Raw genomic sequence first — 71,575 nt, forward strand, 5'->3', positions numbered from 1 at the left:
AGTGACTCTTTTGTTTCACTGCAGCCCAGGACAAGTTTTCAAATAAAATGGCCAAAGGTTTTACTACAGAACTTCTTTCCACCTCAGGTCGACTTCCTCAGGGCCTTTTTTAGCATATGTGCCACCGGGGTGCAAAGATCTGCCCTGCGCCCCCAAATTTAGCTTAGCACCAAATTAACTTTTATTATGCTTATGTCAGACACCACGCTTACGCCTTATCTCCTGTTTATGAAAGAAGGGAGGAAAAAGAAATGTGTTTCCCGCTTAGCATTCGTCGTAACATGAAGAAAAAATGCAGCTCGCGGAATTCATAGTGTGTGCTCCAGGCGTGTTTTCGCAGAAATGGAAAACTAAAATCGCGTGCTGAAATGCATGTGTATTTTGTCATCACACATTTCACTTCCTCATCTTTTAATTCCCATTCTAATAGATATTTATAAATTTTCGCTAATGATTTATTGGAACTATCGACTAAAAGCTCTTGCAATTTAGATTTATTTTCCAAAAAAACCTATCTCTTTATGCTTTTTAAATAAGCTCTGTATCTGGTGGTAATGTAGCCAGCTTGCACAATGTTGTTTAATTTGTTCATATGGTTTTAACACAAGTTGATCTTTTTCCTTCGTTATTAATTCCTGGTATGTTAACCATTTTCCTTCCTCAGCCCACCTATTTAAAGCAGTCATCTCTAGCGGTGATGCCCACCAAGGTGTCTTCGGTTCAAATAAGTTTTTATAATCCTCCCATATTTTAAATAGTGATTTTTAAATTATATGATCTGTAAAAATTTTATGATTTCCTTTCTTTTCTTGTAATAAATATGCGTGCCAACCAGCCAAGTTCCTGAAGCCTTCCAGCTCCAGCAGCTCTTTATTTTCAAGCAGAATCCAATCTTTAAGCCAACAAAGGCACGCAGAGGCATAATATAATTTTAGGTCTGGGACACCCCAGCCTCCCCTTTCTTTAACATCCGTTAACAATCTATATTGAATTCTTGCCTTTTCCCCCATCCAAATAAAATTACTTAGATCCCTCCTCCACGATTCAAAAGTTTCTTTTTTCCCTACAATCGGTAGCATTTGAAACAAGAATAGGATCTTGGGCAAGACCAACATCTTTATCGCCGCTATTCTCCCCGAAAATGATAAATTTAATCCTTTCCATCCTTCCATCCTTTGATTTCTTTCCAAATTTTTGCATAATTATTGTCGAATAAATTTATGTTATTTGCAGTCACCACAATACCTAAATATTTTGTTTTGTTAACTATCTCCCATTCCGCAACTGATTCTAATTTAATTGATTCATTTTTTCTTATATTTTTGGTAATTATTTTTGTTTTTTTAACATTAACTTTAAATCCTGATAATTCCCCATAATTTTGTAATTTATCTTTCAAATTGATTATTGATCCCATTGGGTCTTCCAATATTACTATAATATCATCTGCAAAGGCTTTTATTTTATAAATATTTTTCCCTAATGTTATTCCTTTAATATTCTTATCTTCCTTAATATCCTTCAGTAAAAATTCTATTGCGAGTATAAATAATAAGGGGGATAATGGGCACCCCTGGCGCGTTCCTTTAGTTATTTCAAATCCCTCTGTTATTTCACCATTAATAATTAATTTAGCTGATTGTTTGTTATAAATTGCTTTTACTCCTTCCATAAAATTCCCCACTATACCTATTCTTTCTAATGCTTTTTTCATAAACCCCCATGCCAAATTATCAAAAGCTTTCTCTGCATCAAGGAAAATAAAAGCTGCTTTCTTACTCGGGTTCCAATCTAAATATTCGATCAAATTTAAAAAAATTCTCATGTTATTAAACATTTTTCTTTTCGGCAAAAACCCCTGTTGGTCTGGTCCAATGATCCCATTCAATGCTCCTTTTAGTCTATTAGCTAAAATTTCGGCAAAAATGTTATAATCTGTATTGAGGAGGGAGATAGGTCTAAAATTCCCGACCTGCTCATCCCCTTTTGGAATTAAAATGTGATGACAAAATGGGCCCAAGATTTAGGAAGACCAATCTACAGAGTGCAATGGGATAAGTTTACAGCCTGTACTGGAATTAAGGAGAATATGATGAAATTAGTTTATAGATGGCACTTAACCCCAGAGAAAATAGCAAAAAATTCTAAGATGCAATCGATGGATTGTTGGAAGTGCCATGAAAAAATAGGCAGTTATTTTCATTGCTGGTGGAAATGTTCAAAGATTTTTGGTTTTTGGAGTGAAATATACGAAAGATTAAAGAAGATGCTTAAGTGTACGTTTGGGGAAAAACCAGAGGTCTTCTTATTAAGTATAACTCCTGAAAATATTCCAGAGGATAGGAAAAATATTATTTTGTACGCGTGCGCAGCAGCCAGGTTACTTATAGCCCAAAATTGGAAAGGGGAGAAAATTCCGACAATTCAAGAATGGTTGATTAAATTAGTGGAATTCATGAATTTGGCTAAGATGACGGCAGCAATTCGAAATATATCCAAACAAAGATCTAAGGCTGAGTGGAAATATGTGGAAGACTATCTGAAAAAAGAAGGTATAAGAACGGATTTGGTGATTTGCTTAGATTGAGATATATGTGGGGAGATTTATTTGAAAATGTGAGCTATTTATTTAGTTATATATTTTTCAATCATTGTATAAGGTATAGCAAGTTTTGTTTCATTATTAAGTAAAGTGATATACAGACAATTGGAAGTCAATTTTTAATTGTTATTTATAATTCTTTGCTTTTTTCTGTGTGTTTTGTTTTTTCAAATATTATTTTTTGTGGATTATAATGTCTAGATTATATGTTTCTTAGGGAGTGTGTTTGTTTGTTTGTTTGTTTGTTTGTTTGTTTGTTTCTATTGGTCGATTTGATATGGTTGTATTTTAGAAGTCTGAAATTAAATAAAGCTATTTTTAAAAAAAAAAAATTAAAAAAGAAATGCATGTGTAGTAGAGCCCTAAGTACTAAGCAGTTAGTCAAAGAAAATGCAGACAATTAGCGAAAATAAACATTTTTTTAACGATTTCTCTTAACGAATTTGAACTGTAAGTGGTGAAATTAAAACGCGCCGTTGTGAATGGCAAGCACTGCCGCTGGCATTTGGTAAATGAGCACACAAAGTTGAAAGTCCTTTAGTGAAACAGTAGGTATACATTTCGGTAATACCTAGGTATATACGTGTATGTATTTTGTTTTTCTAGCTCGATCAAATTATTTACTGTTTCATAACAGGTAGATAGTTAAGAGCTTAGGAGGCTTCAGCAGTGGGTAACGGGCACCCCCCAGAATTCAGAACCTGGGTGCCCCACACCCCTTGCACCCCCAGGTGAAGACGGCCCTGCACTTCCTGGTTGAAGACAATGCCTCATATTTTAGCATCTGGCGTGTAATTTCTTTTTGTCAGGTTAATGAGCAAAAGCGGTAGTCAACTAAATAATTGAATGGGCAGAATCATGTCTGTCTTACCAGGCACATCTCATGCCTGTAAGCAAGGGATTTGCACTGGCTGCCCATTAGACATCAAGCCCGATTTTTAAGGTCTTCTTACTTACGTATAAAGCTCTGGACCAGATTTCCTAAAAGAGAAACTTCCCTTTCATTGTCAGGTAAGGGCATTAAAACAACAAATGATGCCCGATTAGTCTTGCCACAGCTTACTGATTCTTGGCTTGTGGGAGGTGGACTCTTTTCACCCATAGCACTGGCGATATGGAAGGCACTCCGTGATGAAATACAAGTGTATTTATCTCTGTTGGCATTTTGCTGGCTTTTGAAGATGCCACTTATTACGCAGATTTCTCAGCATAAATCTCATGTTTTAATTACTGCAATGTCCATGTTTTAAAGGGATTTTTATCACATATGTTCATTGGGCATGTTTATGTCTTGATGCAATTGTTTCGTTGTGTGTTCTAATGGCGATAATATCAAATTAAAGCTACAAACATGTCAATTTAACAAACAAAAATACAGTTTGCAGTACTGGAATGAAATTTCCATAGCTATCGACTGCAAGACTTCTTGCCATGGGGTGCTGAAATTAGACCAGTTAAGGAATGCATATAAATATTCCCATGCTCACCAGGTGCCAGATACGGTACATCTGTCAATAGCCATGATATTTTCAAGCACTTTGGATGTGATGGTAAACTTTCTGTGAATACGGTATATAGCCCAGTTGGTTAGAGCGTGGTGCTGATACTGCCAAGATTGCAGGTTTGATTCCTGTATGCTACAACTGCATAGATTGGACTAGATCAGGGGTCAGCAACCTTTTTCAGCCATGGGCCAGGCCACTGTCCCTCAGACCTAGTGAGGGGCCGGACTATATTTTGAAGAAAATCTGCATTTAGAAAAACACAACTGACACCAGATAGCTCAAGTATATATTTCATCATGCCATTTACAGTAGCAAGAGGAGCACAAAGACAAGGACAGCAAGCTGAGCACAGTCAAGGGGTTATGACTGGAGATCCAGAACAGTGATGAGATTTTCAGGGTGCAAAGTTTATCAGAAGATTGTTATCATGAGTTCTGGCATGTGGAGTGGTAGATCAGCTCTTCTCATTATTGTGCGAGCTCCATCATAGCTCACTCTTATTTTTGTCTTTTGTGAACTTCTTCACAAGCCCTTCTAAATTAGACAAGTTTAGCCTGGCAGATATCCACATTCCTACATCACTTCCACACACCCCTTTAAATTCCTCCTGAAAATTCAACATTTTAGTGTGCATTTCTCTGAATGTGCACATTTTTTGTTTGCAATTTTGCTTAGCACACAATTTTGGGGGGGAGCCATTTCCTAATACAATGCATGTTGATATGCTGGTAGTTTACTAAATGTATACCATTTACCTGTTGCCTCCTGAAAGTATTGTTTTTGTCAAAACCCAAAACAAACCACCCAGCGATGTTTGTTAGCCTGCAGTGAGTTGCAGGAGACTCTAGTCTAGGCACTGCTGACTCGCATCATTCAAGTTTTCCCTCTCCTCACAGATGCTTCTGGGCTTCCCTGTTGGTACCAGATCACCCTGTGGGCAGGGGGCTTTGTGATCATCATCCTGGGGGTGGCTGTGACAGTCTTGGGTGAGTATTATTTATTATTTCACTTATGAATTGCTTTCCAAAAGTTTTTAATCTGTGGGCATTCCCACAGATATGTATAAGCCTTCCATCATTCCCAGATAAAGATTTTGACAGAAAAAAGTGGCAGAAGTGTGTCACCTCTGCTCATCCTGTATATTTGTAAATAAATGCAACTGTTACAAAAACGTTGTAAGCCTGAAGGCACCTTCTTCCAAACGAAGCTGAAATGAGGGAAGCACTTCAGTGCTTGAAGGAATACAGTGCAAAGAGAGAGAAATATCACACAGATGCCAAGAACAAGGATGGGTTATTTGTTTTTTTGCAGTATGCTTAAATTTCAAAGGACTCATCTTCTTTGCATCTGTGAGGTATTTTTTTTGCACCTCGTTCTTGGATGCTTCCTGGTTTTGTGGTTTTCGGAGTAATAGGACAATTGCAACAATATATTTTGTTTGAAAGCAAATATCATCAAAACCTTTTTGTCCTTAAAAATGCTGAGAGCAATCCTATTGCTACATATATATTTTTCTAAAGAAAGCAGAGACTCCCTAATGTTTGCATAGGAGGAATTTGGGCAGGTGTGTTTACTTACATCCCTGCATGATAATATGTTCCTCCCAATTTCGCTCCTCTGCACAATGAGTAAATATACAAGTGCCCTGGTCTCTTTTGCAGCTTGCCCTCATTGTCTTATCATATCCATCTTCTCCCATGTCTTGGCCTCCATAATTTGAATTTGTGCCTTAACATTATGCCCATTCATTTAAATTACTTTATTTGTTTTGCGGAAACAGCTTTGCAGTTGGAAGCTGAAAAGGGAAAAATTGTGCTGAACAATGGTGGATGCAATGCCTCGATAGACAAGTTTCGGGCTTCCCTAAGACACAGGATCTGCAATCAAAATCAGAATAGGTCCTCAGGTAGAACTCATATATTGTACTGCGGTCTCTTTCAAGTATAGCAATTGTATTTAGAGCTTGCTTTCCTTTCACATCTATGTTGTTTTGAGGCTTAAAACCTTCTGTAAAGAAACTCAATTCATTCATTGTGGGTGAATCATAGACTTAGAGAATTGTAGATTTGGAAGGGACCCCAAGGGTCTCCCTGCAATGCAGGAATCTCAGCTAAAGCATCCATGACAGTTGGCCATCCAACCTCTGCTTTAAAATCCCCAGGGAAGGAGAGTCCACAACCTCCCAAGGGAGACCGTTCTGCTGTCAGACAGCTCTTACCATCAGAAAGATTTTCCTGATATTTAGTCAGAGTCTCTTTCCTTGTAATTTGAATCCATTGTTTCAGGTCCAATTCTATTGAACAGGAAAAAACAGGTTTGCTATATCTCCCATGTGGCAGCACACATTCCAGCTTGTCAAAATCCTTCTTAAATTGTGGCACCTAGAACTGGACACGGTACTCCAGGTGGTGTTTTCATGGCTTGGTGGTGGAGCACTGATCTGGGATGCAGAAAGTCCCAGGTTCAATCCCTGGTCTCTCAAACTGCTGCTGGTCAGTGTAGACAAAATTGAGCTAGATGAACCCAATGGTTTCCCTCAGAATAAGGCAGCTCCCTATGGTCCTAAAATATCAAGCATTGGAGGTTTCATTCTAGAGCTAACTTCACACTCAGCTCTGGCCATTGCCTTTCTCACTAAGCCAGGTGAGGGAGGGGGACCCACCTGTCAGGAAACCCCCCTCCCCACAGCAGGTAGTGTTCCCTGGTCATTTGCAGTACAGGGAACCACCATCCCCGGTACGCAGCTCGTCGTCTTCCCCGAGGAGGGGAAGCGACAGCTCCTCCAGTGGGGAGGGGGAGATGGAAGCAGGAAGTCGGGACAGGGGCTGTGACAGAGTCAGAGAGCCTCAGCACCAAGCAGGAAGTGAGGAACAGGGACCTTTTCCTGTGCCCCGTTTTCTCAGGGAGGAAGGACGTGGAAGGGGGAGGCGGGGGTTCAGGATCCCGCGCCTCTTATGTTGGACCAAGAACTGGAAGCAGACATTCCCAGACTCTGGAGAGGGATGAGATGGACGCTTTTTCTGTAACACTACTGTAAATATCTGCACAATAAAGAACTTCGTTTGTAGAAGTTCGGAGTCAGCCTGCTTCCTCATGAGCAACCACTGAGAGTCCTTACACCACCTATTTGCACTCTGGCACAAAGCCACTTCCTCCAAGGACAGTATTTAAGGCTATTAAATACTGGCTAGTTCAACAATTGAATCCTCCATTAGATCTTAACCTTTTCTGGATCCAAGACCCCAGGAATTAGAAGGCACTCAGGTAAAATGGGGACCAACAGCCCCCCCCCCCCAAAAAAAAACCACATCACCACAGCATTGTCAACATGGAGTTACCATGAGACAGACTGTGGAGACCAACTTGGACATGTAAGGCTGCAATTTGTCTTGTAAACATCTCCATCTCCATCTAAAAAAAAGTGAATAACATAAAAAGTTGTTGGACCCCAACTTTGAGGAGTTTCAAAGAGCACCTTGCAAACCATCAATTTACTGGACAACTTCACTCAGTCTAGAGACACTGGGTCCTTACCGTTGCAGAGCATTTGTGTTTTACACAATCGAAATGGAGGCCCAGTCATAATCATTAAGTGTTTTTCCTTCCACAGTTAATTCACCTTGCAAAGTGTGCTCTGAACAATGGCAGCTCCACAGGGACAAGTGCTACTGGCCATCAGAAGATATTAAAACCTGGGATGAGAGCAAACATGACTGTTCAACAAGGGATTCTCAACTGCTGGTCATCCAAGACAAGGAGGAGCTGGTAAGGGGGACAATTGCATATTTTGGGCAATGCATTCCCATGCAGGTTACCGGTAATTCTGAAGGACGCCTGAGTTCAGCTGAGCTTAACTCTAGCTTAGCAGCTCTGCAATGATATCACAGCTGGTGACTTGAGAAGCATGTGGAGTGTGGAGTCTTGCTTAGTGCCTCATCCCATTCCCACCGGTGGCCAGTTCATCGGTGTCTAGAGAAGGCCTTGGCAAGCTTGACTAGTGAGAACCAAAGCAGAAGTTGCAAGCAAATCCCTCTAACTGTAGTCCAAGTCCTCTTTTTATTGAGAAAGACTCTTTAGGAAGGTGAGGTTGGTGGTGGAGCAGGGGCAGAGGAGGAGCTGGTGTTCCACTTGTTTTCCCCCCATTCCACACGGCCTTTCAGCGGCTTTTCCCCATGGATGCTTTAAAGTATGTTGGGAGGCTTTTTCAACTGTGTTCCCACTATACGCAATTTCACTTAAACGCACACTTCCTTGCAACGTAACCCCTGCGTAAATGGGGAGGCCTGTATTATAAATGCTTAATGCTGCTTTGATTACTGTTCTTGGTGAATGTTTCATTACAATTAATATCAACTTTCACATTTTACTACTTTATATTATTTTAATGTAAGCTTTATTCTGAATTTATCAACTTGAAAATAATTTTTAAAATACATTATCTCTCATACAGTATTTCATAAAAAACATGACAAAACATTCAAAATACTGGATTGGACTATTAAAATCGGAGAAGAAATGGATTTGGATTAGAGGCTCCCAGCTTGATCAGAGTCTGTGAGTTGTTATTGTTTTTAATCTGAGCAAAAAAATCACACATTTTTTAGAGCCAAGATTATCTCGGTGTGCAATTGAGGCATTGGTTTTTGCCCTGGTTCCAATGAAGTTGCCAGCATTCTCATGCAAAGAGAGGGGTAGCTAGGGACTGATATTAGAAATGTTGCCAAATTTCACATTTAATTTGCACTGAACATTTAAGCAAGTGCTTCTCTTGCTTGTTAATAAGCTAAAGTTTTAGTAGGCTAACACAAAGTTTGTAAAATATATTTTTTGCTTCTTCTGTTGGCTGCCAAGAAGATTCCCTCAGTTGACTCTTGAGAAATCGGGAAAGGTCTGGGGTGGCAAGTTTCCATTCCATGAAGACATGAGAGTAGTTCTATTTTTATTTTTATTTTTATTCACTGGCCGCCTCGCTCCCCACTCATGGTCTCAATTGAACTGCCCCCCTTGCTCCAGAGCACTGGTTCTTGGGGGGAAGGAAAAATCCTTAGGGGCATGAATGGAACATTTCCCCCTATTTATAAGTGCTGCATGGAACCACAGTGGCCGGGAATGGAGGAGGGTGTTGTGGAGAGTCTTGCACAGAGCAGCTGGCGAAGTTTTTGAAAAAAATGCAAAGTGAAAGTACAGTATAGTAGAAAATCCTTGCGCTCCTTGTCATAACCAGAGACAACATCCTTCTCCATGGAATTCTTTAAAAAAAAAAATCTCACCCTGTTTCTATTTTCAGGCCTTGCTTTCACTCTTAACACACACAAATGGTCAAAAAGAGCTGGCCAAAAATATTGGCTTGTCCCTAGAGGAAAATCAGAGGAGAGAGAAGAAAGGGGGAACTGGAAGGTTACTGGCAGTTAATGATGGGTGCCCCCCCCTGGCAGCATCCCATTTAATTTGGGGTGGGCCACTAACCAGTTTGGGTTTGTTTAATGTCGCTGGGGTGAGTCACAGTCTAATAGGGAATGTTGCAAACCTATTGTCTCTGGGAACATGCTGAGGTCCAAATACGGGTAAGCAAGCCAATTCCTGCTCTCAAGTTCCTATATCTGCCCCATTGCCCCCAACTCACCAATTCTTCCTAGGTGGCAAATTGGTAGGTTGTTTTGATTCAGAGGCATAGTGTGGGGGTGCTGTGGCCCCGTGTGCAATTTTGAGAGGGGTTGCAGACAGGCGCCCCCACAGCAGGCTTCTTCATCGGAGCCTGGTTTCGCACCAGGAGTGGTGCCTTGGTAGCCCGGGGTAGCACCTTGTGCCCAGCGGCAGCAGCCCTGCCACCGGGTCACTTCTGACCTGGGGGCGAAGAGCAGCCCTCCTCTGCCTCACTGAGGCACACCCAGCCACAGCAGCTCCACTTCCTCTGTTGGCTCAGGCCTGACCCAGTGGGGGAGAACAGGAGGCGAGTGGGCAGCAGCTTCCCCATCTCTCTCCTACCCTGAGCTGTGTTGCTTGGGAGGGCACCGCACGGGCATATGCTCTGCCGCTGTTTTGATTTCCTTGGGTGTAAAGTACCGGTATGCCCCGGTCCCTGGTGGAGCACCCCCCACTGCTGCAATCCTCCCTCCCAGCCCCCAAAGTCTTGGGGCAGGAAAAGGGGGAGATGGCGCTGTTCCCACTATCAAGCTAAGCATCACTTTCTTCACTCTCTCCACTTTGATGCTACTCATGCATGTTTGGAGGATTCAGATGCACTGCAACCAGCTTATTATACATTTTGGGAACACTCCTGCTTTCTATTAAGAGCATGAAAAAATAGGTGTAACAGACTTCAGTCCTGATATTCAGATGTACCCTTTTCTTCCACAGATTTCCAGAACCAGACTATGCTGAAGGAAACTCTTGTGCTGCAATAAAACAAAAAGTCAGCTTTGAAAGCTGCAGTACTGAATTTATGTGGATTTGCCAGAAAGACCCTCTCCTACTCTGATATTTTAGTTTGAGAAATGCAATAATTATGTGGGTTTTTGTAATTTTCCAGGAACACACAATAAAAATGTCATTGAGTGGCTAAGAACATTATGTAAAGGTATTATTCTGTTGTCATCAAAATACCTATATGTGAAATCCAGAGGCAACACACCTAAAATGGAATTCTAAGTCAATTTATTTTGGCTATTAAAAGATTAGTTTTAAGCCACGATTGAGCATCAGCTGTATAATTTGACAGTGCAAAATAATAGTAATAATGTCTCTGAACTTTTCCATCTCTACAATATCCTTTGTGAGATGGGGCAAGCAGAACTGTGCAGCATTCCAAGTGCGGCCACACCAAAGAGTTGAATTTATTTTCAATTCCTTTCCTAATGATCCCAGGGAGGAATTTCACACACACACACCCCAGCTGTTGCACACTGGGTCCACATTCATGTATATGTGAAAAAGAAATATATACATTTTGTCCCAACATGCATTGCTTATACACTTGCACACATACAATTGCATTCACCATTTTTCTGCCTGTTTCATTCACCCAGTTTAGAATTGTGCCCAGCAATCCCCTTTTTGTTTTCACTATTCTGTGAGACAGATGGATGCCAGCAACATCTCTGTTTTTAATCAGAAGTTGGATGGCTGTCTGTCAGGGATGCTTTAGTTGAGATCCCTGCATTCCAGGTGGTTGGACTAGATGACCCTCAGGGTTCCTTCCATCTCCACAATTCTATGATTCTGTGATTCTATACTGATCCTTGGGGGATTTGTCTTCCACCAGCCTATATCCAGCAGGACATTGGGTAATAATACTAATTTGTTGTTTAGTCATTTAGTCGTGTCCGACTCTTCGTGACCCCATGGACCAGAGCACGCCAGGCACTCCTGTCTTCCACTGCCTCCCGCAGTTTGGTACCATTTATCATACGTGGTGGACTTGTTGGTACCTTTAATTCCTAATAAAAACGCTTCTACTTGTTGTTGTTTTTTACAAAGGTTATTTTAAACATTTTCTTCATTTCGCTATATATCATCTCCCAGAAAGCTTTTATTACCTTACAAGTCCACCAAAGGATTCCAAAGGAGCAAAAAAGACTTTTTATGTATGCGACAACAGAGCCAGTGTGGTGCAGTGGTTAGGAGCAATGGGATCGTAACCTGGTGAACTGGGTTTGATTCCCCGCTCCTCCACATGCAGCTGCTAGTCACACTTCTCTCAGCCTCATTCACATCACAGAGTTTTTGTTGTGGGGAAGGAAGAGAAAGGAGAATGTTAGCTGCTTTGAGGACTCCTTAGGGTAGTGATAAAGCGGGGTATCAAATCCAAACTCCTCCTCCTCCTCCTCCTCCTCCTCCTCCTCCTCTTCTGCAAGGATGTTATTAGCCCAGAGGTGGAAAGAAGAAAAAGTCCCTACAAGAGAGTAACGGCAAACCAAGCTGTTGGACTATAACGAAATGGCAAAGCAGACTGGAAAACTCAGGAACCAAGAGGACAAAAACTTTATAAAAGAATGGGAAAAGTTTTATAAGTTATTTAGGAGACCACTGTAAGCAGATGGAAACATTAGCAGGACTTTGATTCCACTTGTAGTGTAACAATTACCATGGACAATATGGACCGATATAAAAGTTAGGGTTTGGAAGTATATGCAGTTGTAAAGGTTCAAAATGGAACCCCATGGAGGGGGTGGGGGGAAGTTGCGAGAGTCAGAGGAATCTCTGTATATGGATATATATTCGGATTATTATAATTTTGTATTGGAAAAATTAAAAAATGATTTCAAAATAATAAATAAAATACTAATAGTGTGGCAGGGGGCCCAACCTATATACAGCATTCCAAAGAAGCAAAGTCGTTGTGGTGGCAAACTCCTTCCCTGACAAACACCTACATTTCAAGAGAGCCCCTGCATAGGCAGATGTAGGATGTGGTGCTGTGGTCTGAACCACTGATCTTCTTGGGCTTGCCAATCAGAAGGTTGGTGGTTTGAATCCCCACTACGGCATGAGCTCCCATAGCTCTGTCCCAGCAGTTCAAAAGCACGCCAGTTCAAGTACATAAATAGGTGCCATTGTGGTGTGGCGAAAAACGGCGTTTCTGTGCGCTCTGGTTTCCGTCACAGTGTCCCATTGCACCAGAAGAGGTTTAGTCCTGCTGGCCACATGACCCAGAAGCTGTGTGTGGACAAACACTGGCTCCCTCGTTCTGAAGCGAGTTGAGTGCCACAGCCCCATAGTCGCCTTTGACTAGACTTAACTGTCCAGGGGTCCTTTACCTTTTACCTTTATACCTCCCCACTCATAGAATCATAGAATTGTAGAGTGAGAAGGTACCCCAAGGATCATCTAGTCCAACCCCCTTCAATGCAGGAATATGCAGCTGTCGCATACAGGGATCGAACCTGAAACCTTGGCATTATGAGCACCATGCTGTAGTCAACTGAGCTATCCAGTCTCATTCATGGAAGCCTCAGTCACATCTCAAGATGGTTTAGCTATAATCCAGGGGTCAGCAACCTTTTTCAGCCATGGGCTGGTCCACCATCCCTCAGACCATGTGGTGGGCTGAACTATATTTTTTTTTGGGGGGGAGGATGAACGAATTCCTATGCCCCACAAATAACCCAGAGATGCATTTTAAATAAAAGCACATATTCTATTCATGTAAAAACACCAGGCAGGCCCCACAAATAACCCAGAGATGCATTTTAAATAAAAGGGCACATTCTACTCATGTAAAAACACACTGATTCTCAGACCGTCCGCGGGCCGGATTGAGAAGGCGATTGGGCCACATCCGGCCCACAGGCCTTAGGTTGCCTACCCCTGCTATAATCCATAATTGGAGTCTGCTTAGGCATCTTTCCAAAAGTCAAGCTCCATTCTAAAAGCTGATCAATAGAAACTGAACAACTCCCAAAAGCGTTTTTTTAAAAAACAAGAACAACAATCCTGCCCTCCACCCCCTACCCTAACCACCTAATAATGCTGCGAATGTGTGACTGGTATTGTGGTTGAAGAGAAGAGCTGCTCCGGAAAGAGATGTTTGGCCATCAACTCAGGCTATAGCAGCAAACCTTCACTGCTCCTTCCACAGCCCTGCAGCTCTGAACGCCTTCTCTGCACCCTTTGCTTGCCAATGGAGGGTGAAGATGGTTATACTGCTTTGAACTTCCAGTCTAGGAGAGTTGCATCAGGAACGGCCGCTGTAGCTCAGAAACAAGGTACTCAGTTCAGACCCCCTCACATCTTCCAGTTTTTGTCTGACTCCAATGTAATATATCAGTTGACAGACGGACATGATTTTCCTTTTCCTTTATTTTTACCCTGATCGTAGAACGTTCGTTTGTACCTTTATAAGCATTATTTTTGTTTGAATAACGAGAAGGAAATACAGAAGGGTGCAAGGCGCCTAGGGATGGGGAAGAATTTCAGTTTTGTTTGAATTTTCATGAGAAACTACCAAAATTCCACTATTCAAAACAAAACGAAACTGTCGTTCAAAATTGGCACTTGTGTTTGAATTTTGCAATTCAGTTCTTCAGCCACAAAATATGCACAAATATGCATATACGGGTGTCAATAAAAGTGCACTCATTTAAATGAATATACAAAAATTCAGAGGAAATGGTTTGCAAAAATATGTATACATGAAAACCGCATATAAAAATGTGGGAGGAATCTGAAGTAAATGCGGATTAGTTTTCATTTTTTTAAAAAATGGTTGGAAGCAACCCGCAAAGTTAAAGTTGACTTTTTAAATGATCAAACACAAGTGTGAAGGGTCTCTGAACAGGTAAAGGGAGAGGGAATTGTCATTTGAAGTTCACATAAAAACGAAATCAAGTTCTGGCTGCATGTTTTTAAACACGATGAGAGCAGAAATGTTCCAATATTCAATTTATTCCTTGTAAAGAAATCTGGAGTTATTTCTGATCATCAACAAGTGCATTTATGTACCCAGTAATACCTCTATGATTCTCAGCAGAAATTCCTTCCATGTGGTATTAGTTATTTTGTATCCCAGAAAAAGAAGAAGCAGAAATAGAGCCAAGGGTGTCATTTGTTCTTTTCAAACAAGTTTGTTGTCTTGATTTCTTATTATTCCGGTAAATTTTGCCATTCCTGCATAATCCATGAATTTCTGTAGCCAGTCTGCTTTCTTCTGGACTTCTTCTTTTCATTTGAGGGCAAATAATGTTCTTGCAGCTGTAGTTGCATACATAAATAAATTTCTATACTGTTTAGGTAGTTTTAATCCTATAATTCCCAAAAGAAAAGCTTCTGGGTTTTGTTTTGTTTTTTACAAATGTGTCATCTTAAAGATTTTTTGGAAAGGAATGGAAATGGTTCATTGAATATTTTCAAATAAATTGTAAACAGACATTAAGACATGGGCAGGATTATTGTAAATACCTGCAGGTTGTGTGTATATATATATATATATATGAGATTTATATATATATGAGCATAAAAGAATAAGTGAAGATAATTTGGAGAATGCAGGAAATGATGAAAATATATGTAAGGAACCGCAGAAAGAGGGGGAAGGAAGTCGAGGTTTCATATGTTAGAGTTATTGTTGAACTATTGGCGTAACGTATATAAATGAAAATTATAAATAAGATTATTTTTAAAGGATGCAGAATTGAGGAAAATACAAATAAAATTAGATATGCTAGTTAGCTTGGAAAATAAGATATTGTGTTTTTACTCAAATTCAAAGTATGCATGTAGCATGAAGCGTGCACATAGATGGGTCTTTGCTTGTTGCTTCTTTTGCAACATTTCACACTCCTTCCCCCCAGCCTAGTGAATAAAAACACTTCTATAGATGCTGTATCTAATGTCCTGGCCAAGACACAGTCTAAAGGTGTGAACATATTGCCTGACCACCCGCTCCACCCACATCCTTTTCCTATGTACTTACTGAGCCACGGAGGCAACCCAAGGTGAAAACTACAGCGCCTGCCTGTCCTTTTCTCTGCTAACACCTGTTACAGGTAGGTAGCCGTGTTGGTCTGCCATAGTTAAAACAAAACAAAAAATTCCTTCCAGTAGCACCTTAGAGACCAACTAAGTTTGTTCTTGGTATGAGCTTTCGTGTGCATGCACACTTCTTCTGATACCAATGCATGCACACGAAAGCTCATACCAAGAACAAACTTAGTTGGTCTCTAAGGTGCTACTGGAAGGAAATTTTTGTTTTATTTTGTTTCTGCTAAAACCTGTTCACCACTGTGCCTGCCCAACAAAGGTTAGTGACTCTTTTGTTTCACTGCAACCCAGGACATGTTTTCAAATAAAATGGCCAAAGTTTTACTACAGAACTTCTTTCCACCTCAGGTCGACTTCCTCAGGGCTGTTTTTAGCATATGTGCCACCGGGGTGGAAAGATCCGCCCAGCGTCCCCAAATTTAGTTTAGCTCCAAATTAACTTTTATTATGCTTATGTCAGACACCACACTTACACCTTATCTCCTGTTTATGAAAGAAGGGAGGAAAAAGAAATGTGTTTCTCGCTTAGCATTTGTCGTAACATGAAGAAAAAATGCAGCTCGCGGAATTCATAGTGTGTGCTCCAGGCGTGTTTTTGCGGAAATGTAAAACTAAAATCGCGTGCTGAAATGCATGTGCAGTAGAGCCCTAAGTACCAAGCAGTTAGTCAAAGAAAATGCAGACAATTAGCGAAAATAAACATTATTTTTTTAACGATTTCTCTAAACGAATTTGAACTGTAAGTGGTGAAATCAAAATGCGCCGTTGTGAATGACAAGCACTGCCGCTGGCATTTGGTAAATGAGCACACAAAGTCGAAAATCCTTTAGTGAAACAGTAGGTAAACATTTCGGTAATACCTAGGTATATTTTGCTTTTCTAGCTTGATCAAAATTATTTACTATTTCATAACATGTAGATAGTTAAGAGCTTTGGTGGCTTCAGCAGTGGGCAAAGGGCACCCCCCAGAATTCAGGACCTGGGTTCCCCACACCCCTTGCACCCCCAGGTGAAGACGGCCCTGCACTTCCTGGCTGAAGACAATGCCTCATATTTTAGCATCTGGCGTTTAATTTCTTTTTGCCAGGTTAATGAGCAAAAGTGGTAGTCAACTAAATAATTGAACGGGCGGAGTAACTTCCATTTAGATCATGTCTGTCTTACCAGGCACATCTCATGCCTGTAAGTAAGGGATTTGCACTGGCTGCCCATTAGACATCAAGCCCGATTTTTAAGGTCTTCTTACTTACGTACAAAGCTCTGGACCAGATTTCCTAAAAGAGAAACTTCCCTTTCATTGTCAGGTAAGGGCATTAAAACAACAAATGATGCCCGATTAGTCTTGCCACAGCTTACTGATTCTTGGCTTGTGGGAGGTGGACTCTTTTCACCCATAGCACTAGTGATATGGAAGGCACTCCGTGATGAAATACAAGCGTATTCATCTCTGTTGGCATTCTGCGGGCTTTTCTCAGCATAAATCTCATGTTTTAATTACTGCCATGTTTTAAAGGGATTTTTATTGCATGTTTTCATTGGGCATGCTTATGTCTTGATGCAATTGTTTTAATGTGTGTTTTAATGGCGATATCAGCTTAAAGCTACAAACATGTACGTCCTTCCCACCAAAAAAAAAGAAAAAAACAATTACCAAAAAAGGGGGGGAGCATGTTTTATCCGGCAAATACCGATTGCAGTATTGGAATGAAATTTCAATAGGTATTGGCTGCAAAATGTCTTGCCATGGGGTGCTGAAATTAGATCAGTTAGTGAATGCATATAAATATTCCCATGTTCAACAGCTGCCAAATACATCTGTCAATAGCCATTATTATTTTTCAACCACTTTGGATGGTACATTTTCTGTGAATATATAGCCCAGTTGGTTAGAGCGTGGTGCTGATACTGCCTAGATTGCAGGTTTGATTCCTGTATGCTTCAACTGCACAGATTGGACTAGATGTTCCTCAGGGTCCCTCCAATGCTACAATTCTATGATTCATCTAGACAAAAATCAATGTAACACACCCACTTTTTCCTCTAAATAAAAATAGCAAAGTATTTCAACCTGCTTCCTATTAGTGGATGAATGTTTTCTGAAGATTTTTTAAATTCAAACTAATACAAAACCATTTATTTCCTTTGCTCTTCCCTGCTTTTGACAAAGCATGCTGCTGACAGCTGACAGTCACATCAGCAGTGGAGAAAGTCTGCATTTAGAAATACACAACAGACACCAGATAGCTCCAGTATATATTTCATCATGCCATATAGCAAGAGGAGCACAAATAAACAAGGACAGCAAGCTGAACATAGTCAAGGGGTTATGACTGGAGATCCAGAACAGTGATGAGATTTTCAGGGTGCAAAGTTTATCAGAAAATTGGTATCATGAGTTCTGGCATGTGGAGTGGTAGATCAGCTTTTCTCATTATTGTGCAAGCTTCATCATAGCTCACTCTTATTTTTGTCTTTTGTGAACTTCTTCACAAGCCCTTCTCAATTAGAAAAGTTTTGCCTGGCAGATCTCCACATTCCTACACCACTTCCACACACCGCTTTAAACGCCTCCTGAAAATTCAACATTTTAGTCAAAAAACAAAACCAAAACAAACCACCCAGCCTTCTCCCTGCGGTGTTTGTTAGCCTGCAATGAGTTGCAGGAGACTCTAGTCTAGGCACTGCTGACTCGCATCATTCAAGTTTCCCCTCTCCTCACAGATGCTTCTGGGCTTCCCTGTTGGTACCAGATCACCCTGTGGGCAGGAGGCTTGGTGATCATCATCCTGGGGGTGGCTGTGACAGTCTTGGGTGAGTATTATTTATTATTTCATTTATTAATTGCTTTCCATATGGCATCAATCCTGAAGTGGTTTACCATACAATAAAAGCATATACAGGATGATTGTCTAATTGAAAACAGTTAACACATCTTCCATTAGCTCCAGCCCAGTCAGCAGGTTATGAACATTTGGTGAAAAGTGCCTTTTGTCTTTGATGCTCTCTGCTCTCCTACTTTCAAGACTCACCGTGTTCTGGGAAAGTGAGGGGTCTGGAATGCTTTCTAAAGACACTGAGTGCCAGCTGTCGCCCCCCCCCCCTGCTGCTTCCTCTTCCTCCTCTCCCATTATTTCCTAGCTTTCCCCCTCATCTGCCTCTGAGCTGTGATCTTCCTCCAACCCCTTGTTGTAATTCAGAACTGTCTCCTTCTTCTCTGGAAGGGTCAGGCTGGGGAGGCAGTCTCCCACAGTCCTCCTCTGCAGAGTCTCTGACATCACCCCCCTCTCCATAGCCCCCCCTCCTCCCACCCCTGTGGTTCCAGTCGGTTGCGGTGGTATGTATGGTGGCCCTTTACAAGTCTGGTGCATGGCCATGTTCTGCGTACTCCTATGAGCTTTCTTCGGGACCATACCCCTCCCACAAAATCAGGTATTGCAACTTCTTTCTTTGCATCCTGGAATCTAGAATTTGTTCTACTTCATACTCCCCTATCCTTCTACCATGACGGGAGGCGGAGGTGCTTGTCTAGGTGCCTGGTAAGGGTACGCAGGCACGACGGGCAACAAAACTGATCTGTGGAAGATGGGGTGAATCTTCATGGATACAGGCAATCGGAGCCAGAAAGTCACAGGGTTGATCTGATCTACAACTTCAAATGGGCCCATCCTCTGTGGGTCCAGTTTCTTGCACCTGCCTTTCTGTGGCAAATCACGTGTCAACAGGCAAAACTCATCTCCCACCTGAATCTCGGTGCCAAGTAGTCTGTGTGCACCTGCCAATCTCTTATAGGCTTCCTTTGCACAATCCAAACGCTCTTTTAGCAAACTCTGTATTGCTGTCAGTTCTTCCATGAGGCCTTCTGCTGCCGGCACTGACATGGTGTTGGTCGGGGATGGGAAGGTGCAAGGATGGTATCCATAACTGGCAAAGAAGGGGGTCTGCTGTGATGAAGTGTGAAGAGTGCAATTGTATGCAAACTCAGCCAAGGAGAGCTTGGATACCCAGTCATCTTCCTGGTAGTTCACATATTCTGATTAGCTGTCAATTGGGAGTAGACTGATAGCTGAGGAGAAGTAATGCCAGTTGGGAAAGTCAGTGTGGGAGGGAGGGAGGTGTAAGGCAAACACCTCCCAAAGCTGAGGCAAAATTGGGTATCTGAGGCCCAAATAATAAGCTGCTGTTCCCCATTATGTTAATAATGGTTTGCTGGTGAATATCAGAAGAAGGGAGCTGGCAACTGTGATAGGCCAAAATACTGCCCCAGATAAAGATTTTGACAGAAAAAAATGGCAGAAGTGTGTCACCACTGTCTTATCATATCCACCTTCTTCTCCCATTCCTTGGCCTCTATATTTTGAATTTGTGCCTTAACATTATGCCTATTCGTTTTAATGACTTTATTTGTTTTGTGGGGGCAGCTTTGCAGTTGGAAGCTGAAAAGGGAAAAATTCTACTGAACAATGGTGGTGGATGCAATGTCTCAACAGACAGGTTTCGGGCTTCCCTAAGACACAACTTCTGCAATCAAAATCAGAATAGATCCTCAGGTAGAATTGATATATTGTACTGATGCCTCTTTCAAGCATAGCAATTGTATGTAAGAGCTTGCTTTAGTTCACATCTATGTTGTTTTGAGGCATAAAACCTGCAAAGAAACTAATTTCATTCAATGAAATTTATTTATTTCATAGACTTATAGAATTGTAGAGTTGGAAGGGCCCCAAGGGTCATCTAGTCCAACCCTCTGCAATGCAGGAATCTCAGCTAAAGCATCCATGACAGATGACCATCCAACTTCTGCTTAAAAATCTCCAGGGAAGGAGAGTCCACAACCTCCCACGGGAAACTGTTCCACTGTCAAACAGCTCCTACTCTCAGAAAGTTTTTCCTGATATTTAGTCAGAGTCTCTTTCCTTGTAATTTGAATCCATTGTTTCAGGTCCACCTGGAACAGGAAAAAACAGGCTTGCTCCATCTCCCGTGTGGCAGCACACATTCCAGCTTGTCAAAATCCTTCTTAAATTGTGGCACCTAGAACTGGACACGGTACTCCAGATGGTGTTTTCATAACTTGGTGGTGGAGCACTGATCTTGGATGCAGAAAGTCCCATATTCCATCCCTGGTCTCTCAAACTGCTGCTGGTCAGTGTTGACAAAATTGAGCTAGATGAACCCAATGGTTTCCCTCAGAATAAGGCAGCTCCCCATGCTCCTAAAATATCAAGCGTTGGTAGTTTCATTCCAGAGCTAACTTTACACACAACTCTGACCATTGCCTTTCTCACTACAAGCCAGGTGAGGGAGGGGAGATCCACAAATTTGCCCTCTGGCATAAAGCCACTTCCTTTGTTATACCAAGGACAGCATTTAAGGCCAATAACTCACCTGGCTAGTTCAACAATAGAATAATCCAGGCACGTCCAACTTTGAGGAGTTTCAGAGAGCACCCTGCAAACCATCAATTTACACTGGGTCCTTACCGTTGCAGAAGACTTATGTTTTTCACAATCGAAATGGAGGCCCTGTCATAATCATTAAGTGTCTTTCCTTCCACAGATACTTCCCCTTGCAAAGTGTGCCCTGTACAATGGCAGCTCCACAGGGACAAGTGCTACTGGACATCAGACTATATGAAAACCTGGGATGAGAGCAAACATGACTGTTCAACAAGGGATTCTCAACTGCTGGTCATCCAAGACAAGGAGGAGCTGGTAAGGGGACAATTGCATATTTCAGGCAATGCATTCCCATGCAGGTTAATTCGGAAGGACGCCTGAGTTCAGCTGAGCTAAATTCTAGCTTAGTAGTGTTGCAAATTTAAGCTTGCCCTGTCTCATGGATATACCCAAAAAACACATGAGTCATTGAGTGGGGAAGGAGTAGTGTTGTAATTTATTATTTCGATACAGAAAATGTCCAGGAGGGATAATCTTCCCAAATTCTCTGGCCCCGTGCCAACACATCTCACATCATTTTATACAAATGAAATGATAATGCACATTCCACAAATTCCATTAAGTTTAAATTTCCTGTCCCTCACCTCATTTCCTTTTAAGGCACTTTAAGTATATACTGTGCTGCTTATACGAGCACCTATACTAATTACCATCATAAACAAAGAAGAAGAAGAGTTTGGATTTGATACCCCGCTTTATCACTACCCGAAGGAGTCTCAAAGCGGCTCACATTCTCCTTTCCCTTCCTCCCCCACAACAAACCCTCTGTGAGGTGAGTGGGGCTGAGAGACTTCAGAGAAGTGTGACTAGCCCAAGGTCACCCAGCAGCTGCATGTGGAGGAGCGGAGACGCGAACCCGGTTCCCCAGATTACGAGTCTACCGCTCTTAACCACTACACCACACTGGCCAAGTGATTGGCCAAAACTTTAGACAAAGGGGCTTTCCTCGTGGTTTGCTAGAATTTTATTGCAGGATTAAATTCCACCTCACTCCAGTACCTAGCATAGTCCGACCACATTCTGAGCATGCTCAGTATGTTCAATGGCGGAGCTTCATGCTCCGGCACCGGGGGCGGGAAGTAGGCGGGGGCGGGGCTGGTGCGTGTTCTGGGGGCAGGGTGCGCTGAGATGGAACCGTATCGGGATCCCGCTGCCTGGGGCGCCCCAACCCCTACGCCCCGCCCTTCCTACGCCAGTGAGTATGTCTAAATCTTATATGGCCCTATTATTTTATAATTCTACTTCAATAGCTCTGCAATGATATCATGGTTGGTGACTTGTGAAGCACATGGAGTGTAGGGCCATGTTCAGTGCCTCATCCCATTCCCACCCATGGCCAGTTCATGATTGACTAGATAGGGCCTTTGGGAGCTTGCCTAGTGAGAACCAAAATACCGGTTGCAAGCAAATCCCGGTAACTTTAGCCCAAGTCCTCTTTTTATTGAGAAAGACTCTTTAGGAAGGTGAGGTTGGTGATGGAGCAGTGGCAGAGAAGGAGCTGGTGTTCCACTTGTTCCCCCCCCCCATTCCACACAGCCTTTTAGCGGCTTTTCCCCATGGATGCTTTAAAGCATGTTTGGAGGCTTTTTCAACTGTGTTCCCAATACTGTATACACAATTTCACTTCAATGCACAGTGCCTGGCAACGTAACCCCTGTGTAAATGGGGAAGCCTGTACAGTATTATAAATGCTTAATGCTGTTTTGATTAGTGTTTCTTTATAATTAATATCAACTTTCACATGTTACTACCTTATATTATTTTAATGTAAACTTTATTCTGAAGTTATCAACTTGAATATATATATTATATATAATACATTCTCTCTCATACAGGATTTCATAAAAAACATTACAAAAGAATCAAATTACTGGATTGGGCTCTCACTATTAAAATTGGAGAAGAAATGGATTTGGATTACAGGCTCCCAGCTTGATCAGAGTCTGTGAGTTGTTATTGTTTTTAATCTAACCAAAAATTCACACACTTTTTAGAGCTAAGATTATCTCCATGTGCAATTGAGGCATTGGTTTTTGCACTGGTTCCAATGAAGTTGCCAGCATTCTCATGCAGAGAGAGGGGTAGCTAGGGACTGATATTAGAAATGTTGCCAAATTTCACATTTAATTTGCACTGAACATTTAAGCAAGTGCTTCTCTTGCTTGTTTATAAGCTAAAGTTTTAGTAGGCTAACGCAAAGTTTGTAAAATATTTTTTTTTTTTTTTGCTTCTTCTGTTGGCTGCCAAGAAGATTCCCTCAGTTGACTCTTGAGAAATCGGGAAAGGTCTGGGGTGGCAAGTTTCCATTCCATGAAGACATGGGAGTAGTTCTGTTTTTATTTTTATTCACTGGCTGCCTCGCTCCCCACTCATGGTCTCAATTGAAGTGCCCCCCCTTGCTCCAGAGCACTGGTTCCTGGGGGGAAGGAAAAATCCTTAGGGGCATGAATGGAACATTCCCCCCTATTTATAAGTGCTGCATGGAACCACAGTGGCAGGGAGTGGAGGTGTAACCTTTCCAACTTCGCTCACAATCTCAAACGCTGCCTCCCCAGCATTGATAATGCAAGGAATTCCGGAGGCTGTTGTAGAGAGTCTTGCACAGAGCAGCTGGCGAAGTTTTTGAAAAAATGCAAAGTGAAAGTATAGTAGAAAATCCTCACCCTCCTTGTCCTAACCAGTGACAACACCCTTCTCCATGGAATTCTTAAAAACAAAACAAAAAACCCTCACCGTTTCTATTTTCAGAGTTTTCTGTCACTCTTAACACACACAAATGGTCAAAAAAAGTATGCCCCGGTCCCTGGTGGAGCACCCCCCACTACTGCAATCCTCCTTCCCTGGCCCTAAAGTAAATTACTTGGTTTGGGGGCAAGGAAAAGGGGAGATGGCACTGTTCCCACTATCAAGCTAAGCATGATTTTCTTTACTCTCTCCAGTTTGATGCTACTCATGCATGTTTGGAGGATTCAAATGCACTGCAACCAGCTTATTATACATTTTGGAAACACTCATGCTTTCTATTAAGAACATGAAAAAATAGTTGTAACAAACTTCAGTCCTGATATTCAGATGTACCCTTTTCTTCCACAGATTTCCAGAACCAAACTATGATGAAAGAAACTCTTGCGCTGCAATAAAAAATAAAGCCACCTCTGAACGTTGCAGTACTGTATTTAGGTGGATTTGCCAGAAAGACCCTCTCCTACTCTGATATTTTAGTTTGATAAATGCAATAATTATCTGGGTTTTTGTTATTTGCCAGGAACACACAATTAAAATGCCATTGAGTGACTGAGAAGATTATGTAAAGGTATCACTCTGTTGTCATCAAAACACCTCTTTGTGAATTCCTGAGGTAGCACACCTAAAACGGAATTCTAAGTCAATTTATTTTGGCTACTAAAAGATTGGTTTTAAGTCACAAGTCACACATTCAGCATCAGCTGTAGAATTTGACAGTGAACAACAACAACAACAACAACAACAACAACAACAACAACAACAACAACACCCCACCCATCTGTTTGGGTTCCCCCAGCAACTCCGAGCAACTTCCAGCACATATAAAAACATAATAAAACATCTAACATTAAATTAAATGACTATTTAATCTTGGCAAAACTAACTGCTACAATAAGAAACCAGTCAAATAAAAAATTAAAAAATGAATGGAAATGTTATGAGGATTATATGTCAAAGCATTGCTCAAAGAAGGATGTGCTAATATGCCTAGATTAAAAATATGTAGTATACAGTACAAGAAAATTTAGTAAAGAAAGAAAGAGTTAACAATTTAAATGAGGAGGAATATGGAATGCAAGAGTATTGTAATATAGATATTAGAAGGAAGTCGAGTCGGAAGCGGAGGGAAGTAAGAGGGGTGAATTGGTGGTGGGATAAAGGGGTAAGATTGTGAGTTAGGTAATACAATGTGTTATATGGAAATGAATTGTAATATGAAATGTAATAAATTGTAATACAACAATTTAAAAAAATCTAACATTAAAAACTTCCCTAAACAGGGCTGCCTTCAGAAGTCTTCTAAAAACTGTGTGGTCATTTATTTCCTTGACATCTGATGGGAGGGCATTCCACCGGGGGGGGGGGCACCACTACCGATGAGGCCCCCTGCCTGGTACCTTGTAGCTTCACTTCTCGCAGAGGACACCTAGATCTGTCTCTCGGTTCCATCTGTATGAGGAGAAGCAGTTGAGATGTTAGACTAGTGCTTGAAGGTGGTGATGGGCTGGATGCGGGCCAATAAACTGAAGCTAAATCCTGAAAAGATGTGTGTCCCAGGTCTCAGGTCTAGGAGGTAGGGAGGCAACCTGCCCTTGGTAGGCTAGCTATGAGCCCTTTTGGATGGTGATGACTTGGCCACTGTATTCCATGCTCTGATAGCTTCCAGAATGGATTATTGAAATGCCCTGTATGTGGGGCTGCCTTTGAAGATGACTCAGAAACTTGTGTTGGTCCAACACGCAGCAGCCAGATTTCTGGCTGTGGTTCTGTATGGATCTCATAGGACGTATGGTAACTTCATAGCGTCACTCAGAAATCTTGCCACATTTTCCATAACGTCATTGCTACAATTGTTCAGCAGATAAGACACCCTGGAAGAGTTGTAGCAAAATAAACGTCTGGGCTGAAAGGAAAAACTCCAGCAGCGGTGATGAAAAACAAAGAGTGTTTATTGCTAACCAAAATGGCTCAGTGACCAAGCTGCAGGAGGCAGTGGAAGACAGGAGTGCCTGGCGTGCTCTGGTCCATGGAGTCACGAAGAGTCGAACATTCCTCTTCATTAATTTCTAATGTTAGAACATTGGAGCACAGCACCTCTGCTTTCAAATGCAGACATTCAGGAATGCATTTACAACCTTGGGAGTAAAGCTGCTCCTAGCACAAGGGCCGTCTTAAGCTTATCTGGTGCCCTGGTGCAAGGATCCATCTGGCGCCCCCCACCCCCGGGCATGGCATGGCACTAATTTGTTGAGCAGCCTTCCCCAAGCTGGTGCCCTCCAGATGTTTTGGATTACAACTACCATCTGCCCTGACCAGCATAGCTATATTAGCCAAGACTGATGGCTAAGACTCTCCTGCTTTTCCAACAGTGACAAGCTGAAGAAGAGTGAGCGAGGAAGGGAAGGGCTTCAGCGGCTCCCAAAGGGCGGGCGAGGGGGCACTGCCGGCGGGGCTGGCCAGGTGCAGCAGGCAGCTGGAGGGGGCGGCCCGACGGGCGGGGATGCTGCCAGTTGTGGCCCGCCTCCGCCTGCTCAGCCAAAGCTCTGGCTGCCGTGCTGCCGGGAGGCTCGCCACCGGCTTCCCCGCGACGGCGCCCGCAGCCCGAGAAGAGGCGGGTGAGGGGGGCACTGCCGGCAGGGCTGGAGGGCGGCTCCTCTGGCAGGGAGTCGGCTGCAGGGGCGTGGCGGCGTGGCAGAGGCACCCTCTAGAACTTGGCGCCGTGGTACCTTGCGGCACTTGGCTCTATGGCTAGGACGTCCCTGCTTATAGGTCTCTATGTGCATCAGAGTCAGTGTGATTAATCCCCTCCTTCAGTAAGGGGGCCAAATACTTATCACATATTTTTGCATAAAAGAGTGCAAGGCAGGACAAAGAATAATGAAAGGAGGGGAGGTGGGAAATCCCACCCCATTTAGTTCTGGCTTGCTCGGTTGACTTCAAACTGTTAACGGAGAAATCCGAGGGCTCCCTTGGACAAAACAAAGACACCAGCCAGGAATAGCAGAGCAAAACAGCAGCCAGTAGGCTTGGTCTTTATTAAAGAAAAACTGTCGCGACAGAACTCCCACTGCCACAAGATGAAGCAAGATGGAAGCCCCGAACAAAAGGAGACCCCAACTTTTATGAGTTCCTAATCCCCAAGCTACACCCCTAAAACTACATCATCACTACATCACAACTACATTATTGATACATCACAAAAAAGGGAGGGGTTGAGGTGTTAACCTGAGCATTTTGATACCTGTCTTGTTCCTCGTCTCACCCCTCCCAGGCACACATTCCAGAGAACAAAGAGATGTTCACAGTTTCCTGCTCTTCCAAGGAGGGTTGATGGCTGTCTTTTGTCTCAGTCATTATCGAATCCATTCCCATGCAGTGGTTCCTTTGTAAGTGAAATGTTCCACAGTCTGGCACCATTGATGTTGGCATGTCCATTTGGCAGAGCTCCCTGTGGATGTGCTGGTAGTGCTGGTATGTCTAGGGCAGGGGTGGCCAACTCCCAGGAGACTGGGATCGACTTTCAGAATTAAAATCTGTCAGTGATCTACCCACATTTTTTGGGGTTCGGCTCAAAGTTGTTGACCTTTTTTAGGATGATGAATGCCCCATTTTTTAGGGGTTTGGTTCAGGGGGGGGTGTACAGATTTGGTAACATTTTTGGGGGGAGCACTGCCCAAATACTTTTCTAACGGGGGCCAACAGAAACTTTTAGAAAGAGTTGCATAAAAGCACTCACAAAACTGTACGCCGCACAAACTCCATTACCCACTCCTTTAACCTACCTATCAAGATTTCTTAAAAAAAATACATGCCTTCATCCACTGTTAGTGTGACACGTGCATCACCATTTCGGTAACCAACTGTTCAATATCAGGCAAGTACTGTGTCAGTGCCAGCTTCAGGGAATCCTTGCGGTGCTCATCTGTCATGTTTGAACGTTGCTTACTCTTTGTCATTTTAAAATATGAAAATGCAGATTCACACAAATAAGTAGAACCAAAACATGAGTGTAACATTTCGCTGCATCTTCTCAAATTTGGAAATTTCTGTATAGGCACAAACTTCCAAAATGATTCTTCTTCTGCACGAGCCCTCAGAAAAATGTCATTTTTCAGAGTTAATATCTCATTTTCAAGAGATGTTTTGCACAATGAGTAATTTGTACTGATAATGACTGCAATTTTTTAAATGTCCAAATCAGATTTGAATGGAAATGACATGCACTCTACAATTAATTAATTTTTTTGGAAGTCACCAAATCCCGCACAACACACACACACACACACACACACACACACACACACTGGCCAGCTGTGTGTCGGCAAGAGGGAAGGAGCAGGGGCATAGCAAGGTAAATTGGTACCTGGGGGCAAAAAAAATTTTGTCAACCCCCCCCCCCCAGCCATGGGAAGGTCAGGTGGTATCCAGTGCAGAAAATTTCTTGTCAAGAAATTTTGATCCCCCCCCCGCAAAAATGGTTTTAAGTTATTTCATATTTTCTTACAAAGGAATAATAACAAGTAATAATAAAAAACTTTTTTAAATATCCAACCCTCCCCAGCCGAAGTCAGGCTCATCAGATACATAATATTGGTATAAAATCAAACAATAATTAAATTACCTCCTAAAAACATCTCAAAATCAAATTAAAGTCTAATTAGATGGCTTTCCACAGGGTTAGGGATGGGAACAGTAAGTGTTCTCTGAACTGAAATTTCAGCCTTCATGACATAGGAAAACAGCCAAGTGAACAGCTATTTTGGTGGAGGAGGGTCAAGATATTAACCGATATGCATGAAATTTCATATATAGCTATATAATCCCTAGTATAGTAAGATAAGACCTTCAGAGCCGGCATTTAAAAAAAATTCCAAAAAAATTCCAAAAAAAAATTGTTCCTTGATAATTTGTCACCCCCTCCACTATGGAACACGGGGCGAACCGGCCCCCCTCCCCCCTTGCTACGCCCCTGGGAAGGAGTTCTCCCTGCAATTGCCTATTGTTATTGAGATTTTGGGAGGGGGAGAAAGAAGAGTCGTTGAGTTTCTTTTAGGGGGAGAGCTTTTTTTTCCTTTTAGGCTGCAGTCACTAAGGAACTCGTGATCTACCTGCCAATCAACCTATTGGCCACTCCTGGTCAAGGGGATTATGGCTGGTTTGTGCGCATTCCAAATCCCCCCCCCCCACTTTGATAGTCCCTTTTCCATGGTGCAAAACAAAAGTGGAATGGTGTGGATTTGACATACGACTGATTTTATATGAATTTATAAAAGAAACACACAGAAAACAGAAACAGAGGGAAAGATTGTATTAACACCTATGACACGGGTGTCAAACACAAGGCCCGGGGGCCTAATCCGGCCCGCCAGACCTCGTCATCTGGCCCGCGTGTGCCTCCCTCCCTCCCGGCGCCCGCCCGCCCGCACCGGGGAGGGAGGGCGCGCGCGCTCATTCCACGCACGCAAACACACACACACAGGCGCGCGCACACAGAGCAACCTCCTTCCCCTTCCCCCTGATCACGTGCCCCACTGCTGCCGGGACGGTCACCAGCACCACCCTCTCCCTGCATCTACACACACACACACAGCCACGTAGCTGGCCTCTCTTGTTCCGTCCGCAGCCGGCACAGGCGCTTCCCCCCCGGGAGCCTTGTGGAGAAAGAGGTGCCATGGCAGGGAGGAAGAGAGAAGTAGCAGCCGGCGCCGATCTCCTCCTCCTGTTTCGCCACTGGCGGAGGATCCTTCTCCTTCCTGCTCCTCTTTCCTGCCGCCGCCACCACCACCTGGAGGTAGCTTTTCTCCTTGGCATTGCCGGCCGGCTTTCCTCCCTTTCCCCGCGCGCCCTTGCGCCGCTCCCTCGGGGGGCCATGGGGCTCCTGTCGCAGGGCTCCCCGCTGAGCTGGGAGAAGACACAGCGCCACGCGGAGCACGTGCGCAAACACGGCATCCTCCAGTTCCTGCACATCTACCGGGCGGTAGGCGAGAGGCACAAGGACGTGCTCAAGTGGGGCGACGAGGTGAGTGAGGGCCGGGGAGATGGAGCTGAAGACCAGATGGATCCAAGAAGCTGCCTTCCTTCCTTTCCTCTCCTCTCCTCTCCTTCCTTCTTTCTTTTTTTCTGTCTCTTCTTTCTTTCGTCCACCCACCATGGCGCGCTTTTGCTGCTGCTGCTTCAACTTCAACACAACAACCTTGGGAGGTAGACCACTGGCGGCCCTGCCCTCGCCCAACACCACTGCATGGTGCACATGTTCATAGCTGTCAACTTTTCCCTTTTCTTGCGAGGAATCCTATTCGGAATAAGGGAATTTCCCTTTAAAAAAGGGGAAAGTTGACAGCTATGCATGTTGCATGGGGAACGAGTTTACTGGGCGTCGACGGGGTTTGCCCTGAGGAAAAAGTTTGGGGTTGTTATGGTTGTTATTGTTATTTGTTAAATTTGTTTGCTGCCCTTGGATCTCAGGATAGTTCACGACATGAAAAAGCACAACATACATAATAAAGCAAACCAATAAGACACACACACACACACACACACACACACACGGGTTCCCTGCTGGATTGTGAAATGGAGTGTTCCACAATCTGTAGCGTATACCAGGGTCTGGCAGGCTTTCACTGCGTTGCTTTGCTTTTAATGCCTGGCAACTCCTGGCTATTAGCAGAGTTCAAAGCCACAGCAGAAGCTTGTGTGTAACTGCCAAGGCAGCCCAGTAATAACTCACTGAAGCGTTGTCTTCTTAACGAGCTAACTTTATTTACAAAAACAATAAATTTTCTCCCGGAGTGCTCAGTTCCATGACTGCTGCAGTCGGTGAAAAATGAAACCAAAAAGTACAGCACACACAGACAAAGACAAAAGCCCATATGTGAACTGCCCACACAGTGACCAGTGCGTCACAGCAGAGCACTTAACTCTTCAGGCTCTGATACTCTCCACATTTCCTTGCACCCCCAATTCTGCTGGTTCACACTCAACCGAGACCATTTTTTGCAGTGTGAAACCTGTGTCACCTTGGAAAGCCACAAGCACATCCGATTTAAAGCTTGTGTCTCACATTCGGTTTCAGAAGTGGTTTAAAAGGCTTGTATAGCATCACTTATGAAAATGCCCTTCAGCTTCCTTCCTGCATGTAAAAGATTGCTTTGTGCCTGGGTCTTCTCACATGGTGACTATTCAGTAGGCATGGTGCTTGTTTACTAATTAATGGGTTTGTGTATGCTAGTCCTATCAGAAGGGCCATGATTTACACCAGTGTCACCGTGCTCTCCTTTCACCCCGAGTTAAAATGATTGAAGTAGTGCATGGAGTGGACACATAGTCCTACAGATAAAACCGGCCCTTTGAGGGTGACCAAACTGCTGATGTGGCCCCCCATGAATTTGAGTTTGACACCCCTGACCTATGAGAATCATTGAAAGTACCCTGCAGTACCTGCTTAGCTGCCACTAGGGATGCTGTTCAGTTACATTCATTGGCTGTTGCATAGTGGCACATTTGAATGAGAGGACCGGTCTACTCAGCTTAAAGATAGGAATAGAATAGAATAGAATAGAATAATTTATTGGCCAAGTACATTTTTCAATATACTCGGAATTTGATTTGGCTACATTACAGTGTAAAATACATTATTCAAACAATAGTAATTTACAGAGCAAGAGCCGAGGCTGCCCTTCTCTGCGCCTCTTAAGCTGTGTTGGTGAGTGTTGGCCTGCCTCCTAGGCCCGATGGAGTTGGCTGGTCTTCCCAGACACTCAGAGCAGCAGCAACAGCAGCAGTGTTCCGGAAGCTTCTCTGGAGCCTCTTAAGCTGTGGCGGTTGAGTGTTGACCTGCCTCCTAGGCCCGATGGAGTTGGCTGGTCTTCCCAGACACTCACAGCAGCAGCAACAGCAGCAGTGTTCCGGAAGCTTCTCTGGAGCCTCTTAAGCTGTGGCTGTTGAGTGTTGGCCTGCCTCCTAGGCCCGATGGAGTTGGCTGGTCTTCCCAGACACTCACAGCAGCAGCAACAGCAGCTGTGTTCCGGAAGCTTCTCTGGAGCCTCTTAAGCTGTGTTGGTGAGTGTTGGCCTGCCTCCTAGGCCCGATGGAGTTGGCTGGTCTTCCCAGACACTCACAGCAGCAGCAACAGCAGCAGTATTCCGGAAGCTTCTCTGGAGCCTCTTAAGCTGTGGCGGTTGAGTGTTGGCCTGCCTCCTAGGCCCGATGGAGTTGGCCGGAGGAGGGAGCAGTCTTCCCAGACACTCACAGCAGCAGCAACAGCAGCAGTGTTCCGGAAGCTTCTCTTACGATAAAAGAATATGAGAAAAGCTCAAGTTGATCAGAAAAGCCTGAAGCAACCGGTCTATCCAGTTACAGGTAGGTAGCCGTGTTGTTCTGCCATTGTCAAAACAAAATAAAAAATATAAAAATATAAAAATATAAAAATTCCTTCCAGTAGCACCTTAGAGACTAAGTCAGAGCTGCAGCTAGGTGATCTTGTGCCCCAGCAGTTCAGATTGCGCCCCCTAGCCCCGGACAAATTAGCATCCAGTGCCCTTTGTCATTTGTGAAATGGTTTGCTGCAGATCCAGGGTTCTTCACGTTGGCCGCTGGAGCTGGCAACACCTTGATGGTTTATGTAAGCAGATTCTCCTCCTCCCCGAATTTCAAACCTAAAATTTCAAACAGAACATATGTTGAAATAATAATAACAATAATTTTATTATTAATATGCCAGCCATCTGACTGGGTTGTTCCAGCCACTCTGGCCGGCTCCCCCCCAAAAATTAAAAACATAATTAAACATCAAACATTAAAAACTCCCAATACAGGGCTGCCTTCAGATGTCTTCTAAAAGTCAGATAGTTGTTTATTTCCTTGATATCTGGTGGGAAGGTGTTCCACAGGGCGGGTGCCACTTCTTGTTGTGAGGGAACCGTCAGAAGGCCCTCAGCGCTGGACCTCAGTGTCTGGGTAGAACAATGGGGGTGGAGATGCTCCTTCAGGTATACAGGGCCAAGGCCATTTGGAGCTTTAAAGGTTAGCATCATAGGAACCCACTCCTAGGTGCCAAGATCTCTTTGCCCCCCCCCCAAGATAATGGGCATTGCCACTGAAATGGTGTGCATGTACTGCATCTTGTGATCAGTTATATGAGGAAGGTCCAAGCAGGAGATACCGTATTTTTCGCTCCATAGGGCGCACCGGACCATAGGGTGCACCTTGTTTTTAGAGGAGGAAACAAGGAAAAAAAATATTTTTCTGGTTTTCCTCCTCTAAAAGCCCTGTTTTTTTGAGGATCAGCTAAACGTTTTGCAGCTTTTTCTGCAAAGGGAAAAGTCCTGGTTTTTTGAGGATCAGCTAAATGTTTTGCAGCTTTCTTTGCAAAGGGAAAAGCCCTGGTTTTTTGAGGATCAGCTAAAAGTTTTACAGCTTATTTTGCAAAGGGAAAAGCCCTGGTTTTTTGAGGATCAGCTAAATGTTTTGCAGCTTTTTTGAAAAGGGGGAAAAGCAAAGCTCCTTTTGCAAAGGGGGAAAAGCAAAGAGGAAAAGCCCCATTTTATGGGGTTCAACTCACATTTCTGCAGCTTCTAAAGGAAAGGGAGACTTTTCTACAGTTTCCATACAGATAATCTAATCAGCCAGTCACATGTCGCTGGGGAAACAAACAACCTCCCTCTGCAGCACATTCAACAATGTAGGCCTGGGCAAGAGGGTGGGGCTGAAAGGGAGCCAGGACTCTTATCTCTCTCCCGATCTCTTGCTGATCAGCTGCTGAGCAGGGTCGTTTCAACACCCCCTTTTCTCTTTGTAAAATAAAAAACATTATCCTCTTTTGGCCCCTGGGCAATTCAGCTCCAGGGGCCACCATTCGCTCCATAAGATGCACAGATATTCCCCCTTACTTTTCATGGAGCGAAAAATACGGTAACCAGAGCATGCAGCACTCTGGTGAGACAGGGAGTAGGCAGGTAGGGTCTCAGCTGGTGTATCAGATGGAGCTGCAAGAATTGACCTGCATCTCCATGGACAGCTGTGAGTCCAAGTTGATCACAAGGCTGCACAGCTGGTCCTTTAGGGGCACAGTTACTCCATTCAGGACCAGGGAATCCTCCAAACATGCCTGTCCCCTGTCCCCAAGAAACTGTACTTCTGTGTTGTTGGAATTCAACCTCAACCCGTTAACCGCAATCCATAGAAAATATCCATAGAAATATCCCTGGGAACTAGCAGAAGACCAAGCAGACAAAGAAATGCCAAGCATAGGTTCAGGAAGTCCTCAAAGAAAATTTTCACCTGAAGAAGACAATTGCATTCATATTCATATAATACAAATATTCATATTTCTAAGGAGCTTTTCCACCAAAATATTTTCTTTAGAATCTGGCCTAGAAAGGAAACATCAAACTCTTGCTGCACTGTGACTGAAAATGAACTTCTGTGTGTGCTGCTCACCACAAGGCAGAGCTCTGAGTATAATAAGTGAGAAGGCTTCTGGTCAGTTCCTCAACATTCAGGAAGGCTTGTTGTTGTTGTTGTTGTTCAGTCGTTCAGTCGTGTCCGACTCTTTGTGACCCCATGGACCAGAGCACGCCAGGCACGCCTATCCTTCACTGCCTCTCGCAGTTTGGCCAAACTCATGTTAGTAGCTTCGAGAACACTGTCCAACCATCTCATCCTCTGCCGTCCCCTTCTCCTTGTGCCCTCCATCTTTCCCAACATCAGGGTCTTTTCTAGGGAGTCTTCTCTTCTCATGAGGTGGCCAAAGTACTGGAGCCTCAACTTCAGGATCTGTCCTTCTAGTGAGCACTCAGGGCTGATTTCTTTGAGAATGGATAGGTTTGATCTTCTTGCAGTCCATGGGACTCTCAAGAGTCTCCTCCAGCACCATAATTCAAAAGCATCAATTCTTCGGCGATCAGCCTTCTTGATGGTCCAGCTCTCACTTCCGTACATTACTACTGGGAAAACCATAGCTTTAACTATACGGACCTTTGTCGGCAAGGTGATGTCTTTGCTTTTTAAGATGCTGTCTAGGTTTGTCATTGCTTTTCTCCCAAGAAGCAGGCGTCTTCTAATTTCGTGACTGCTGTCACCATCTGCAGTGATCATGGAACCCAACAATTGTGAAACCACAAATTTGCCCATGACAGTGGCGAGCAGTGAATTTTTTTGTAGGGTAACAGGGCAAGTGGCACCAGCTTGCGACTGGCGTATGGGTGGGGAACATCTTGCAAGTGATGTTGCGACATTGCCACGTCCAAAATGGGGATCATGCCTCCCTCACTAAGTCAGGCAAAAGCTTCCTGGGCTTTGGGAAGGAGATGCCAGGCTTTAATACTTCAATACTCTTATTTACTAGGAACATTTAGGGGACTAGCCTAGTCCCCCATGTCCATTGACTGCATGCCACTAGGTTAGGACCAGGAATTTTGTAGCCCTAGTGGAATATATGCAGTGGCTTTAAGGGGGTACTCAAGGGTACTCAGTTCCTGCACCTTTGTCTTCCAAATGTTAAAAGCGTGGCACTTACTGTAAGAACTGTGGGGTGAATACTGGCACCTTATTTTCTATATATGTGGCTCCTTGAAACACATCTGTTTGGGCAAGCATTCCCTTGATCTTTTGACTCGAACTATTTTAACTGTTACACTGTATTAAGGGGCTTGTTTATTACACATTTTCATTGTAGATACTCACCAGTTATTGAAAATGGTGCCATTGATCCATCTCCAAGGCTCCTGGTCATCCATCCTTTGGAGACCAATCCAGTGGTCAGCAGGACCTTTGTGCCGTCTCAAGAATCTCTTAATAAAGAAAAGAAGTGTGAATACATTTTCAACCTTCATCCAAGTGGAGAATCAATTCCATTTGGGGCTGCAGATAGTGCTCTGTATAATTCCACTCACCATCTCTTCTTGAGAGTCAATCACGACCAAAGAGGCATTGAAAGAGGCACAGTAATTCTGGCTATTAGTCCAGTTTGCTTCACTCTCTGAAAAATAGTAGCATTTCCTTTGGTAGCCAATCCAGCCGCCTGGACAGCACTCAGTTGGAGTGGAAGGAGAAGGTTGCACTGTTGGCAATACTTCACAGCTTCTCCCTAGTGATAAGAAGGGTATCGGAAAGTGAGACAGATCACTATCCATATCTTATAAATAGTCCTACTCAAAATAAAGGTCAGTCAGTGTACTCCACTGATCATCATTTTATTTGTGTGCTGCCTTTCCACAAAAGGAATCATGCTCAAAGCAGCTTGCAACAAAGAAAACAGGAACACATCTCAAGCACCATAAGAACAATCACATAAAAATATAGTATAACAACGTAACTGCAAATACACCACAAACAAAAACTGTGTGCAGGAGGTCTCTGCTCAACCCCCATCATCTCCAGGAGGGGCTGGATAAGGGTGGGGAAATGAGGGTAGGAAGGAGGGCAGAAAGCCCAGTGCCCATCTCTGTCCACAGACTCAGGAGGTTGCAGCTTCTCTTGTGGCTCAACCTTAATTGACTATCCATGAAATACACAGCCAGGGTCCAGTTGACTCTCCCTGACATGATCTTTTATTAGAATTGTATCGTCACATGACACAAACACACACCAGCAAAAAAAAGTACAAGAAAGTGCCGGGAAACTCAGAAAAATCTGAAGGACCTGTCAGGAATGCTTTGATGGTATTTCCTGCCTGGCAGGGGGTTGGACTGGATGGCCCTTGTGGTCTCTTCCAACTCTATGATTCTATGATTCAATGAAATTATTGAGTAAGATGGTGTGTGGACAATGTCATTGTGCAATTTAGTCACTAGGTGGCACTGGACTTAGTAATATGTGCCATGTTTTGTAATGGCTTCAGTCGCACAAATAAATATTATTAGTATTTGTCCTTATTTAGGAAAGATAAGGGTTCCACATATAGCTCTGGTGACAGTGACCCAGTAGCGCTTTATTCAGCTAAGCAAAATCAACAACGGCAAAAATGTTGGATGGGAGACTACATGGCAATCACTGACTCCTGCCAGCTATATGTGGTATTTCATTCATCTTTTTTGGGGACGCTGGTGGCGCTGTGGGTTAAAGCACAGAGCCTAGGGCTTGCCGATCAGAAGATCAGTGGTTCGAATCCCTGCGACGGGGTGAGCTCCCGTTGTTCAGTCCCTGCTCCTGCCAACCTAGCAGTTCGAAAGCACATCAAAGTGCAAGTACATAAATAGGTACCGCTCCGGCGGGAAGGTAAACGGCGTTAGTCATGCTGGCCACATGATCTGCAGGTGTCTGTGGACAAATGCCGGCTCCCTCGGCCAGTAAAGAGAGATGAGCGCCACAACCCCAGAGTTGTCCATGACTGAACTAAATGGTCAAGGGTCCCTTTACCTTTACCTTTACCTTTACCTTTATGGAAAGATAAAAAAGTTCTTGTCTAGCTTCCTTACTGGTCTGCCCTTTCAGCTTTCAATGACAGGTGGTCTCAAGATACACAAAATGCAAAGGCAGCTATGTTGGTCCACGGGAAAATAAATCAGAACTCCACGCAACCTGAAAGTTAGTTGACTATAAAGGCACCGTACTGCCTTACTGTCAAGAGTGCCATAGTTTGAAGAGTTATCACTACTGTTCAAGAAACTACCAGTGTTTGAATGGCCAGCATGAAATGGTTGTAGGAAGTCAAACACATTTCCCCCGTGTATTGTGGACAGGAAGATGAGCAGTGAGGCAGTCACACTTTTTATGGGCAATCTCAGACATCTTTGAAAGTGCAGGTGTGGGTTCTGATGGATGCCCTTTGCAATCCATTTCAGAATCTGATACTAATTTAGTAAGGCAGGGGAAGGAAGGGCTCCAGAAAAACTCTTCCTTATGAGTTTGCTTGTTACTGAATGGTGACTTTTTGACCAAGATACAGACTTGTCTGTCTTGCTATCATAAGCCTACTTACTTGGAAATAAGTGCTAAGGTTTTCTGTTCTGAACAAGTGTGCTTATGGGTTGTTTTTTTATATATCCTGCATTGCCTATACAAGGAATGGGAAACCAGAGGTCTTTTGATGTTGTTGGACTCCAACTCCCATCAACCCTACAGAGCATAGCCAATGGTGACGACTGATGGAAGTTGGGCTACAATTTCCCCACCCTTGTTTTCTGCACTTGCTAATGGACACATCTGTATAAGTCTTGTCACCTGGTGCTGGAATCCTTTCAAAACAAGTCACTTCTGCAAGACCCCCCATTGGCCATGCCAGCTGGGGCTAATAGGTCTATAGAATCCAAAATGGCAGGGTAGCCTGCTGTACTGCTTACTTTGGTGGTTCAGGGAGGCAGCAAGGTTGGGGCAGTGTGGGTGCTGGTGGAGCAATCCTGGCACCTCTGCTGGGGGGTTCAAGCCACCCCACACTCACCCGGTAAGCAACGCCAATGTTGCTGCCACGAGGCCAGCAACACCCCAGCACACCAGCTGCTCTTGCAATAAGGGCACCAGATTGCAGCAGGCTGTTTAAATTACTCAAAATTTAACCATCTCTGTGTGCATATTGGTCTATTATTGCAGTACACGAAGGCTACCTTGACTGAATGTGGGCCCCCATCCACAACTCCTTCCAGGCTACCTCAATTGAATACCAATAAAGCTATTCTAGCTGCCAAGGAGAGGAGATTTGTGAGAGCAGGTGGCTTGTAGATAACCTGGCAGAAGTTACAGCAAAATGGCTCTTCACTTACCCAATAAAGCAGTGCTGATGCCGATGCTGATGCCAATGATGATAATGATCAGAATGACATTAAGCACCAAGCTCACATTTTTTACATTAAAAGCGAGTTTCTCTTCTCCCTTATTGCACAAACCTGTAGAGGGAAATAAAGTGTTAATGTTTGCTTGGTTGCAGCAAGATGCTAGGCAAGTCCTTCTAGAAACTCCAAAGTATCTGGAGGGCTCCAAGTCTACCAAGTCCTGGGTAGTCCACTCACGCTGAAGGTGACACCCTGGAATTACAGAAGCCAATTCTGGCTTCTGATTGGATCCAAGAATGTCCCATTTTTTTGGTCCTGTGCTCTGGTGCAGGTCAGCTGCGGACCAAAAAAGAAACGTCCCGATTTTGGCCAGCAGGATGTTGGAAGGGCATGAGATGAACCAAGTTCACCTGTGGCATCATAAAGCTTGCTGCCTCCCACCACAAAATCATCCAACTGGTAGGCCTCTGCGCATGGCTGGTGAGTCACCAGTTACTTATTTTATTAAAAAGTATTTACATGCCACATTGCTAGTGCAGCAACCTCAAGCGAATAACTTGAAACTATTTTAGTCTTGATTGTAAAATAAACCATTAAGGGAATACAGTTTGAGCTCTTGCACATTTCTGTATAACATAAGAGTTGGTTCCAACACATCACAAGTAGATCCATTAATGTGCAACACAAAATGCATTAAAATGAAATGTTCAACCAAACATTTTCCTGTGCTGGAAGCAGCTTTATTCATTCAATACAGGATAGTGAATTTTCAAGTTTGCCTCATTCAAATAAGTCAAAATAGCAGTTTGTAGTTCACGGACCAGGATTAGCAGATGTACTAAGGTTGCTATATTAATTATATGCTGAGGATGGCATAACCGACAGTTAAAGAAAACCAGATCCAAATGTAAGGACTAGCCAGCAAAATGGTTCGTCAGCGATATGCAGCTCTGAGTTGGTCAGATTGGGTTCCTGGAAGAAAGAGGAACCAATATGTTTTGAACAATATGGTCTGAAATAGTGTTGCATAACACAAAGTTGTGAAGTCAATCGAGCAGGGGTTCTCTGCCAGGGGATTTGCACAGTATCGTTTGGCTTCTCAATTTGCTGAGAATTTTTTATATTTTTTAAAAAAGATATAAATCACCCACTCAAATACAGTATAAATGTCAGTATGATCTACTGTAATGTAGACCATTCAATCCAATCCAATGGGCACCATATAACAACAAAAACAACAAAGCATTAAAGTGCCACTGTGCTAGTAAATGCTGTGGACCATACACCTGCAACTTGCATATTCCTGGTCTCTTTGCTTATCTGAGACTCTCTAGGTCTCTGTGCAGCAGGAATGGGGACCATGTGGTCCTCCAGATGTTTTTGGTCTACATAGGCCATCCTGGCAGGGAGTGATGGGGGGGAGTTGGAATCCAGCAACATCTGGCGAGTCACAAACTCTCCATTCTTGGTGAACTGGAAGAACAGCCAGGAATCTATCTCCTCAAGGGCAGCCTCACGCCCTTATCCTTATGCATGACTGCGTGAGGAAGGATTGTTCCATCTGAGAGAGGAACTAAGAAGAGCCTGAGAAGCCTTCCTCGATTTTTACACGAGTGTCTATGTACTCATCCTTCTCCATGGCTTTTCATTGCCTGAATAAAGTAAGAGTCTCCATGAATTGGATTAGTTGGCCTGCATTCTGCAGCTCTCATCCCAGCAGCAAATCCATAACTTTTCTGAACAAACTCATGCCTTTTTCATCAGAACTCACTTACCATATGGAAAATGGCCCAGTTTCAGAGAGCTGACTTCTTCTGCATGTTTGGTGCTTCCATTATGTATGAATCCATAACTTCCCCCATTCTCTGCTGCATCTGGATTCATAGTGAGCTTTTGCTCTCTCTTTTCAATTTCAGAGAAACCCATCTTTTCTTTCTCCCAGGAGGATCCACAGACCTCACAGTAAATGCCACTCAGCTCTGGTTACACTGAGTTTTGCAATTTCTTGAGATATGTTCAAATCAGATCACTGGATTGCAGATTCAAGCACAGTTTGGCTAGGTGATGTGGTGAGAAAACACCCTTTTTAAATACCACTTAATCGTGTGCTTTAATCAGATACTTTGTCCAGCCAAGTTGTACTTAATATGTTTTCCACTTCCCTGTTTTGTCTTCGTGACTCCTTTTATTCCCAATGAAACAAAAGCCTCTTCAGAGTCTGAAGCATCAATTCTGTGCTTTTGCCAGAAAAAAAATTGTCACAACATCAGTTTTCGCCATAGCATCAATGTCCGAGGATTTCTCTGTGGAGACAAAATTACAGAGCAGAGAAATAAATTATCTCTTCTTGAAGTCTTTAAAAAAATGCAGTTTTGCTTCCATACTAGTACAATCTCCCCACCCCACCCCCCAACAAAAGCCCTAAAGGTGGTCTAATTTACAGAGCTGGAAAATTCATATGTGAAATATTGCTTCTTTTTAGTCCAAATGATTACAGTAATATTTCTAAATCTACTTGATGAAATGAAAGTATTGAGAAAAGTGAAAAGGAGCAGCCCTTGAGTTGAAGATGGCTATTGTATTCAGGGCCGGTGCGTCCATTAAGGCGAACTAGGCAATTGCCTAGGGCGCCAAAATGAAGGGGGTGCTGGCCAGAATGCCCGACGCCAACGCCCGGTGCCCAGAGCCACCTTTGCCTTTGGGCTTACTGGCGCGTTGTTCTTATTATTAGTTATTACAATTATTTGCTTGAATTTTTTTTGGAATTTTTATTCTAGTTACATGTCTTATACCAGGGGTGGCCATCTCCCAAGAGACTGTGATCTACTTTCAGAGTTAAAATCTGGCAGTGATCTACCCCCGTTTTGGGGGGGTTCGGTTCGTTTTTTGGGGGATGAGGAATACCGCGTTTTTTAGGGGTTCGGTTCATTTTGTGTTGTTGAGCTTTTTTTAGGGACTAGACCTTCTGAAGTAATTGATTTAAAAACTAACTCAGCAAGACAGAAGACTGCCTGCTTTGTAAAGTGTGACAACCTTCAAGGTACAAAACACCCAGCCAAGGAAAGCCAACTCAGCTAACTAGTTTACACAGATCTGAGGAGACAGTTGATGCGTGCTAGGCCTTCGATTTCGCATATGGCACCCAAACAACTGTACCCACACCACACTACCTCCAAAGTAAACCAAAAAGCTAAAAGCAAATGCAGTAGCAAACCTCGGAACTGAACTTAAAACAAAAGCTGTATTCCCCTGCAACTGCACAGGCAAACCACCTAGAAATCAAACTTTTCTGCAAAACAATGCCACCCCCAATGGAGGCTAGAACCTGCCCCACAAAAGGAACCTGGGACAAGCTGAAGCACCAATGGCTCAATTACCCTCTTTGATAACATAAAATGCACAATGATTATTTTTTAAAAAAATTATTCCTTATAATTAATTTTCTAAGCAGTAGAAACTTTAGCAAGAGCACACTAACTCCTGAATTATTTGATTACTGACCACATTATGTAAACAGCAAACAAAAACAGCTTCAAGAAACAGAAAAACTTTCCCCCGAAACAGAAAGCCCCAAATGGCTGAAAAACTCAGTTTCCCAGGATCCTCAGCCCTCGCAAAGGAACTACTCACCATGCAAGGGAACTCAGTTTCCAAAGCTCCCTTGCAACAATCAGCCGGTGCAACACACACACACACACACACACACACATTGTGTCGGCGAAAGAGGTCAATTGTTATTGGGATTTTGGGAGGGGGAGAAAGACCAGTAGTTGAGCTTTTTTCCCCCTTTTAGGCTGCCGATAACCATTTAATTTTTTTATTTTTTTTTTGCTTCTAGGGGGTACGCCCATGAAACCATCTTAGGTAAAGGTAAAGCGACCCCTGACCATTAGGCCCAGTCGCGGACGACTTTGGGGTTGCGGCGCTCATCTTCCTTTACTGGCTGAGGGGGCCGGTGTACAGCTTCTGGGTCATGTGGCTAACATGACTAAGCCGCTTCTGGCAAACCAGAACAGTAACAATGGAAACGCCATTTACCTTCCCACCGAAGTGGTACCTATTTATCTACTTGCACTGTGACGTGCTTTCGAACTGCTAGGTTGGCAGGAGCAGGGACAGAGCAACGGGAGCTCACCCCGTCGCGGGGATTCGAACCGCCGACCTTCTGATCAGAAAGCCCTAGGCTCTGTGGTTTAGACCACAACGCTACCCGCGTCCTAATAAAACCATCCTACCCATTCCCAAAAGGCCAGGCTCTGTGGGTGCAGCAGAGATCCTGCTGGCATCCCCGATAAGGAAAAGTCCTCTTCGCCAACCCTCTGGAGGGCTGAGCGTGCCCGGCTAGCCTTGGTGCTGCTGGCGTGATAATTGCTGCGTGTTTGCATCACGCCCGCTCTGGCTCTGCATTACCTTCCTGTGGCCACCGGGTGGCAGCACCTGTGGTAATGTTTAGGAGTGTGGATGAGTATATATTATTTTATATATATCATCCCAGCTTGTGTGAGCAAGCTCCAAACTTAGCAGAGTTACATTCCCTTCTAAAACACAGCGGAAAACGGTTGCATAGGCTTGCTAAAGCCTCTATAAGAAATATATATTCCTGGTATATTCCCCTTCTTCCCTCTTAAAAGTAAAGACACAACAAAGTACTGATTATAAGATATAAAAGAGTTTACTTACAGTCATCCATGAGTTACAGCACAGGCTCAAAGAGGCAGATAAGCTTAGATAAATATATTTACATGTGGTGAAGCTGATTCCATAGGGGAACAGGCTTCACCTCTGCTTCTCTCAGCTGCTTGTTCAAAAGACGAGGCAAAATGGAGAGTGATCTTTGGGATCTTGTTCCCAGGTAAGACCACACCTACTTCTGGTTCCTGTAACTCAGTCCAGGTAAACAGGAAGTCAAGCCTGGAGGACTGAGTTACCTTCATGTCCACTCTAGCAATGTTGTGTTTGGCTGCTCTGTGTTTACATCCGACAGCACCTGCCCCTGCTAGTACGCCTGTTGCCGGAGCAGCAGCAGCGCTTGCTGACGCTGCTCAGTGAGTGACGAAGGTAGCAGCCGGGGTGGGAGGTGTTCAAGAACTGAGGGGTTGGCATGGCTTGGCTTGGCGTTGGGTCGGGAAGGACATGCCCCGAATGCCACGGAGCCCCACAAACACTGGCACCCTTTACCTAGGGGGCAGCAGGCAGCTGGCAGCTCCCAGCCTCGTTGCAAAGACATAAGCAGGAGCTCTTCTGCCCTTGACAGCTGCATGACAGGCAGATATCCAAAAAGAGACACTGTGCTGATCACAGCAAGCTATACCTGTTGGTTTTCCGCCTACTGTGTACCCAAAACATTGGCTAGGACACATGGGCTGATTCCTGTTCCTGACCTCCTAATCTTGCATCACTAATGTGTGTTTAATTATAAGGAGCCGGTATGGACTGCTAGGACCAGAACCTACCTCACAGGGTTGTTGCGAGGATAACTGTGTACTCCGCCCCAAGTCCTTGAGGGATAGGGGGAATATAAATGCGATCAACCGATCATTCAGTCAAGCCCTTAGGTGCTCAGGAACTGCTCAAAGCAATTTTGTTTTGGCATTGCTTCTCCAGACATGTACTGTTGATAGGTGTATTAGGCATAGATGTTTTAGTTGAGATTTCTGTATTGCAGGGGGTTGGTCTAGATGGCTCATGGGATCCCTTCCAACTCTACAGTCCCGTGGTTCTGTTAATCTGGTTTTTAGCTCGTTATTATATTAATTGTTTTTTTGAAGGTTTCAAATAGTTGTTCTTATCGTAATTGCTTTGTAACTGATAATTTTTGTAAAGTGCTTTGAAGGTTGTTTTTACAGTCAAGTGGCATATAATATGTTTTATGAAACAAATCAGATCTATAACTCCTCTTTCCAAAAATGTAAGCTCTAAACTCAACATAGCAAAACATAGCAAGCAATAAATAAAATGCACCAGAAAATTTAAAAAGCCAATATGGGCTTTCAGATCCTAGCAGCGCGTAAGTTTTCTTGAAGCGACCAAATAATCAGTGGGCCATTTTATCCTCACAACAACCCTGCAAGGTAGGTTAAGCTGAGAGACTGTGACTGGTCCAAGGTCACCCAGCAAGAGCTTCATGTCTGAGTGGGGATTTGAACCTTGGTCCGACACCCTAACCACTGCACCATGCTGTCTCCCTTTCCATGACCTTGCCCATTGCCCTTCATATATATATATATATATATATATATATATGGTGGGAATGTTCAGGGAGGCAGGAGAGGATATATTGTTTATTAATATCCTTCCTAACTTGCGTTAGCAAGTTCCTTTACTTAGCTGAGTTTACATTCCCCTTTTACATGCACAGCAGATAGCTGGTTGCAGGCTTGTGTAAGCCTCTCACTATTTTATACAATTCAGTATATATATTCCTGGTAAATTCCCTTTTACCCCTCTTAAAAGAATAAACACACAACAATCTTATTTAAAGGCAATAAAAGTTGTTTACTCACATCAGCTCACAGTTGGGTCTCTGAAGGCAGGCTTAGTTACAAATATATACATGTGCATCTACCCCATAAGAGAGATTTGATCCCAATGTTTCCACTAGCTGAGAAGCTAGCAGAGAATTTCTAGCTAAGAAGCTGGTCCAAGGACAGAGGAAGTGAAAAAGAGAGTGTGGCAGCATGCCTTGTCCTTTTGTTACCTGGACAGGTAAGGTCACGCCCACCTCTAGTCACATGCAAAGGAAGGATGCTCCAGCCAGGAGGAAACAGGAAGTTTTTGAGTTGACTGGCTGGACCAAACATTCCCCCCATGTCTTCTCTAGACGCTGCTGGACTGCAACTCCCATCATCCTCTCTGGCTGCTGGGAGTTGTGCACCAACAACATCCCGTGAATGGCAACCGATGCCCCCACTCCCATGTTAATGACCCCCTGCTGGGCCCTGTATGATGTGCAGTCCAAATCTAGGAATCTTCACCTTGCATGTGTTGGCGTACAGAGGTTTGCAAAGGGTTAAAGCAGACAGAGAAGGGAACTCCCAAATTCCTAAACTGTCTCCTTGTCCTTTGATCTCCCTGCTGACCTTTCCTTTAACGCTAGACTGATACTCTCGTGTTGCAGCTCTCACTTCCTGCCTCCCCCTGGTTTCTCTTGGGGGGGGGGGAGTTCTTGTCTTTTTGGCTCTATTCCTGCGGGGAGAACAACGGCGGCAAACGTGGCTTCCCTGTATTGCCAAATCACCTAGAACTAGGAACTATTTTCCTATCCAAATACGCATTTCTTATAATAAATTTAATTTTCTTATTCCAACAACAGCTTACCCAGAGGAAGCCCAGCTGAGCAAAAGGGGGCTAACTCTGCAGGGACTGCTCGCCGGCAGGTTCCCCCACCACCCCGTTTTGTTTCCTCCCTTGCCTTTCTCTCCGGCAACGAGAGTGGGATCAAAGACATGAAGGCTAGGCATGTGAATGCCGCAGGGAAAGAGAGAGAGAGAGAGAGAGAGAAGCAGAGGGGAATCCCAAGTCATTAAAAAAAACAGTTGCGTGCGGCAGCTTAGGAAATCAGGAGGAAAGAGAGTAGCAGCATGAAGCGTGTTTGCGTTTCCATGTCCTGCCAGGGACTCAAGGCTGCTTCTAGGCCCCCCCCCCGGTACTCCCATGGTCTCAGGCATGCAGCCTACCCCCCCATCCCCTCCACTAAACTTACAACAATATCTAATTGGGAAACTACTATGCAAATATAGGACCACCCTACTGGCCTGGCATTGAGAAAAAGTGAAAGAGAGCAGCCCCTGAGATATTTGAAGATGGCCGTCCTATCTCCCCTCAGTCTCCTCTTTCCCAGGCTAAACATACCCAGCTCCTCCTCCTCGGTGTCCGGCACAAAAAAACCTCTGAATGGATCTGCCTAAAATTTGGCAGGCTTAATCCGGAGAGGCTCATATTTCTGCAAATTTCTTCCATTTTTCTCTGAAGCCTGCACATCAGTATCGCCATTTTTAGATTCCCCATTGTATTGAATGAGGGGGTGAGAACTTTGGGTTGTATTCCTAGCAGTGCAAGGAGAACGTTCTGTCAGCACAAGGGTTTCTCCTTGCATAAGGGAACATTCTCTCCCTCACAACCCCCAAATGTAGCCTAGGAGTTTCCCCCAATCAAACAAAGCCGTCCTTATATTATTTTAGAAATGTTTTTTATTTGGCCATCAACTCTTCCTCCTCCCCTCTTCCTTTCCCCAATCTCCCTCTCCCCACCTCACCCTCTCCCTTTCCTCCCCTCCCCATATTTCCCTCCCTCTTATGCATTGTAGAATTTTTTTCTATTTTTTTTCTTTTTTGGCAGAACCACAAATTTTGGTCTGAGGATCTGTGTTTTCTCCTCTGTGTTTCCTTTTTAAAAAATTAAATTAAATTAAAAACCACCTTTTGGAATAAGTCTTCTCTGTCCTTTCCAGTTACTGTATTTATTTTTCTCGATTTCAACTATAAATTTTCTATAATTTTCTTGAGTTAAAATGAGAGTACCCCTAAATATTTTTTTTAGAAAAAATCACTGCTTATATTATTTTAGAAAAGTTTTTTCTTCAGTCCAGAACCCTCTCCCCCTTCCTCCTCTCCTTCTCCTTTCCCCAGTCTCCCTCCCCATATCACCCTCTCCCTTTCTTCCCCCTCCCAATATTTCTCCCTCCCCCAATATATTGTAGAATTCTTTTTACCTTCTGGCAGAATCAATCTCGCAGCAGGTTCCGCAGTGCAGCAACAAGTATCTGCTGCTGACCAAAGCCACAGAAAGAGTTTTTGGAGTGATTGGTTCCTGCTATTTACCATATCTCCTCTTCCTTCTCCTCCCCTTCCCCCGCTTCCCCGTTCTCGTCAGCGAAGTCCTAGTCAACAGTTTCTGACTCCAGCTCCACCCAGCCTTTTATGTCACCTCCTCCCAGCCTGAATCTAGAGATGGTTTCAATTCCCCAAGCTCTTCTGCCTTGCTTCAGAGAACAGCGCGACCATGTCAGGGGCTGAAGGCATTCTTGGGCACAAAGTGTAAAATAATTTTTAGCATGATTCAGAGGGCAGAACCTCCCAGTGGGGAATGTGATCACCCTCAATGTGCAGAAGGAGAAACAGTTGCTGAAGTCCTGGTGCCAGTTGGCAACTTGGCTAATGCTGAGTTTGAGACCAACAAATGACAAGCTTACTTGAAGCAAAGTAGGTATTGTAGTAAAAGAAAATAAAAAGTGTTACAGTGGCAGGAAAATGCCTGCGGAAAGCTGAAAAGAGCATTGGTTTCTATAATTTTATGGAGCCTCTTGAAGGAGGAATGCAAAAGACAATGAGATTTTAAAAGTAATGAAAGATCTTGATATTTTGGAGGCAGCCGATGCAAGGTCTCGCAAAAGATGGCAACCGTTTAGGTGCCCAAAATCTGCTTCATGAGAAATGGCTAAGTAGCAGAATGCAAAACAGAAAATTCTTTTCAGTAGCACCTTAGCATGAAAGCTCATACCAAGAACAAACACAGTTGGTCTCTAAGGTGCTACTGAAAAGAATTTTCTATTTTGTTTCGACTATGGTAGACCAACACGGCTACCCACCTGTAACTAGCAGAATGCAGTAAGGCACAGGTGTCAAACACAAGGCCCGCGGGCCTAATCCGGCCTGCCAGACCTCGTCATGTGGCCCGTGTAGCCGCCGCCGGCCGCCAGCCTTCACCTTTTATTCTCGTTTTTTTTTTTAACAGCTTCAGCCGGTAGCGATTTTTAGGCCGTTCTAGGACTCCCCTTCTCTATAGACCGTCCCTTCCTCTTTCCCCCGAGTGCCGACCCCCTTTCTTCCTCATCTCTATGATCCACGCGACCTTTCAGAGGCGATTGGCTGAGGGCGGCTTGGCGGAGCTCTCGCGAGAGGCGCAGCCTTCGAGAGGCCGGCGGCGCGGGTGTGGGGGGGGAGCGAGAGCGGCGCTGGGAGGAGGGGGCGGAGCAGGTGACAGGACCTGGCGTTGAAGGCCTGGCGGAGGAGGCGGCGGCGAGCTCGGTCGGTGAGTAAAATGGCGGCGCCGGTGCGGGAGAGAGGGTCACCAGTGGGTGGGGAGAAAGGCGGCGGCAACCCGTGAGGGGCATGGGGGCCTTCTCCATGGCGGGATGTGGCGGCGGCTGAGGGGGAAGCAGCCATTTTGGGGCGGCGTGAGGTCTACCTGGTGGCGCAAGGGGTCCGCCCCAGCCTGGGCCTGCTCTCAGCGGGCGAGAGGAAGGAAGCCCCGAGACGCGGCCGGGAGGAGCGGTGGGTGGGCAGCTCATGTCGCGGGAGACTCTGCCAATGCGGCCGCTTCTTCCTCTTCTTCCTGGGTTTTTTTTCCTTCTTCTCTCCCCCTCCCCCCCCAATTGACACGACACGGCCTCATCTTCGCGCCTGTTTCGGAGGCCAAGCTTTCGGGGATTCGTTTCTTTTATTGTTGTTATTTATACACTGCTCCCCCGACACGCTCGTTTTTATTTCAAAGAAATGCAAACTTTCGTGGAGCACTTCTTTTTTAAAAAAAAGGGGGGGAGGGAGAAACGATCCGATTCCTGCCTTGCGCGAAACGGATTGTGGCGCCTCTTCTTCGCAAGCTTTTTTTCAATAAATTGTACAATAATTGTACATTTGAATATCTACTTGCCATTATTCTGACTATGTTTCTGCTTTCAGTGCTAGTTATTACAAAAAACAGTAATAATTGAATGCAGTGACAATAATTTATGATAATAAAGAGTGGACACATAATCCTACAGATACAACCGGCCCTTTGAGGGTGACCAAACTGCTGATGCGGCCCCCGATGAATTTGAGTTTGACACCCCTGCAGTAAGATGTCTTGATCATACACCTGGGGGAAAATGACCTAGTGGAACAAAAAGGAATTGAGTTGGTCCTCGCTGCCAGGGCGGATATTGCGCATTTGCATGCCTTGTACCCAACGATGGCAATTGGCTGGTCCAACCTACTCCCCCGCCTGCGATGGAGGGGGGTTCCTAATCCCTCTCGCATTAATCATGCGGTTGGGAAAATCAACAGCCGTCCGAAATATCATGCGGCCATTTGGGGGATTCTCCATTCCACACCCCACACGCCAGGCATTTTCAGGGATGACGGGGTGCATTTGACAGCGTTCGGTAACGATATCTGGCTGAGCGACTATTAAGACAGCAGGGCTTAATAGCAGTATGGGGTATGGGTTCTCGGACGTGGGATTTCTTGGCGGCAACGCCCTTTAGGGGCCTCAGGTGGCGGAGTTAGGCCTTGGCAGGGCCGGCGCATCCCTTAAGGCAAACTAGGCAATTGCCTAGGGCGCCAAAATGGAGGGGGCGCTGGCCACGCTTGGGCGGGACAGGCGGGATGGGCTAGCAGCAGCTTCTCCGCTGTAGTGGAGAAACTGCTGCTTGCCTCTCCACCACCCCCCGGCTCCCGCTAAAGCAGGTTTTGGCGGGGGGCAGGCGGCGGGACGGGCGAGCAGCAGCTTCTCTGCAACAGCGGAGAAACTGCTGCTTGCCTCTCAAACCACCCCCTGGCTCCTGCTAAAGCAGGCTTTGGCGGGCGGTGGGACAGGCAAGCAGCAGCTTCTCTGCTACAGCGGAGAAACTGCTGCTTGCCTCTCCACCACCCCCACCTCCTGCTAAAGCAGGCTTTGGCGGGGGGGGCGCCAGAAGGTGGTCTCGCCTAGGGCGCAAGAAGCCCTAGCACCGGTCCTGGGCCTTGGCAAGGCTGCCTTTAGTCTATCATCAGGGGGAGGGGAGCCGCCATGCTCCCTTCCCAAGCGGCGGCGCGTGCAGAGCCCGTTAGAGGACAAAATCGGGAGTCAAACTCCATAGGTCAAACTCCCGGACCGAGGCTAGTGGGTGGGCATGCTGTGTAACTGTGTGCTTTGCAGTCCCCTCCCACTGCGCCTCTACATCCTGCATATCCTCAGCTCATGGGCTGAGAGGATTGCCTGCCAAATCCTATGCCAAGTTTGCCCACTTCTGAAGTTTGAATAAAGTTGTGGCCAATTTGAACCCGTACTCTGATCTTGTCTCATGTTCTTGGTGAAGGGGTGGGCACCTCGGGCAGGGATTTGCACGTGTGACCGCAAGAATTCATTATTTCTTTGAAGTTTCAAAGTTTCAAAGTACTTTATTACGGTCGACGACCAGCACACACACACACAAAAAAACACATACAGAATCGATAATAAATGCAATTTAAAATTGATCTGAGATTTGATCTAAAAGGGGTTGGCTGTATTAAAATTAAAGTACATTAAAATTAATAATTAACAAACCTAACCTACTCATGCACAGAAGAGTCTCTGCCTTCCCTAACCTGGGAATCATATAATTCATACAACAATTGATTGTAAAAAAATCCTCAGAGCAATTTACAAAAAGATAAAAAAATAAAATTGAGAAAAAAACACAACCCTGAGTTTGGCCAAACTGCGGGAGGCAGTGAAAGATACTCTGGTCCATGGGGTCACGAAGAATTAGACACGACTGAACGGCTGAACAACAACAAATTTAAAACATACAAATGTAAAAATATTAATGCAGATTATAATTACCTCAACTTTTTAATCAACGGGTAGGCTTATGTACACAAATAATGTTTTTAGCTGGCACTAAACTTGTTTACACAGACCTATTGTCAGCAGCTGCTACTAAAACCGATTTTCTGGAACTGCTGTTAGCTGGTTTGAAGCCAACAGGTCAAGTCAGAAATAAAAGGAGTGGCAGTTCCTTCCCCTCCTCTCCTGTCCTGTCCTGTCCTCTCCTTTCATTCGTCTTTCTCCTGCCTTCCCCTCTGGCTTGGCACAAAGATTGTAATTTTATGAACACCTCTTATGTCCATTCTTACTTGCCTTTTATTGAAAAGAAAATAACGCCATTGAAAAATCGCATAGAAATTGTTTTTGCTCTCTGGCTCTCCTTCTCCTCTTCCTGCCATGGAGGGGAAGGAGGGGGAAAGCAGCCTCCCGGCAATGATAGCGCAGGAGGAGCCGCTGGCCATTGAAGCCTTGCGGCCGCTGCGTTCACCTCCTTCCCCCGTTCCTCCTCCGGCTTCTCTGCAACCCCATCCCCACCCACAAAGGGAACTGACCCTACAACAATCAGTCATCTATTTCCCTCACAGTTTTAAGGTGAGCTGATAAGACTGAACATTAACAACAACACGGAGTAAAAGGTAGAACAGTGGTGCAGTTAGGAGATTATTGCCTTTGGACCCAGGGGCGTACCCAGGATCAAAACTGGGGGGGGGGGAGCCATGTTCGTTCAGGTTGTGACATTTTAGCACGGAAAAGGCAAATGAAACCAAAAATTTAAGAAAATTATATATAATTATAGCAGTGCTTTATTACGGTAGTTATTACAATTATTTGCTTGGAAAAAAATAATTTTTATTCTAGTTACATGTCTTATACTAATATCATTTTTCTTGGGTTTGAAGAAAACTTGTTCAAAACTTTCGTTTCAATCCAGTCCTGATTTTCCTTGAAGAATTTCCGATAGACGCTCATCAAACACAACCCAGTCAGTCTGTCCTCTCCCATTGTACTTCTGAGCCAGGACTTTACCCGTCGAAGGGTACTGAAAGATCGTTCAACAGTAGCCGTGGTGGACAGGAAAGCACTTAAAATGAGTATATATGGGTTCTTTTGAGGGGCACGTACATGCCACTGAAGGGTGGGAGAGGGCAGGCGCTCTTGAGGGTCAGACACACTCTGCCTCCTTCACGCACCAACCAGAAGTGCCACAACAGGGTCTGCAACACCACCACTGCCAGTGCCGCCAACCCCACCGCCAGCAGCAAGCCGCCAAGCCACCAAATCTCCCGGCCTGTGCTGCTTCTGCCAGGTGGAGACCATACCGTACCACTTCTCCCAACACTCCAAGAGGGCTGTGAAAGAGGATGACTGGAGAAATGTAGGTGAGGTGGGACAGGGAGGGGGAGGGGGAACAGATGTGGGATGCTGGTGGTGGTGAGGATGCCCAGAATGCGTCTGGGTTTTTGCAGCTCGGAAGATGGGAGCCCTAACATAGGTTTCTCAACACCTGCAATCCAAGCCCAGGAAGGAAATCACACATCATTGCATGAACTGGTTCCAAAATCATGCTTCTATTTTCATCCTTCTCTTTCAACTGGGCTGAGCATATTATAAACCCATCAAGTGAAACAAAAGATATTTACATTTCCCTATTTCCCAGCCAAGTTAATCACACCCTTTTGTCTGGCACTCAGGTATCAGGATGCCAGAGATTATCACTCAGGCAGAGGGCTGCTGAGTAGCTGGAGGGGCAACCCCCCCCCCCTTTTGTTCCTGAGACAAAGAAATACTTGGTCAGTTGGGAGTCAAAAATGGAGTGAGGCCTGTCTTCCTGTGCTGTTTTTCAGACATATGGCCTTATTTGTTTTGGTACATTAATAACAATTATTATATATAAATAAAATACCTTAAAATTCTTACAACAGTGTCACCACTGAGGGGAGTGGCAAAATGCCGGGTGGCACTCACCGCGGGGTTAGGGCTATAGTTTAGGGCCCAGTCTCTTGGAGGCCCCCCCAAAATTTAAAGGAATAAAACTGGATTATTTTGATAAAATACATATGTTGTTATGTGCAAATGGCTTTAGATACCTATTAGGTCCATAAATTACCATATAGCATATATTCAACACAAAAAAACAGCAACAATTTGTTGTTGACAAAGGACAGCTGGACATATAAAGGGCCCCATTACCTTCAGTAGCTTAGGGCCTCATCAAACCTAAATCCAGCCCTGCTTGCAGCAAGCCAAATGTTTATTCTGATTTCCTGAAACTGCTGTTAGTTTGTAGTTTGTTTGAAACCAACAGGGCAAGCCAGAACAAAAAGGGGTGGAATTTCCCTCCTCCCCTCTCCTTCATTCTTCTTTGTCTTGTCTTCCCCTCTGGCTTGGCATGAGGGCTGCTTCTGGGAGCCAAACTCTTTTGATAAACTAAGCTAAGCTAAACTAAACTAAATTAAGCTAAACTAAGCTAAACTAAGCTAAGCTAGTTACAGGTGGGTAGCCGTGTTGGTCTGCCATAGTCGAAACAAAATAGGAAATTCTTTCCAGTAGCACCTTAGAGACCAACTGAGTTTGTTCTTGGTATGAGCTTTCGTGTGCATGCACACTTCTTCAGATACACTGAAATAGAAGTCACCAGATCCTTAAATATAGTGAGGGAGTGGGGAGGGGTATTACTAGGAAGGGTGGTGGGAATGGCTGATCAGCTGATAAGTGTGGAAAACCTGTTGACGACTCTAAACGGCTGCAATTAGTCTTGCAGGGAAAGGCAAGGGGTGAGATGGCTAAAGATAGCTTTGTTATGTATAATGAGATAAGAATCCAATGTCTTTGTTCAAACCAGATTTCTCCATGGTTTTAAGTTTGGTGATTAGTTGCAATTCAGCCACTTCTCTTTCCAGTCTATTTCTGAAATTTCTTTGTATTAAGACAGCTACTTTGAGATCTTTTATAGAATGTCCTGGGAGATTGAAGTGTTCTCCTACTGGTTTCTCTGTCTTGTGATTCCTGATATCAGATTTATGTCCATTTATCCTTTGGCGTAGAGTTTGGCCTGTTTGTCCAATATAGAGAGCTGAAGGGCACTGTTGGCATTTGATTGCATACACAATGTTGGAAGATGAGCAATTAAATAGTCCTGAGATGGTGTGTTTGATGTTGTTGGGACCAGTAATGGTGTTATCCGGGTTTATGTGGCAGCAAAGTTGATATCTGGGTTTATTGCAGGCTCTGGTACCAGTGTCCATGTTGAGTCCTTTAGCTAAGCTAAACTAAGATAAGATAAGATTTCTTTATTGTCATTGTACAAGTACAAGTACAATGTTTTACAATCGAAACAAAATAGGAAATTCTTTCCAGTAGCACCTTAAAGGTAAAGGTAAAGGGACCCCTGACCATCAGGTCCAGTCGTGTCCGACTCTGGGGTTGCGGCGCTCATCTCGCTCTATAGGCCGAGGGAGCCGGCGTTTGTCCGCAGACAGCTTCCGGGTCGTGTGGCCAGCATGACAAAGCTGCTTCTGGCTAACCAGAGCAGCGCACGGAAACGCCGTTTACCTTCCCGCTGGAGCGGTCCCTATTTATCTACTTGCACTTTGACGTACTTTCGAACTGCTAGGTGGGCAGGAGCTAGGACCGAACAACAGGAGCTCACCCCGTCGCAGGGATTCGAACCGCCGACCTTCTGATCAGCAAGCACCTTAGAGACCAACTGAGTTTGTTCTTGGTATGAGCTTTCGTGTGCATGCACACTTCTTCAGATACACTGAAACAGAAGTCACCAGATCCTTAAATATAGTGGGGGAGTGGGGAGGGGTATTACTAAGAAGGGTGGTGGGAATGGGTGATCGGCTGATAAGTGTGGAAAACCTGTTGACGACTCTAAACGGCTGCAACACTTATCAGCCGATCACCCTCCTTTACCTGCAGTATACCTCCCCACAGTCACCCCAGTAAGTGGGGGTGGGAGGCTTTGGGCAACAGATGAGTGTAACATGCCTCAGTCACATGCTCCTTTCTCTCTTAAAATTGGTCCCTGCTTTATACATGATTGGGAAGTTTTGTTTTGTTTTTTAGTATCCTAGGACTGACTGAAGTATGAGTTAAAGCAGCATGATTTGGCTTCATCCTCAGAACATACCTAAATCAAGCCTCAATTACTTGTGCATTAGGCACCCATTTCTCAGTTCACTAAAGTAAATAGTACTCTCTGCTGTCAACCAATATGAATAATTCTTTAATACTATACCAGTTTGAGCTGGATGGGTTGACTAGGATTTTTTTAAAAAATAGATTTGCCCAATTCATCACCAAATAAAACTTACTTTGTGCCAGTCTCTGCCTGAGTGCCAGATATGGGCCATTTCCCTCACAATGGACAGCCATTGGCCCTACCGGCCAGGGCAGGAAACCTTTTGTTTTGCAGAAATGTGCGTCTGGGAGGGGTCAAGGAGAGATGGCACAGGTGTGGAAAATTCCCAAGTTACCTCCTCTGACTCTCCCCAATTAGTGATGTAATTCTGATGTGTGTATGATGTACGGAGGGGTGGTCTTGAGCTGGAGGGCGGCAATTTCAAAAGTCTATATAGGAGCGTGCGCTCCATTGTTCTAGGTCTTTTGCTTGCAAAACACCCTGCTGCAACAGTTTCTAATAAACAAGGCCTTGCTTTGGGAGACTCGGTATTGTCTTTGTCTTTGTGCTGCGTTGTCGGGAAGGGGCTCTTAAATTATAGCGCTCTTCCCGGGGTTATGGACTCCCTTCTGGAGACGGACCCAATTACAGAATTTTTATAACATCCTCAATCCATTTCAAAGTACATTGAGTAATTTGTAATAAAGTGACGAGTGATGGGGAAGAATCTGTTAGACTCCCCCTGCAAATTAATATATGCATTTTTGCAGGCTATTTGGGTTCAAAAATCCCGAGTGCAAGCTTTTTATGTGGATAGAATGAGATGGAACATGCTGCTATTGAGAGCTACAAGCCATGAGGTCTATGCTTTGCCTCCTTCTGAGTTACTGGAAACTGCAGAAGGGCAGAGAGGTCTTGTGAGTTTCCTACAGGCATCTGGGTGGCCCCTTTGCATGAGCACTGTTCCAGAGTATTTTTCATTTTCATGTATATTATATCTATTCGAAAAAAGATTGGTTAATGAAGAAATTGCATATCTTTCTACTAACGAGTGTTGAACTAATTCGTTGATGAAGAATTCAACGAAACAGTAGTTGTTATCCGGAAACACTGTTCAGAGTTGGACAGCAGAATTGGACATTTGCTGATTATACAAAGCTTCACAGCTTGTTCTGCCCCGGGGAAAGTCTGGCACCGTGATTAATTTAAGGACTTTCAGAGACTTCAGTTTGTTAGTTTTGATGTTTTGAATCATTCCATAAAGTTTTTTCATATTGTATTTGTTTCTGGTCATTGTGTTGCTTTTGATATTGCTGACTCACATTTTGCAACACAGAAGCCAGAGGGCAAGGCAAGACAAAGAAAAATGAAATGAGGGGAGGAGGGAAATCCCACCCCTTTTAGTTCTGGCTTGCTCGGTTGGCAACTGTTACGGAAATTACGGGGGTGGGGGCACATCTTTAAAGTTGTTAAATGGTACAAATATTATGCATAAATGCATCCTTTTGACTTGACAGCTCAGGGAAGTTTAAAAAAAAAGCTTTAAAAAATCATATAAAATCAACTCCTTTGCCAGTTTCCTCCATTCCAACACTATTTTGCCCCTGAAAAAGGGACTCCAGGAAGAGCCCAGATCCCATCACCAGATTTGCCAGGGGGTCCAGACATGCAAAGGAAGTTCTATTGTACTTTGGGTGGTGGGACTTCAGAGGTGTTTGCCTATGCTAATCTTATACCTGGGTCTTGCCCTGACATGCCTGCTTATGCTAATCTTGAACCAACGACGTGTCTGGACATGTCTGCCAAGGTTAAGCTAGTGTAACCCCTGTCTACCCCTCCCCTTTTGTGACATGTCAGTGATGTAAAGATGATGTATCAAAGATGCTGTGCGAACTGTATCCTGGGATGCGGTGGGAAGTTTTAAAAGTCAATGTTGCCCCATACTCTGGGTTCAAAATTCCTCTGTGAACCTAGAATCACAGAATCATAGAGTTGGAAGAGACCACAAGGGCCATCCAGTCCAACCCCCTGCCAAGCAGGAAGCACCATCAAAGCATTCCTGACAGGTGGCTGTCAAGCCTCCGCTTAAAGAAGGAGACTCCACCACACTCCTTGGCAGCAAATTCCACTGTCGAACAGCTCTTACTGTCAGGAAGTTCTTCCTAATGTTTAGGTGGAATCTTCTTTCTTGTAGTTTGAATCCATTGCCCCGTGTCCGCTTCTCTGGAGCAGCAGAAAACAACCTTTCCCCCTCCTCTATATGACATCCTTTGATATATTTGAACATGGCTATCATATCACCCCTTAACCTTCTCTTCACCAGGCTAAACATACCCAGCTCCCTAAGCCGTTCCTCATAAGGCATTGTTTCCAGGCCTTTGACCATTTTGGTTGCCCTCTTCTGGACACGTTCCAGCTTGTCAGTATCCTTCTTGAACTGTGGTGCCCAGAACTGGAAACAGTATTCCAGGTGAGGTCTGACCAGAGCGGAATACAGTGGGACTATTACTTCCTTGATCTAGACGCTATATTCCTATTGATGCAGCCCAGAATTGCATTGGCTTTTTTAGCTGCTGCATCACACTGTTGACTCATGTCAAGTTTATGGTCTACCAAGACTCCTAGATCCTTTTCACATGTACTGCTCTCAAGCCAGGTGTCACCCATCCTGTATTTGTGCCTTTCATATTTTTTTTGCCCAAGTGTAGTACTTTACATTTATCCCTGTTAAAATTCATATTGTTTGCTTTGGCCCAGTTCTCTAATCTGTTAAGGTCATTTTGAAGTGTGATCCTGTCCTCTGGGGTATTAGCCGCCCCTCCCAATTTGGTGTCATCGGCAAACTTGATCAGGATGCTCTCAAACCCACCATCCAAGTCATTGATAAAGATGTTGAATAAGACTGGGCCCAAGACAGAACCCTGTGGCACCCCACTAGTCACTTCTCTCCAGGATGAAGAGGAGCCATTAATGAGCACCCTTGGGTTCGGTCAGTCAGCCAGTTACAAATCCACTGAATGGTAGCATTGTCTAGCCCACATTTTACCAGCTTCTTTACAAGAATATCATGGGGCACTTTGTCAAAGGCCTTGCTGAAATCAAGATAGGCTACATCCACAGCGTTCCCTTCATCTACCAGGCTTGTAATTCTGTCAAAAAATGAGATCAGATTGGTCTGATATGACTTATTTTTCAGAAACCCATGCTGACTTTTAGTGATCACAGCGTTCCTTTCTAGGTGCTCACAGACCGTTTGCTTAATGATCTGCTCTAGAATCTTTCCTGGTATTGATGTCAGGCTGACTGGGCGGTAATTGTTTGGGTCTTCTCTTTCCCCCTTTTTGAAAATAGGGACAACATTTGCCCTCCTCCAGTCTGCTGGGACTTCGCCTGTTCTCCAGGAATTCTCAAAGATTACTGCCAGTAGTTCTGAAGTCACCTCTGCCAGTTCTTTTAATACTCTTGGATGTAGTTCATCTGGCCCTGGAGACTTGAATACATCTAAACTAGCAAAGTATTCTTGTATTGCCTCCTTACTTATTCTGGGCTGTGTTTCCCCTGCTGAATCATCTGCCCCATATTCTTCAGGTTGGGAAGACTGAGGCAAAGAAGGCATTGAGGAGTTCTGCCCTTTCTCTATCTCCTGTTTGCATTTCACCATATTCTCCTCTAAGTGTCCGCACTGTTTCATTGTTCTTCCTTTTGCTACGGACATACCCATAAAAGCCCTTTTTGTTGCTTTTAACCCCTCTAGCAAGCCTGAGTTCATTCTGTGCTTTAGCTTTTCTGACTTTGTCTCTACACATGCTGGCTACTTGTTTGAATTCCTCTCTGGGGATTTCCCCGTTTTTCCATTTTTTGTACATATTCCTTTTAAATCTTAAATCAGTTAAAAGTTCTTTAGATAGCCACCCTGGCTTCTTTAGGCACCTTCCATGTTTTCGTCTCATTGGTACTGCTTGAAGTTGTGCTTTTAATATCTCCCTTTTAACAAGCTCCCAACCATTATGAACTCCCTTCCCTTTTAGTATTACTGACCATGGGATCGCACCCAGCATTTCCCTAAATTTCCTGAAGTCGGCTTTCTTAAATTCTAGAATTTGAGTCTTAGTATGCTTGGTTGCTCCTTTCCGCTGTATAATAAACTCCAGAAGAGCATGGTCACTCCCACCTAATGATCCTGCCACTTCTACCCCACTTACCAAGTCATCACTATTGGTTAAGACCAGATCTAAATTGGCTGATCCTCTTGTTGCTTCTCCCACTTTCTGGACAATGAAATTGTCTGCAAGGCCAGTGAGGAATCTCACACCTAGATTTTTCTGTAACACTTCAAACCAAGTACTGCAATAACAATTCCAGGAAATCAGTTTCAATTCCAGGAAATCCAGGAAATTTAGTAGCAGCTGCTGCCAACGAGCCTGTATAAGGAAATTTGGCGCTAGATTTTTTTTTTTGTATATAAGCCTACCACTGTGTGTGTGTGTGTGTGCATGTGTGTGGCTTTTTTAGTGTGTGTGTGTGTGAATGTGTGTGTATTTTGTGCTTTTTTTGGTTTTTACGGGATGGCATGCAATTTCGTTGCACTTATATAGCGTTGTGCTTGTACTTGTGCAATGACAATAAAAATTATTATTATTATTATTATTATTATTATTATTATTATTATTATTTCTTTTTGCACCACTGCCTTTGGGCAAGAGATACAGAACAATTAGATCAAGAACAAATAGATTGAAGAATAGTTTCTACCCAAGAGCTATAACCATCTTAAATGCTGTAACCAGATAATATGACCTTTGAGAGCTGTGATGGGTGTACATATGTGCATGTGTGGCTGACAATGTTTTTTGTGCTTTTTTTGTTTTTATGGGATGGCATCCAATTTCGTTGAACACTGTAAAACATTGTACTTGTACTGACAGCCTCTTAATGTTTTCAACAAGAACTCCCGTAATTTCCCTTGTTGGCTGAGAATTGGAATTCAAAACATCTGGAGGCCACTAGATTGGAGAAGGCATCTGCTTGCCAACAATGTTTTTTGGGTGCTGGCTGCTGGCCTGCCTTTTGTGGAATCATGGAATCACAGAATTGTTGAATTGGAAGAGACCAATGGGCTTAGGCAAGGGGGAGCAGGGAGAGGCACCTGCCACCCTTAAATCAATAAAAATCAATAAAAATACAGAGAAAATTGAGGTTCTGCTCCCCCTAACAAAAGGCCTGCCCCCCTAACAAAAATCCTGGAAATGCCCATGAAGAGACCCCCAAGGGCCATCTAGTCCAACCCCCTGCAATGCAGGAATATTTTGCCCAATGTGGGTTTCAAAATCCCCAACCCTGAGCTTAAGAGGCTCATGCTTTAAGTATTACAGAATAGGAATAAGCCCCAAATAGTCTCCTTCCAAAGCAGCCCAAACAACATAAACGATTCCAAGACCCAGAATATAAAAATGATATCTAGACATGTAACTTCGGAACAGGCACTGTTAACAGATGCCACTAACACTTGTTCTGCATTGAATAAAGAACAATTCAATTCAATGTAGAAATCATAGAACTGTAGAGTCGGAAGGGACCCAATGAGATCCAGCTCCGAGGGCCTTCTGGCGGTTCCCTCCCTGCGAGAAGTGAGGTTACGGGGAACCAGGCAGAGGGCCTTCTCGGTAGTGGACCCCGCCCTGTGGAACGCCCTCCTGTCAGACGTCAAGGAAATAAACAACTATCTGGCTTTTAGAAGACGTCTGAAGGCAACCCTCTTTAGGAAAGTTCTTAATGTTTGATGTTTTATTCTGTTTAATATTCTGTTGGGAGCTGCCCAGCGTGGCTGGGGAAACCCAGCCAGATGGGCAAGGTATAAATAATAATAAGTTGTTGTTGTTGTTGTTGTTGTTGTTGTTGTTGTTGCTGCTGCTGCTGTTGCTGTTGTTGTTGTTGTTATCTAGTCGAACCCCCTCCGATGCAGGAATAAAGTGACCAACACACCAGCTGCATGCAACTAACAGAGTCAGGCCTCTGGGCAGGGCAGGGTGCCCCCTTTATGACATGCCTCGGTCCCTTTAGGACATGGCCTGGAACCCTGCTGGGGCCTCAGGTGGCCCTGGAAGGCAGCAGGATGAGGTGTGGTTGCTGTAGGAACAGATGCCTGGGCTGCAAAGATGGGGGGGGGGGTGTCCAACAACCGGTACTTCAGCTGCTACTTCACCTGCTGCTTCCGGTTCCTCCTCGACATCATTATCATCACCCTGTCCCATCTCCTCCGCTCCGCCTAGAAGATGCTGCACGGAAGAGAGGAGAAGCCGCCCACTGTCGAGGAACACCTAGACGGTACCTGTGCTGTCTGCAAATCCCTGAGTCAAGACAACGTGGGTGCATAGCCTGCTTCCCATACCCATCTACTGTCCTGCTTTTGAGTGGGACATTCCAGAATTACAGAAGCCAACCTGGTTTCTGATTGGTTCCTGGGAGGTCCCGGGTCTGGCCTCTGAGGTGAACTGAGCTGGGGGGCATCATGCAACACAGGCCCACCATACACCCCCCAAAATGTAGCGCTGATCCATTGCCAAATTTGCAATAACTGACCCAGGTTAGAAACTCTGGCTGTGCCCGAGTGTGCACAGAAAAGGCAGAAGGAGGGTTAAGACTTTCGTGGCTCATGAATGAGCCTGGCTCAAAGCACAAAAGCTGCTTAAAATGCCATTTGATCATTTTGAGGATGATGCTCATTGAGGTATGGTTCAGGATGATGATGATGATTATATATATATATATATATATATATATATATATATATATATATGGCCGGCTCCCAGCAGAACACTAATAATAATAAATCTTCAATACAGTCAAAGACCAGCAAGACAGTTAACAATTCAATTCATAGATAATGTCTGTATACTAAAATTACAAATAAATATTGCAGCATTTTAAAATTTTATAAAACTTTTGTGATAAGACTCAGAGATATATCGCCGGTCCGGTGGTGTTCCAACCGGGATTATCTAGGCTGCAGAACACTAAAAACACAATAAAACATCAAATTTGGCTTTTCAGTCCCCAAAAATGCACTGTATTGTTGTGAGTGCAGTGGGGAGGGGGAGTTTAGGCTGTAGGATGCCTGAGTCCCTTCTAATTTGCCGCCCAAGCAAGAGTTTGAATCTAATGGAGGGTCCCATTGTTGAATTAGTCGGGCAAGGGTAGAGTTGCCAAATATGTGTGGTCATTAGTATAACAGAGGAGGTTGCTCTGTGTCACTTGACTGGCAGCGAAAAAAAGACAAAATCCAGAGGAGAGAGGGGGAGGGAGAGGAGAGATGGACTAGAAGCAGGCAGAATCCAGAGAGAGAGAGAGCCATGCGTGATTTCTGTTTGAATCTGAGACTGTCACTATGGGAGAAGCCAGACCTTCTGGGGTGTAAATGCTGGGAGCTCCTCAGTCTTAGGCTCAGGTTGTATAGATGTGTAAATAAACCATATATCCTAAAGAGTGATGTGGGTGGCTCTGTGGTCTAAACCACTGAGCCTCTTGGGCTTGCCGATCGGAAGTTTGGAAGTTTGGCAGTTTGAATCCCCGTGACGGAGTGAGCTCCCGTTGCTCTGTCCCAGCTCCTGCCAACCTAGCAGTTCGAAAGCATACAAGTGCTAGTAGATAGATAGGTACCACTGTGGCGGGAAGGTTTTCGTGCACTCTGGCTTCCGTCACAGTGTCCCGTTGTGCCAGAAGCAGTTTAGTCATGCAGGCCACACAACCTGGAAAGCTGTCTGTGGACTAACGCCGACTCCATTGGCCTGAAAGCGAGATGAGCGCCACAACCCCATAGTCGCCTTTGACTGGACGTAACCATCCAGGGGTCCTTTACCTTTTATATCCTAAAGACACTACAGTCTCCGCTGTCAAGGGAAATTGACCCATGGGTAAACCTCTGGGATCTTGCACCATTGAGAGATTGGGGTGACGTGAAATTGTATTTAGTTCTGTTGTATGAACTTGGACCAGGGAGGCCAGGGTTCATAACCACAGAACAAAATGCAGCGGGGGGAGAAGGTAGGTCATTGACATCGGGCAAGCAGAAATTCCTGCCTATTCTGACTTCCACCTGCAGTGTTCAGTGGAGTAGACAAATGGACAACAGCAGCCCAAGTTAATTTAATCAATCCACCAATTTTTCCATTCCTCCAGTCAGCATTTTACAGGTGTCCTGTGTGCCTCTTCTATCCTTTTTTGTTGTTGTTTAGTTGTGTACGACTCTTTGTGACCCCATGGACCAGAGCACACCAGGCACTCCTGTCTTCCACTGCCTCCCGCAGTTTCGTCATACTCATGAAAACCATCAAAACCAGCTATTTTTAACAGACATGCATGCACAGCCCCCGTGTGGAGAACAGTGTCACTACAGCGATGGACATTTCAGGTCCCCATTTCCAACTGGGCTTGTTCTTTCTTTGCAACGATCTCTCAAGAATGCCCCCCACTCACCTCGTCATCCTGTGAGCCTGTGCTTGTTAAAAATAGCCTGCTAAAGGGGCCAAAACTGGTTAGACAAGTTTAGCTTGGCAGATTTGCTTCCATAGGGAGATCTGCAGGACGATCCTGGAATGATTTGCATTGGCATGATTAAGGAAATGGTGAAAGCGGTTCCTGGAAAGAGTGGCCTCCCTTCCCCTTCCCAGCTGTGGAATGCGATGGCAGAGCCCGTGTGCGCAAAGAAGGCAGCTCAAGCAGCTGCAGGTCAGGGGGCAAAACAGGGCTCCAGAAAGCACATGATTTAGCAGTGGCTTTTGTCCATTTTTGTCAGTGATTGATTATGAGTGGTGGGGCTTACCTCCCCACCCCCCAATATTTTATCCAAGTTGGAACCCCTGGTCTCAGTGTTGGCCTTGCAGAACTCAGCAGGGAGCAGGATGGGACCCAAAATGGGATGAGTTGGCTCTGCCTGTCATTGGGTCTAGTTCTGTCTCTTGTTGGCCTCTCTGCCCTTCGCCCTACCAGTCTCAATGGCACCAGCCACCATTGGTCTCTAGGGTCATGAGCCCCCCACTCCTGAAATTGGACAGAGGACCAATATCTGTTGGGTGGGGCGTGTCATGAGACAAAGGTTCTTGAGAGCAGAAGTCAGGCAAGGCCTACAAGGCCTATACAGTCATTCAAGCCTGCTAGCTGTAACTGTTAACAGCAAACTGCAAAGTCATTGTGACTCGTGACTCATCTTGAGTGCCCTATAAAAATAGCCAGCCTCTCTATGGACCTCAGTCAGTGTCACTCAGTGCCTGTGTGTCTCAGACAGTACAGTCATACCTCGTGTTGCGTATGCTCTGTGTTGCGTACGTTCGACTTACGGACCTCCGCGACCCGCAAGTCCTCCGCGGAGCGTGCGCAACACACGGGTGCATGTGGGTGTGCAGAAGCTCAAAAACGCGCAAACTTCCAGGTTTTTTTGGAGGGGCGTTTGTGTTACGCACGCCCATGTTACGTAGCGCGATCCGGAATGGATCGCGTGCGTAACACAGGGTACCACTGTATATGTATCTGTATTATGTAAAGCTAAGGCAGACAGAGTAGCTCCAGGACTCTCACTTAATCAGTAACTAAGACTATGCCTCTGTGAAGAGTTAGATAGCTGCTAGGAGCACTCTGTGTATGCTCTTTAACTATGCAAGTTTATTTTCCTCAAGTAAGTTTTATTCTGTTTATAAAGAAGACTCTGCTTGATTAATTTACAGCTGCAAGACAGGTTATGGTGCCCAGCGTTTTATGGATGGCGAATTGCTAAAAGCTGGAGAATCAAGAAATCCAGTTTGGTTAAACTGTGTCTTGGTTGGGACTGTACCACACACACACACACACACACAGAGAGAGAGAGAGAGAGAGAGTCCTTTGTCATGTAATGTACACAGCAGAGCGTTTGATGGAGGAAGTCTTCTCTCTGGTCAGGGTTAACTGTCACTAAGCAAAGGTTGGGTAGCCATCTGTCATGGATGTTGTAGTTGAGATCCCTCCATTGCTAGATGACCCCTGAGGTCCCTTCCTACTCTATGATTCTAAGTTCTGAAGGTCAGAACTCTCAGTATGCAAAAGAAGGACTGAAGAAGTCACATTCTGATTGGTAGCTGCAGGTTTAGAATTTTCAGTTGGACAGTGTGAACGGCTGGAGCTGGACTAGAGGAGCCAGAAGAAGACTATGTCAGACTTCCGGCGAGGGTGCGCTAAGGATCGAGTCGTATTTCGGAGCTCTGCCCCGGTGGGGTAGACCGAAAACGGTAGTGGCAGTAAGGGGGAAAGTTGGCACCTAAATCTCCCCCCCCCTTTGCAATCCAAGGCGAAGGTACGCATCCCTCGCTGAAAAGAAGAGAAGCGGCGTCGCGAGGCAGAACTCTGGGCTGGCACCGTTTAAAGTGGAGGCACGGAGAGGAGCCAGACGCATCTCAATACGCGTTACTTACCGATAAGGTGCCCAGGAACTCGTCTAGAAAGCACCCGAAGCCCTCTGACGTGAAGGAAATAAGGGACTAAAAGCAGACGACCCGAGAGTGAACGGCGAAAAAGGAATTTGGAAGAAAGGAAGGGAGACTCCGGGCCGAAAAGAGGCAAGTCAGAGGACTGTTTCGGTCTTCGTGAAGGTGACATGCTGGGTAAGAACCCCGTGCATTTTTATTTTTAAAGAAAAAGAAAGACAGCAGCTCGCAAAGACCACGCTGAGACACATAGATATAAAGAGCGGTGACGCGAAGGGACTCTCCGCCACCACTGTAAAAAGGAAGGGCGGAGAGGACTGAACGCGAAAGGAATAGAAAGCGGAGAAATAGAAAAGAAGGGGATACGAAGAAGAAGAAATGGTGTTTTAAACAATAAAGTATAAAGAGTACTGTCACCACACAAAAGTTGAAAAAAGGAGTGGAGAGAGGGGGGAAAGAGGAGACAAGAGAGATAAAGAGACAAAGAATAAAAATGGAGAACGCTTTTTAGATTTGTCATGCTGAGACAAGCACTTCCAAATTCTTCACGGATGTGGAGGGATTGAACGAGGGAGGGATTGAATGTGGAGGGATTGATAGAGGAAGAAACGACCACAGGTAGAGACACCAATATACAATTGTTAGTGACACCTAGTGGCTTGGTGGGCAATACGTAAGAGATATAAGACACCCTCTTAAAGATAAGTTCTCCTTTCCCCTCTATATTACTGCATATTAAAAACTCTACGTTTAATAAGCTACTGCAACCTGATTATATTGTTAGGCTTGAAAATGCCGATGGTTCTCTAAAATCTAGGAAAGGAGAGTGCTCCCATAAAGAAGGGAAAGCTGTCTGGGGACAAACGCCAGCTCCTTTGGCCTGAAAGTGAAGATAGTCCTTTACCTTTACCTTATGGAGTGAGACAGTGCATTCATCATGTGCCACATGAGGATGGCTTTGATGAGCTCCATAGACCTGGCATAGCAGAGGTCTCAGGTGGTGGTGCTGAAACTGTGGTTATAGTGGTAGTATCTATTGTCTGCAGGACCCCTTGGATATCTTAGGAAGCTGCTGGATTACCCCTATCTTCAATGGATAACAACTACTGGAACAGAAGACATTCAGTGGAAATTAAAGACATTGTGCCCGTGGCTGAGGACAATCGTTTGAACCCTTCCAATGGATATGGGTGGGGGAGGGGGGTGGGAAGGGAAAGGAAAGGAAAAAATGGTACAGGAAATTTAAAAATTGCAAGGAGAGAATATAATGTATGTAAAAATTCTCGTACTATAATAACAAAAAATCTTTTTTTAAAAAAAAAAGCTGCTGGATTTGCCACAATGATTTCTGCTCCCCCTTACTATAAATGGGGGCTTAAACAGAAACATTAATTATGTCTCTGATTCTCTCCTGCCCAGCGAATTCCACTTGCTGACTCTGCCCTGCACAGTGGCATCTCCACGGGGAGACATGCTACTGGTCTTCAACAAATGTTAAATCCTGGGACGAGAGCTGAGATGACTGCCTTTCAAGGAATTCCCAGCTAGTGGTAATCAAAGACAAGGAGGAAATGGTAAAGGAACCTATCATATATTTCCTACAGTGCAATGGATGCATGCTTACTCTGGGCTTGTTTCCTATGTTGGATTGTAGCTTATAAAATAATTGTGGTATATAGTGAGCTGGGATGTAGGTGTTGGTGCATGAGCATCCACTTTTGGGTTTTCATTTCTTTCTGCAGCAGAGTTCCTTTTGCAGAAAGGTTTTCCTGCATCTTTTACTGCTTTACAGCAACAGGTAGGTAGCCGTGCTGGTCTGCCGTAGTCGAAACAAAATAAAAAAATTCCTTCCAGTAGCACCTTAGAGACCAACCAAGTTTGTTATTGGTATGAGCTTTCGTGTGCGCGCACACTTCTTTATAGCAGCAGCAACATTCCAGCTCTTAGTGAAATTCCCACTACAGGAATAAACCACCATTTGGTTCTGTTTCTCAGAGTCTCTATTATTAACAAAACTTTACACTGGTCATTGATAAATAAAACAACACACAGTGGTACCTTGGTTCTCAAACATAATCCGTTCTGGAAGTCTGTTCCAAAACCAAGGCGCGCTTTCCCATAGAAAGTAATGCAAAATGGATAAATCCATTCCATACTTTTAAAAACAACCCCTAAGGAAACAAGGCTTTCAGTCAGAGAAATCCAAGTTGGAAACGGAGCTAATCGAACCGAGCACTAAGAATCTTTCCAGAATGTACAATTTGTTGCTAGAGTGGCATACAAAAGATGAAATGGTTAAATTAGTAATGATTGACTGGGCTAAAGAAGTGGGACATAATATAATGTTGGAGGATTGGGAGAGACTGTGGAGGGAAAGTACTAAATTTACTGCATGTAATGTATTAAGAGAAAATATCATGAAAATGATTTATAGATGGTATTTAACACCTGTGAAGCTAGCTAAGATGTACCATGGCATGAGTAATGAATGTTGGAAGTGTAAACAAGTAGAAGGTACCTTCTATCATATGTGGTGGACGTGCCCAAAGGTAAAGGACTTCTGGGAGAAAATTTATAATGAACTTTAAAAAGTGTTGAAAAACACATTTACTAAGAAACCAGAGGCCTCTCTGCTGGGCATGACCAATCATGAGATTCCCAACAAAGACAGAATATTTTTTATGTATGCCACAACAGCTGCTAGGATTTTAATCGCTAAAAGATGGAAAACTGAAGAGCTACCAACAGTCGAAGAATGGCAGATGAAGTTGATTGAATATATGGAACTCGCAGAACTGACTGCGAAACTCCGAGACCAGAGGGAGGAGAAGGTGCAAGAAGATTGGAAGAAATTTAAAGAATATCTGAAACGACGTGAGAAGTTAGATATCTGAAATTGAAATCAGAGGATATTATAGGCGATAGCAATAAATTGTTAGATTAAAATAGGATATAAGAAGGTAGAATTGTGATTTTGTGTATTTTTGTTAGGAATAAGGTTATAGATATAAGATGATAGATAAGGATTAAGATTAGTTGAGAAAGAAGAATTTAAAGGTGTTATAAAATTACTACAGTATATTTGAAATGAACGCAGAAGAGAGAACGTGAGGAAGTCCCCAAAATAAGGTTATAAATAAGATTAGTTTATTTAAATAGATGTTTGATTGCGAGGTTTTGTTTTTGTTTATTAGTTGTTGTTGTGTATTGTATTAGTGTTTTGTTTTGTATTTTGTTTTGTATTTTGTATTTTTTTGTATTTTTTTCAAATACCAATAAATTCTTATAAAAATTTTTAAAAACAACCCCTAAAACAGCAACTTAACATGAATTTTACTATCTAAACAAGACCACTGATCCATAAAATGAAAGCAATAAACAATGAACTGCAGTCACACAATCAATCAGTAGCTGAATTGAGTTCCACACAGTCACAAAAAACAAAAACAAAAAAGATCCGCAAAAACAAAAACACAAAATAAGTAGCAATAACAGACAAACCTCAGCATAACACTCAAAACGGAAGTGTGGCACTCAAAACAGAAGCGTAACACTCAAAACAGAGCATTTTCGGGTTCCAAGAAAAGTTTGCAAACCAGAACATTTACTTCCGGGTTTGCAGTGTTTGGGTTCCAAGTTGTTTGAGTACCAAGGTGCGACGAACCTCCACTTCAGTCTCTCCCCTAGTTACTAAGTGAATTTTTAATCAGGTGTTCTAGGTCAAATTACAATGCACCCCACCTGTCCCTCTGAGGTCCGTCTGTTATTTCACTTCCCTTTGATTAATAATCTGGGAATTTCTTAGTAACGGGAGTTTTCCTGTCCAGCGGCCGTGGCCGGTTATATCCTCTGCTCTGGGCTTCAGGGGTTAACCTCTCCTTTGCCTACAGTTCGGGGTCTCTCTTTATTAGATCCCCTCACTATATCAGTTGGCTAAGCTCTCTTAGCAACTCTGTGGCAATACCAGGGTTTCCGCCCGCTAGCCCCTCCTGAGGGAACTCCAAGACACAAACTATCACCTTTCAGGTTAGTTTTGTCCTTTCCCTGAGTTCCTCTGTTGAAATCAACTGTGACTGTGTTGCATTGTCTTTGCAATTGGCCATTTACATGCATATTTGCTTTAGTAGCAGTATGGTCACAGGCTGGACCATAAAGAAGACTGATCGCCGAAGAATTGATGCTTTTGAATTATGGTGCTGGAGGAGACTCTTGAGAGTCCCATGGACTGCAAAAAGATCAAACTTATCCATCCTTAAAGAAATCAGCCCTGAGTGCTCACTGGAAGGACAGATCCTGAAGTTGAGGCTCCAGTACTTTGGCCACCTCATGAGAAGACTCCCTAGAAAAGACCCTGATGTTGGGAAAGATGGAGGGCACAAGGAGAAGGGGACGACAGAGGATGAGATGGTTGGACAGTGTTCTCGAAGTGACTGGCATGAGTTTGTCCAAACTGTGGGAGGCAGTGGAGGATAGGGGTGCCTGGCGTGCTCTGGTCCATGGGGTCACGAAGAGTCGGACACGACTGAACAACAACAACAACAACAACAACAACATGGTCACAAGCTTCCAACTGGCTTGACAATACTCACATCCTGCATCAGGTCCTGGGGGGCCACAAAAGCTCAAATACAGGGTTCAAATCCTCTGTTCCATGACTAACTGTCCTAGGGCACAACCATTTAAGGAATCTAGAGATTTACATGATGGGAACTGATACATAGCCAGCCTATGTGAGAGTAAGTTGAGGTCACCCATTGCTACATTTCTTGTTTTAGATGCTTCCATGATTTCATTCTTCACCTCAAGATCTCCCTGAGCATTTTGATCGGGGGGGACAATAGCACATCCCCAGTACTAAATGACTCTTAGGGCCCAGATTCACTGCCTACACTGATTCTGTGGAGGTGCCTGCTTCTTTTGGGATTTCTAGCTTACTGGAATCTATGCTCTCTTTTATGTAGAGAGCAAACCACCTCCATTACAACCTTCCTTGTTCCGAGCATTGCCAGTTTTTCTTCTGTGAAATGGGCATTTTGAATTGCCCACAGGTATCTTTGACTTCCAAAATGCCTCTGGGCTCAAAAAGACTTCGCGGTCAACTTGCTTGGACCACCATGAGGATTTGCATCTGGGTCTCCCTGGTCCACAGAGATCATACACCCCACTAGATTTAATGTTATTTGTTCCGCGCCATTGCTATTTTCCCCTGCCACAGCATGCATTTGAAATCATTAGTACTAGAAACTTTATTAAGTAGTGGGTGGACATAGCAGACGACACAGTGATTCTCCAAGCGGCTCTCCTTATTCTCAGGCTGGAACAGAACTGGACTGAAGGGCTCAGCCAGCCTGCTTATATAGTACTCAGTAACATGCAACAGTAACAACTCTCTCTAGCTACCCAATCGGTGAACGGCACTCTCGATCCTTCATTTGCATGTTGTGGACCTGAGTGAGAACTGCAGCCACGGTGGGCAGAGTGAAACTATATACACAAAACACCCCTAGTGGCCTAGGGTGAGAACTTCAATACATAACAAACTTAATTTAAAAATGAAAGAAATGCCTGGATCTAACGAGAGTCAGCATACTACAAGTTGGCTCCCCGTAGAGCAAGAATTATTTACCAGTTGTCATTCAGCAAGCTCCGCCTACCAGATTGCTTAATCTTTTGGTCTATCCAATCACAGCTTCTTAGGAATTCAATGCTTAGAAGCGTCATGAATACATCATGAAGCAACACTCTATAAGTGTCTATAAATATACACATACCTACTCACAAAACCGGTTCTCTTTTTTGCAAGATTGTCTTCTTTAAACCACTTTAAACTTCAGATTTCCCGCAAAGCCCATTCTGTCATTCCTTGCTTGAGTGAGAAGATGGCAAGACACACGAGAAGAACGGAAGAAGCTGGCACAATGGCTGGTGGAACCCAAGGTACCAGAACTTATTGGCAGC

General features: G+C 44.2%; 2 protein-coding genes and 1 long non-coding RNA gene across 3 annotated transcripts in view; 2 read left to right on the forward strand and 1 right to left on the reverse strand.

The window, feature by feature from the left end:
* The window catches only part of LOC117042106, an 8,206-nt gene extending 2,199 nt beyond the window's left edge, over positions 1-6,007 (forward strand). Inside the window, exons 2-3 of the long non-coding RNA XR_004426048.1 lie at positions 5,004-5,093; positions 5,888-6,007. This is a non-coding gene — a long non-coding RNA (uncharacterized LOC117042106). The remainder of the gene's footprint in view (positions 1-5,003; positions 5,094-5,887) is intronic.
* An 899-nt stretch (positions 6,008-6,906) lies between these two features.
* On the forward strand, positions 6,907-24,347 carry LOC117042386 (killer cell lectin-like receptor subfamily B member 1B allele A). The gene is made up of 6 exons (XM_033141932.1): positions 6,907-6,919; positions 7,718-7,872; positions 8,558-8,661; positions 21,125-21,296; positions 22,877-22,986; positions 24,135-24,347. Exons 1-6 carry the CDS (start codon positions 6,907-6,909, stop codon positions 24,253-24,255), a joined length of 675 nt encoding a protein of 224 aa, XP_032997823.1. The 3' UTR covers positions 24,256-24,347.
* Positions 24,348-32,328: 7,981 nt separating this feature from the next.
* LOC117042107 (C-type lectin domain family 2 member D-like) lies at positions 32,329-35,932 on the reverse strand. Its single transcript, XM_033141585.1, has 3 exons — positions 35,678-35,932; positions 35,469-35,575; positions 32,329-32,440 (listed from the first exon to the last, which is right to left on the reverse strand). Exons 1-3 carry the CDS (start codon positions 35,915-35,917, stop codon positions 32,329-32,331), a joined length of 459 nt encoding a protein of 152 aa, XP_032997476.1. The 5' UTR covers positions 35,918-35,932.
* Positions 35,933-71,575: the final 35,643 nt, after the last annotated feature.

This window comes from Lacerta agilis, chromosome 2 (assembly GCF_009819535.1).
Source record: "Lacerta agilis isolate rLacAgi1 chromosome 2, rLacAgi1.pri, whole genome shotgun sequence".
NCBI classification, from domain to species: domain Eukaryota; kingdom Metazoa; phylum Chordata; class Lepidosauria; order Squamata; family Lacertidae; genus Lacerta; species Lacerta agilis.

Coding starts and splice junctions, on each gene's coding strand:
- LOC117042107 (XM_033141585.1), bottom strand. CDS start 35,917: ATGGATAGTGATCTGTCTCACTTTCCGATACCCTTCTTATCACTAGGG. Junction 35,576..35,677: donor TTGACTCTCAAGAAGAGATG/GTGAGTGGAATT, acceptor TTCTTTATTAAG/AGATTCTTGAGACGGCACAA. Junction 32,441..35,468: donor GGCACCATTTTCAATAACTG/GTGAGTATCTAC, acceptor TTGAAATTTTAG/GTTTGAAATTCGGGGAGGAG.
- LOC117042386 (XM_033141932.1), top strand. Junction 7,873..8,557: donor TCCAAGACAAGGAGGAGCTG/GTAAGGGGGACA, acceptor TCTCTCATACAG/TATTTCATAAAAAACATGAC. Junction 22,987..24,134: donor TCCCAGCTTGATCAGAGTCT/GTGAGTTGTTAT, acceptor TTTCTTCCACAG/ATTTCCAGAACCAAACTATG.